At 44.6% G+C, this 72,089-nt stretch overlaps 1 protein-coding gene across 1 annotated transcript; it reads left to right on the top strand.

Moving 5' to 3' along the window:
- Positions 1 to 44,459: 44,459 nt before the first annotated feature.
- vstm2b (V-set and transmembrane domain containing 2B) lies at positions 44,460 to 60,172 on the top strand. The gene is made up of 5 exons (XM_018758014.2): positions 44,460 to 44,616; positions 45,415 to 45,602; positions 46,229 to 46,258; positions 46,989 to 47,385; positions 59,812 to 60,172. The coding sequence occupies exons 1-5, from the start codon at positions 44,544 to 44,546 to the stop codon at positions 59,898 to 59,900; spliced, it is 777 nt and encodes a 258-aa protein (XP_018613530.2). The 5' UTR covers positions 44,460 to 44,543; the 3' UTR covers positions 59,901 to 60,172.
- The last annotated feature ends 11,917 nt before the right edge of the window (positions 60,173 to 72,089 follow it).

Genomic DNA, 72,089 nt, shown 5'->3' with positions numbered 1-72,089 from the left:
GCCTAACCCAGCAACACAGGGCGCAAGGCTGGAGGGGGAGAGGACACATCCAGGATGAGACACCAGTCCATTATAAGGCACCCCAAGCGGGACTCAAACCCCAGACCCACTTGGCAGCAGGACCCCGCAAAGCCCGCTGTGCCACCGAGCCCCCCCATATAAGTGCCCTTTGCATAATTGTAAATTTATATTCACACCTTTTAAACAATATATTTTTTAAAACCTTCAGAAAGACCAAGTTGGGAAAATGTGAAGGAACAAAAAGAGGATGAGTAGCAACCAATGGACACAGTCCTTTGACACCAAGAACAGAACTATCTGGGCAGACTGCATCTGGCGTCAACAGGAGTCAATAACGACAACCTTAGTAAACTGGTTGCGTGCTACATTTTGCAGTGCATTGTGGGAACTTTGTGTTGACTCGATGGCGTGAAATATTTACCTTGGAAGATATGGCACTACTACAGAATGACTGACACTGCAAATATTGAACTCTGTACTTTCCTGAAAACATGCTAGATACTGAACACAGCTGTAGGGGGTTATTTATATGGTGCACAGCACCATGGTGCTCATGAGACACACTCCAGAAGAAGGTGAGCACTGAGTGAAGGGCGTAGACAAGTGAACCTCACAGGAAGGGCAAGAAGTGTTCCTGTGGTTAAGGAACTGGGTTTGTAAGCATTATTATAAAAGCTGAAATCTAAATGTAATGAAATCTCTATATATATGAATAAAGCCACAGCTGATTGCACACTGCTGAAGTTCGTTTTTTAATGTGAAGTCATTAAATCAGAAATAATTATGTCCCTGCAATTATAACAACATTTGATTTGATAATTTCGTAATCGTGTTGGTGGGTGCAAAGTCACAAAATGTTCTGTCTTTTTAGGAATAACACTGTGGAATTCTGGACAAGTTTAAATAAAAAACCCACTTACACTCGTACATTTGAATTGTTCGAATGCCTGAGTGCCTTAGTGGTCTGGCTGTGCTTCAGAGGGATGCGGCCGCTGATTTACACATTTCAGCAGTTAATTAAAACCGTGTGCCAAAGAGAAGTATACAGTTTGGTCTGAGATTTAGTTTTATTGGAGGTAACTGGGGATTTGGCACAATGATCAGGGACACGGAGGCAGTAAAATAGACCTGCGACGCGTCACAGGGACGACACACCACCGAGTGTCCAACGGCACCATTTCACAGAGATTTACGAGTATGTGCATCACCTACATTTCTTCCACTGCGGTAATTTATGGGTCCGCAGCATTGAAATGCAAATGGTCCTTGTTTATTTCCTCCCACTCCATGTTCCTCGTAATAGACTTTGGGGAATGTGGTGCCGTTCAAGCTGGAAGCTGGAGCTCCTTGAAAGGGAGCTGGGTAGAGAATTGCTGTTTTTTTTTTCTTTTTTAAATGGAAGACACAAAGTGAGTCCTGAGGAGAATAAAGCTGTACGGAATTGCGGGAGCTTGAGTTACCTGTCATGTTGCTCTTTGTGCTTTGGTATCTGCATCAGTGGCGGCTGGGAAAGCAGCAGAGACAGGAACAGCAGAGCATCAGACTCAGAGCACTTTGCTCAAAGGGATCGAGATGCTGTGAAGTTGCAATCCTGCTGATGGGGCACCTGAGTGGTTTCCCCTCTCTACCCCTGACATCAGTGGTTCAAGCCACAGACAGGTGATTCTGAACTGGTCACTTTTCCCTGCTACATGTGATGTTCAGGAGGACACCATACCCAAAGGTCTCTTGGAGACACTGTGAGGTGCTACATAGGTTTCACTAGGTTTCGGAGTGTGACACATCAGGGACTGACACGGGGGGTGAGGCTGCAGGGGGGTTATGGGTTCAGTAGCCTGAAAGGATTGTCCAGAAAACCTGCACCTACATCTATCAAGTCCTCTGTGTTGTATCTCCTTCTCCAGGGTCAGCAGTCAGTTTCTGGCAGCTGTGAAAGAATCAGTCCAGTAGACCTTAGACTTTTTCAAATAAATGTACACATACATACATATTTTTCAAAAATTATTTTTATTTCATATGTACATACATAGAGATCTGGAATAAGAGAAAACAATATTTGAATTTATAAATAAATTTAGATTTTTATGCAGGTTTATTGCAGTTATTTAAGTTGAACTCTATATATGCACAGAGTATACATTTGAATTTTAATGACTGGAAATGCACCTCAGTTTCAAGACTGAAGTTGGTTAACAAATAAAAATACGTTATTTATTGTTTCATAGAGAATGTCACCTACAAAGTTACAAAATTTCAAAAACATGTAGCACCAATGCATCATCCCATGTTTACACCATATATAAGGCAGCAGATCTTATTCAGTTTTCTAATAAGGCTGTTCCTTTGTTATACAGCAGGGCCTTTTACTATTTGTTGCCAAAATTCAATTTAATTTTCAATTTTAGAAGCAAAATTAGGCACCCCTACACGACTACTTCGATCTGCCACATTATAAATCCGCCCCACCCTCCCCTGTTACTTACAGTGAGAAAGGTGTGAAATACTGTGGTCCTTCACTACAGACACTGAGATCAATAGATGATGGTGTCCTGCCTCTTATCTCCTGTTCATCTGTAAGGTCCCTGTTGGGATCCAGAGGAACTTCGGTTCCTGTCATCGGGCCAGTTGTACCCTGTTTCTCTAACAACCCCCCCCCCCCCAAATCTGTTCAGAAATATTAACACTAGTCACCCTGAATGGTTTAGCTCACAGCAATTGCGCAAGTCACACATGTGCACATGTCACGAAAAATTCGACATGACAATAACATACATTAAGAAATATCCCACAGGGACTGAATCAACAACTCATTTCTTATGCTCCAAGGAGACAAGGGAAGATGCAGATTTTCATTGCACTTTATTGACGTAAAACTGATTTAATTTTGTGGTTTCTCACATTGCAAAGATTCGCTGGTAAGAGAGCGAAAAGTATGTTTTCAGACATATACATCTCACTCGTGTCTGATACTTCTGCTGCTGATCCAAATGTAAGGGCCAAAAGCAGAAGGAGAACCAATCAGTAGTGATCAGATCATCATGGAGTGGGGCATTGTGGGTAGTGACATGAACATGACTTTGGTAAGTATGATGCAGAGGGACACCCAGTCATGTTTTCATCTCTGTACCAAACTCATGCTTCACCTTTTCACTTGACTTAGAGCATTAGAGGTTATTACCTTTTCTCACAGTTTTATATTCCTACTCATTCATTTATGCGTTCATGCAGATTTTAAGCCCACTTCCTGCTGTAGTACCCTTGATCAAGGTGCTTACCCCGAACTGACAGAGTAAAAATCATCAGCTTGAATGATCGTTTAAGTCCTTATACGCAGTGTAACACTGCAAGCTGGTTTGGAGAATAGCATCACATAAATGATTTAATACAACGCAGCTGCAAAGTAACTAACCACTTCGCCATCTAGCTGTTACTGTTATGACCACTATCACATGCTGTATCACTTATTCAGGTGAGGCCCGACGTGTGCCAAATGTGTCACACGCTTTTCTCACTACCCTTGTTTAATCTTGAGAAATCTGAATCTGTCCTTTCTACAGCTTGCAGGCTGAAATGGTGCTCATTTCTCTGAGAAGGGTGGAGGATCCCCTAAAACGAAGGCAGAAGGCAACCTGGGAGCACAGCGAGGGGGCCATACACAACATTTGTTTTCAGTTTAGCACTGGATTGCACTTCCATTTCAAACACGGATGCGGAGTTGCTTTGTGCTTTTGATCGCATGTCTTTCATGGCTCTTGTGTAGCGGTTACTTTGATCACAGTTCACCGCAGATGCTGATCACGTGTGTTACACAACAGTGCGATAGCACAACCGGCCCGGTACCGTGCTGCAGGAGAAGCCACGTCCGCTGACGGTGAAGGAGGAATTACATAACAAACAGCAGGCATGTGTGTGCATATGTTTGTGCGCCGCGTGCTTGTGTGTGTGTTTGTGAGGCTGTTTAGTAAAATTCTCCTCAATCTGTTTTTAAAGCGATGCTGGCGGCTGCCCGGCGCTGGGTATTAACTCCTGGCCTCGCCACGACTCTCGAGCAACCCAGGAGAGCGCCAAGGCAGGGCCTTTCTCTAGGGACCGAGTCACACCCCCACCACCCCCACTTAGGCGCACCCCCATGATTAACGGCACAGTTTAGCAAAACTGCTATGTAAGATGTTTATTCCGTCACAGCATCACATTAAGTGTGCGAACCACCGCTGACCGTACATCACGGAACATGAACCAATAATGATGAATAACTGGTGGAAAATACATAAATTAGCCCTTTAGCTCTGGTTCTGAATAGGAGTTCGTCTCTTTTGCCTCTAGCGCCATTGAAGCAGCTTTTCAGAGTAATGATCACTGAGTGGGACGGGTGGGCAGAGTGCTGAGTTGACTCGCCTCAACACTCCGTTAGAAGGCTGACGTCCCAATTAATGAAGGTCCCGACAAGTGAATAAAAGGGTGATGAATGGAACATTTGCTTTTTAAATAACCTGTTAGTGTTGCAATTCCGGCTATTTGCTGCAATTACATAAGCCATAAAAATGTACAAATGAAATGTGATCAATAGAGCGATCGATTGTGCTTCTATTCATCTTTATAAAATATCCTGCCGCTACCTGCTCCACAAAAATGCCTGCAAAGGCAAGAATGTGCAGCCATGTGAGTCTGACGAAGGGTAAAAACATGGTCTTTTGAAGAACTAATGCCAACGAAGCAGAAAGTGACTTTTGATTACTTGAAAAATTTGCATTTTGATTATTTTTTCAAAATATTGAGAGCATGATGTTTGCCTCTGAGAGGCTGGAAAGAAAACAAATGAGAAACAACCTTAGTTTCAAATAAGGAAACAGTGAATATGAGCTCCTGTAAAGGTGACAGGATCGATAATCTTTTCTAGTGTGGTTGTTTTCCCTTATATTGTATATTGTAATATTTAAAAAAAATCATTTCAAACACTTATAAGCCTAAATCTGTAGGAGCCAGACTGGGAGGTCTAGTTTTTACTGAGTCTTTACTTACATTTACAGAACAACATCAACCCTCCAGCCCTGTAACCGAGAGGATTGTCATATTAGTTTCATTTTGCAAACACTGTAAGCATGATATCCCCATAGTGGTTTATTTACCTGAAACAAACGAATACAATTGCATTCAGACCGTTCTAGTTAAGGGAGCAGCATATTTGGAAGTGACAGTGCATGTATAGTGTGCTGAGCTCAACCCGCACGTTATGTTCCCTTAATTGATTTCCCCTTGCTTTCCATCGCTTATTCCGTTTCCCTCCTGAATGTGATTTATTGGCGTGGGACTGTCTAAGCTGTGTCCTCTCCTCCATTATGGAAATGCCAGAATATGTTACGCTGTGTGAGTCCCACACAGACTGCAGCCAAAGGCCTGGACCACCCACCGTCACTTCAGAATAAACTGTTTGCTTAAATCCACTTTCCATGAGTGTGGCTGGTGAAAAATCTGCGGGCACTGATCCAGTTTCCTTACGGGTCTCCAGCAAGTTGACCCAATTCGGCTCAGTCACGGAGGCCGTGCAACGAAACCAGTAAACAGCACGCGAGTGTCATGCAAACTAGATGGAAACATCGGGGAAAGCGCATGCGAACCTCATTGCAAATTGCATTCACACACTATGTTAATAGCACATAAAGACATACAAACATCATGGGACATCATGAGAACCACATACAAACACCGTGCAATTAGCAAACAGAGACTTTGCAAACATGCCAACCACACAGAAACATCATGCAACTAGCAAACGAAAAACATTACAGACTTTGTGCAAATGCGTGTATACAACAGACATGTAGCAAAAATAAAAATCTAAATCTAAAAAAATGGTGTAAAGCTACCTAGTAGTTCATTTTGTTTAAACCATATTAGCCTTAATTTTGGCTCATGCTCCTGTGCTGTTATTTTATGGACACTTTGTGAACTAATCACTCACACTTGAATAGATTAGTACAGTTATATAAATACAACTGAGACAGTTCAACGGTTTCCACTGGTGTCTAGTCACGTGTGGAATGTTCTAGAACAAAGTGCCCTTTTGAATGAGTGCAGCCCCTCATTCCGGTCTTCATGTCCACACAGAGGGGGTCCTAGAGGCACTGAGAGACATACTGTCTACCAACCATACATCAGGATATTCCTATTCATAATCAATACATTTCAATACAGTTTATCATTTTCCAGTCGCTTCGCTTAACATCACAAATAGCCTTCGACTTCAGTCATGCCGCAGTGACTCAGTGTTTAAAAAGGTTTCGTGATGTTTCTCCAGACCTATTGCCTTATTTTCCTTTGGAGCACCTGTCTGTCTCAAGGTCTCTGCGAGCTCTGATTGATGGACAAATAAAGCGATAATAATAAGAGTGCTGAATGTGCTGGAGAGCGAGAGAGAGAGAGAGCGCCAAAGTACGTCGGTTCCGTTCCTCCGTTTGCAGCAGCGAGCGTTTCAGCACTTCACGTCTCGTCAAGATCACAGTATGGCTTCCAGATGTAAAGAGGGCTGCCGTCGGTAGGGAACATGTGTAATGTGTTCTGTGGCACATGCTCCCACACGCTGGGCGTTGGAGGCAGTTCGCCAAACTGTAAGCAGAAGGCTGCATCCTCACCATGGCCCTCGGCGCTCCTCCCAAATCCCGCCTCCACTGACAGGCCCATTAATTAGCTGAGCTTCATCAGCGCTCTGCGGGGGGGCACTCGCATCCCTGTCACTGCGGTCCCCAGTGGCCCCATTCCGCCAAATCCAGACACAACGCCGGAGTGAAATAATTTGCATGACATTATGGGACTTTTGTGGGTTCCTTTCTACGTCTTACCCATAACCACAGCAGCTCCTCCCTTCAAGGCCCAACAGCAGGGCACCTCCTGGTATCTGAACTGACAGTATTAATCTTCGGGTATAGTTTCACACCCCTGTAAGTCAGTAGATGAGGAAATTTCAGAAGACAGTGTAAAACCGTCATAATATCCTTGTCTTGACTAGCAGCTCATACAAATAGTTGACACACTGGTTTTACAAACTAGAAACAATATGATTATGAACTGGACACATAGGAGTTGTGAACTGGAGACACTGGGATTATAAACTGGAAATACTGGTGTTAGAAAGGGGACGTACAGATTATGACCTGGTCACACAAATTATAAGCTGGACATGCTGGGATTATGAACTACATGCAATGGCATCATGAAATGGTTAAACTGGGATTATGGACTAGACACACTGGGATTATGAACTGGATACTAAAGATGTACTTGGCGATGCTGTGAGTTGACTTGTTTCACACACAACACACACACAAGCTTTCAGCAGCACAGGCTGAATTCAAAGCTAGGAGCGCTGTGCCTTCAGGCAAGGTGATTATCACCGATAGCTCCAGTTAGCAGTGTGAATTATTGATGCTGCAGTGTCCTGTGCACTGTGATGGGACAGCGACAGATGAAAGCCTATGTCAGAACTCTGCTTCCTGTTTTAAATATGACCTTGAATCATCTGTCCTGCTGGTTGCCGTGTTTTGGAATTACTGTGCTTCTAAATCCTCTGCACCTCAAATTATGTCTTAATGCAAGTTCGCATCTCCACTGGTTCACTCGCTGGACAGCTGGCCCTGCGTGTCAACGTACCGCCGGTTTATCACTGGGCAGCGGAGCCCGATTTGGAACAGACTAGTGGGGCCATCACTGCAGCGGCCCGGCAGGACACTTTTCATCTGAGAAATGGATGCACTGTGGAAATGAAGAGAAAAAAGTGAGACTGATGGACTGAACAGATGAACAGGAGTGTGTGAGAGAGAGACGGAGGAGAGTCGGATGGATGGATGGATGGATGGATGGATGGATAGATGGAATAATGTGAGTGGATGGATGGAAGGAATAATACTCACAATAACCTTCCAATTTTATTATTATTACTGAGAGATGAGGGAACAGAGAGAAGATTTTATTATTGTGGCTGTTGTTCATTTGATTGTTTAACATTATCCTTTTTATCCTATTCCTTATTGTTATTGTATTGTTATTATATTCATTACAAAATAATAGTGTGTGTGATTATTTTCTGACCAATGCTATGGCAGAACAAGTGTGTCAAAGTTTTCCATGCCATGAACGTACATGAAACTGAAATTAAAATTAAGGGGGGTGACAAAGGAACAAGTGAGAAAGGCACATCCCTCTTCCCCATTTTATCTGCTCTGTCTCACTGAACTTAATGAAAACAGTTGTGTGTCCTCACATTACCATCCCAGTTCTGAACGCAGGACATACACCGTTAGACATGTGTTTTTATGTATAAAACAGCTCGAACCCAGAAGGAGTCAAATCAGGGCACAACAAGCAAAAGGCATCTCCTTGTGGGCAATGCTGCCATCGCCGTGGTGATATGTGTACAAAGGTCCATCTGTCTGACCCTGCTGCCCAATGTCCTCACACATTCAACAGCCCGGTTATCCTGGGAAATTTTCCGGCACATTCCTCCCGTCAGGAGGACTCATCTCATGTTTTCGGCCTTTTTTTTAAGTCAATCAGGGGCTTATGTCCCTCCAGGCAGCTGACCCTTCAGTACACTCCGTGTGTGTGTGTGTGGACAGGAACACAGGAGACTCCTCTCTGTCCAGCTGTCCATCCTGTCCAATAACCATCTGTACAAAGTATTTTGCAGTGAAGAAAGAAAATTATTGACTTTTTAAATGTGAAAAAGATGTGTCAATAATTGGATTACTGAGTTTACCCAATTGAGTAATTAGTTTATCATTTAGATTATTATTATGATTCTCACTGGTGGACAGGAGGGAGGAAACAGCCTCCCACAGTCACAGTGAGTCCACTGGCATATGAAAAGAACAAATAAGACAAGGCCAGCAGGTTACGTAGTGGTTAAACAGAGATAGATAGATAGATAGATAGATAGATAGATAGATAGATAGATAGATAGATAGACAGACAGATTGCCACCTCCTGTTGTGGTACCCTTTATCAACCTTGAACTAACACAGTAAAAATTACCCTACTATGTAAATGGGTAAATAGCTGTAAGCTGCTTAATGTACTGGAGAAAAAAAGTCTGTGCACCATTTCAATCCCTTTTGTGTGTTGCACTATTACGTATTAATTGCTCTGTCTTTTTGCTTTCTTTTCTTTTTTGAAAAACACTCTTTTCCACAGAAAAGATAACAAAACAAGCCCATTGATGACAGAGTGTATTTTCAAAATAATAATGTTATTTCCGGCATTTTGTGTTGAATGTTATTATTTTTCTGATGCCTAAATCATATCATAACACAGCGATTTCCACAGATATAGCTATTGTAATTGCTATATTGTATAATATTAAAAAAGAACACAATTTAATTTCTTTCCTGTATTCTGAGGAAATGCTGCAAAAATGCCCTTCATCTCCTTAATATCTGAGAGCAACCTTTTTTTTTCATCTGAGACCACTGTGTCATCAGGCTGCAAAAGACCTGGCACCTCGTGAATAATTTTTCACTTGAACACAGTGGGAGATGCGTCATCCCGCAGCCATCACGCACACAAACACGGATGGAGTATTTCTGTCTGTCCTTTCTTTGGGCGTGCTGGCGTTGTTATGAACATGGGCTGGAGGCCTGGAAATTTCTTGAGCAGGAGCTAAAGCGCACACACGCACACAAACGCACACGCACATTCAGCCAGCAGCACGAGTCTTGGAGCACTGTTCACGACTTCCTTTGTGTCTCTTGAAGGCTCCGGCTAAGAAGGAAGGAGAGAAGGACTCGTAACTGGACACGTATTGTCATAACAACATGGGCAGATTGAGGCATTTAGAGCCCCTGGCCCGAGTTACCCGAGAGGGGGTTCCCCTGATAAAGTTAATGTGTCTGAGGGGGTAGGCATATTCACTTGATTATTTTTTATTCTTATTTACTCTTTAATCTTTATTTTTTAACCCAGTTATGTATCTTTTATTATTTTATGCCATTATATACATTCATCTAATTTTGCTGTGACACTGCACTACAGTACAAAGTTCTAGAAACTTCAGCACTCTCGTAATCTTCCACAAGTGCGTGCAAGAAGAACAGGCAACCTTGACTTGGGACTGCTTGCAGAGAACAGCAGTGAAGCTGCTGAAAATTAACATTTGGGGAAACAAAAATAAAATCTCTGAAAGCTTTGCTGTGCCTCATCAATAAAGTTTCTGTGTCTCCCCAGGAACAATAATTATTTGAAAAAAAATCAGTTTCGACAGCACTGAGAAAGCTGGATCCTCTGGTCCTGGTCTGGTGGGTCACCTGGACCTCTGTGCTCTACTCTCTTTCCCCACAAACACCAGGAGTAATAGATGGACTAGTCATGTATTACATTACATTTTGTCAGGGACGAGGACTGGATACAGGTAAGTCTGTGGACCCAGTTGCAGGTTGGACTTTAATCTCGAGGGACAGGTTCAAGGGACAAGGCAAGGTCAGAGTCAGGAACAGGCTTGGGTAAATCCAGGGACGAACATGGCAATACAGGCAATCCAAAACTCGGTGGTCAACCAAAGAACAGGCAAGGACCAGATGTTGCGAAGAGCCACTGAAACTACAAAGGCACAGCACAATTGCAAGAATCCACACCCAGGTATGGCTGCAGAGCCTCTTTTATCCCTGGTCTTGAGTGGGCGCAGGTGTCTCTGCTTCGGTCGTTCGTGACACATTTGATCATTTACCAAACACCTTCTTCCAGTGTGACTTACAATTTTAAGCTTCTTAGACTGATTCACCAATTTATACAACATAGTAAGTTTTGCCATAACAATTCAAGGAAAGAACCATAATCAAGGGCACTAGGTGGGATCTAAACCTAGGACTTTCAGATTCCAAAGTGATAGTCCTAACAATGTGCAACTTCAATCAATCTTTCTCTATAATAGATAGATAGATAGATAGATAGATAGATAGATAGATAGATATTGAAAATGATGAGCTGTACTGTGAGTCGTCCCTCTCTCTAAAACATGGAATCTACTTTAATCAAGTGTGCTACAGCAGCTATAACCAGTACTACCAGTTATAACCACTACGCCACCTGCTGCCCTGAACCACAGCCAAAGCTGCTCTGATTTCCATTTGTCCATGCTGGTCTTGAAAGCACCTCATGAGCTTGTCAGGTCCCACTTTTCAAGTAATTGAGCTGATGGAAATAAAAATAAATATATGGATAGCCCTTACAGATATGCTTTCTATTCATTACCGCTCTGCTCCCTTTCCCGGTGGCAAGAACTCTGGATCCCCTGCAGAACCCCATCTCCACAGCTCCACAGAGCATGACCAGGTCCTTCACTCTTGTTAGGCTGATGGGCTCTGCAGCATCTCCCCATTTCAACACTGACTCATTTCTGTTCTCTCTCTGGACAAAGCACCTTCACTGAGTGAGCTTGGAGGCATCTACAAAATGACTCAGACACAGGATTATGGACACACAACTTGTGTGTCTGAAACCACCATGTTGTTGATTCACATCCCTCAAAAAGCTGCCTATAGAAGTGACATTCAAATAGCAAATACATAGATAATCATAGCAAATGGTATTGGACTCATTTATGTAGCAGTCAGGAGATCAGGAAAGAACTGGTTCAAAAATACATAGGTTTGAGACCCTTCTTCAATGTGGGAAGGATTCAGCAGCTCTGAAAGACTCTAGGACCAATAGCATCTCTGCTGATGAAACACACCTTGGAAATGTCATTGAGAAAAAGGAGAAATGCATTTTTATACACACAAAGGGCCTGTAATTTCTGCGTTTTACTTCTCAGCAGGAAGTCAGGCATTTTTTTTGGGTCGTTTTATGGTTTTCTGGACAGCTGTAGTGTAAATAATTAAAACAAAACACTTGAGAACAGAGGCACTTTGAGGGTGGATTATAACAAGCGCCTACCCGGCACTGGGCACAGCCCACAGCGCAAGCCGATTATGCCACCAGCTTGCCCTTTGCTCAGAGCCGCATTCTCAATGCCTGGGGTCTGCTGGACGTTCGCAGAGCTCCACAGTATAATCTGATATTGACAGAGAAAGGTCAGAGGTCAAACATGTGATTTAATCAGGCTTTAGAATGGGAATTATGCAGGAGATTAACCCGTGCTGCCAACCTGGGGCAAGTCAGGGGAAATGTTTGGGGTGTGGAATACAGGGTGTCGGAGCACATCTGCCACTGCTTGAAACTGGTGATTCAGAGGCCAGGAGGAGGAGCTTGCGCAACCGATATCCAATCACAGTCTACACACCCATTTATGGAAAGGTCGCTTTCCAACACTGTGGATTCGCATGGAATTGAGAGTGTGACCTTACCCTGACCCTACCCTAAACCTAACCCTAAACCAACCCTAACATTGATTGTAATTCACACTCATGAGATTTCCTGAAGCCACCAGGGTAAAAGATCTTCACCTGCAAGCACAATAACTGATTCCAAAACTCCAGACCTTCACAAACTAAGCACTCCTCTAACAACCACACACTGCCATAAAATCTAATTTTTGTATTTTGTTTGCGGGGGGGTGCGGTGGCGCAGTGGTGCAGTGGGTTGGACCACAGTCCTGCTCTCTGGTGGGTCTGGGGTTCGAGTCCTGCTTGGGGTGCCTTGCGATGGATTGGTGTCCTGTCCTGGGTGTGTCCCCTCCCCCTCCAGCCTTACGCCCTGTGTTACTGGGTTGGCTCCGGTTCCCCGTGACCCCGTATGGGACGAGCGGGTGTGTGTGTGTGTGTGTGTGTGTGTGTGTGTGTATTTTGTTTGCTGTTGCATGCTGCTACTTAACAGGACAAAACGAAAATAAGAAGGTTTAAAGGCTGGAAAATGGACAACTCTGGTGGCATAAACCCAAAGAGAGACAAAAGAGACAGTGGCTTTTAAAACAGGAGCATGTGGAAATGCGGCGCCAGGGCCAAACACCTTGGGCCCCATGGAGAAACGAAGCTTGCTTTTGAAAAGCTGTGGTTATTTGTGCTCTTCACTGTCTGTCTCAGTTATAAAGAAGCACATCATGGAGCTGTAGCCACCTTAATTAAACACAAGCACCCATGTCTTTTGTTGCCTTAGGAACAAGCCCACCAAGGTATCACGCGGTATCGCATTCTGCAGACATGTCGACTCTGAAAACTCTTATTGTGTTTCTTGATGATCTGCAAGGCATCTCACATTTCCCTGACCTCAGGTCTCAGAAGTGACCACATCGACCTTAAACGTGTTTTTGTTACTCCGGCTGAGTGCCAAAAAGTAGAAACATCCAAATCAGCCCTCTAGATGTTACCATGATGGAACTGACGCTGGAGAGCAGACAACAAAGAGACATTCTGGTTGGGGCTTGACCCGAAAATTCCATTCAAACGGTTATGGTTGTTGCAGGTTTGTGTTATTGACTCCTGACACAGGAAATGGAGAAAATTAGAACTCGCAGCTCCATTTCCAAATACAGCTGGTCCTCAAGTTACAATGTATTCTATTTTCAAACACGCATTAACCTTATTTTCAGATCTCAATCTTTGGTTGTGATGTCAAAGGATGACTACTCCATTCACAGCTCATTTAAGAAATGTTTCAAAGACAAGGCATAATAAAGTATAAAGGCTTTGTTACTATTCTGCAGCGTTTCACTAGGTCTGATCCATGCCGACGTTAATGTGTCCCTGTGTCCCGTGTGTCCCATGTGCCATATTCATCCCTGCATGTCACTCTTCCATCTTTTAACACCTCCTGGAACTTACTAATGCGCTTATTCCCAAAACTGGAACCATTCTAGGGCTTTCAGTCTCCGTACCCTGTTAGTGCAAAAAATCAAGTTTGAATACCATAGCCTAGAACTATTTTTACAGAATGCAGCTGACAGTCATATAATCAGTAAGAAAAAAATAATAAAATAAACGAGATATAATGGGATACTATGATAGAAGACATAATGAACAAGAATTCATAACTGGTAAATAAGAGTAAATCCTAAAGAGTAAATACTACATTTGCATAAGTTAAATAACAAGTAAAAACACTCCATCAGAAATTAAGCACTTTGGAGAAGATTGAGTTGTGGCACAGGAAGGAATGAGCATACTGTATACTTAGTCAACTAGACTGGAGGGTGGTAAGCAGCTCTTCAGCATCCTTCTGACGAAGAAGCATCTGCCTGAGAACAGAACATCTCACAGTGGATGGTGAGTTCACCACCAGCTCTGCAGCTTCTCGCCTGACGAACAACTTTCTCACTTCTTTCACTGCTCCAGCCCTCTTATGAGAGGATTTAGCAAGCTGCTGCACACACTGTCCTCCGGAAAGGTCTGGAAGGTCACCAACTCCCATATGGTGAGCCAGCTCCTCACCAACGCCTGCCTGTGCTTACACAGTTTCTGCACTGGATCCCACTCACGTCTTGGGAACCTATACCGAGAAGACTTCTCTTACGTAAAGAGCGATTTGGGTGCAGGTGCCATGTGGAGGCGAATATTTTCTTTCTTTTCTGGTGCTTTGTAAAGTACATTAAACAATAAAAAGGCATTATCTCACACTATCAGTACAAACTATGTGGATTGTTAAAGGTTATAATAGTGGCCTTCTGCGCACAGAAAAGATAGATTCTATCTATCTATCTATCTATCTATCTATCTATCTATCTATCTAACCTGAACTTTTCCAATCCTTATACATCCAGAATCATCTGCTAAAAGCAAAAAGTTAAAAGTTTTCTCCAGTGAGACTCAACCTGCTTGCTGCTCTTACCCTGACCCTAATCCTAACCCTAATACCAACTATAACCGTGATTGTAACTCCAACCTTAACCCCAGTCCTAAACCTGACTTTAACCTTAACCCTGATCCTAACTCACTGTAACTCTAATCCTAACCCTGACTGTAAACTAACCCTAAACCTAGCCCTGATCCTAACTCTAAGTCAATTTATTCATGCAGCTTAATATTCATTAAATTGGTGAATCTTAAGCCTCCAAAGAACCTCTGCAGCTATTTAATCCTAGGAATCTCTAATCACATTGCTGAGTTTCTCAAGCACTACAACACCTGCTGACAGAGGTGTGTGCCACCGCTCAGTGTTGGTTTCTCAGGTCCTTTCATTCCAGCATTTACTAAAAGCAATTTCTTTCACTGGTTAGTGTGATCATTCTTCTCATAGGGTTTTTGTGAATGCATTATTTTTTTACCCCCAACACTGGACAGGGTCAGGACCTGACTGCCTTTTTAGTAACCATTAGCAACAATACAGTGTGTCTCAGTTTGCTCTAATTGGTTAATGGTGGCTGGTATGATTTGCATATTCCCTCTGGTGAATGGAATTTATCAAAGCTTGGCAACAACTGGAAGAAATATTTAGCAATTTAAATGGATAAATCTTGTGTTGTGTACAAATGTGTTATAACCACGGCATAACCATGGCAGCAGAAGTGTGTGCTTGATTTGGGATTTTGGTGTATTCACTCAGAATATACAAAAACATGAAGATAGATTGCCATGAACTGGGTGAGACATGATGTAAACACTCTGCTCAAACCTAAGCTACTATGATGAACATATATATGATCATGTGTTTTCAGCCCTCAGGTTTAATGAAATGGGAAACTGGTTCTATAAAGAAATATCAAAGTCAAGTCAAAGTGGCTTTATTGTCATTTCAACCATATACAGCTGCTACAGTCTACAATGAAATGAAATAACGTTCCTCCAGGACCATGGTGCTACATAAAAAAACAATACAAAGCTACCTACACAAAGAATAACAATAAACACAATAAAAAAACAGAAGATATTATAAGAATAAATACTATAGATATAAGCATACTAATTAGCAGCAAAAAATACAATTGGTCAGTACAGATATAATATATAACACACATCTGACACACACACACCATCTGAAACTGCTTGTCCCACAGGGTCGCAGGGAGCCGGAGCCTAATCCGGCAACACAGGGCAAAAGGCTGGAAGGGGAGGGGACACACCCAGGACAGGACACCAGTCCACCACAAGGCACCCCAAGTGGGATTTGAACCCCAGACCTCCTGGAGAGCAGGACCTGGTCCAACCCACTACACCACTGCACCACTGTGCCCCCTTAATATATAACACCATCACGTGAAGTAATATATAACACCATCACACTAACTAACAAGGATTGGACTGGGGCACCTTCCACAAGGGGAAGAAGTAATGCATAAAGGGAAGAAACACATTTGATCAGTCTTAATAATGAGCAAAACCTCACGTCAATGGAAATTCTTGGATCTTCTACATTGTAGACACATGGATCATTTAGCTGTAAGGGCACACACCTACACACTGCCGCTCATTCTGTTGCAAAGTTTCTTTGACTGCCAGACCTAACTAATTACCACGGATCAAGCGGTTTGGGAATTTTTGGCCCGCCACTGCCCTTCCAACAGGACATCTACCCCTCTTCTTCAAGGCTGCAGTCACCACTGACACATTTACCAGTGTCCACCACATTTTTCACCAGGGTGCTTGTTGAACACATGCCTTCAATTACTCTCCATCACGACTCCCAGTGTCCCCTTTGGGAGCTCATAAAAACCAGACATGAGTCACACATCCATGCCAAGCTGAGCTTAGATCACTTCAAGAGTGTCAATAATTTGGCGTTATGCCATTGGTGTTGAACCCCTGGTGTTTTTCCTGACCCTACATACATGTACATTACATTTACATTTATTAATTTAGTTGACACCTTTCTCCAAAACAACTTTTTAAGCTACCCACTACCAGAAATTCAGGGTAAGTACCTTGATCAAGGGTACTGCAGTAGGAGGAGGGATTCAAACCCGGGACCTTTGAGTAGAAAGAAAGTAGATCTTGCTACTGCTTCCATTATCTAATATAATATTGCCTATAAATATGAAATTTTACTCCATGTTTTCTGTATTTTTATGTTATCATAGAGTATTTAGGGTTGGATATGTAGGTTAAGACAGAAGACATGTCCACAAGTGTTCAACTCAAGGAAGGACGCGGTCTACAGAGTCACAGACCAGTTGCAGCAGTTCACTCATATCACAATGCTCTTGTTAACTGTTGTTGTGCACCATCTTTTATACAAGGATGTGGTGGAATTATGAGGGGCTGGTGTATTTTGCATAGGAAAGCAGCTAGTATGGCAACTAGCAACCTGAAGGTGCCTGGTTCGTGAACCAGGAAGGGAGCTGAGCCGTGTCCTACAGCAAAGTACATCATCTGATTTGCTCTTTGAAAGCATCAGAACTATACAGAGATCTACAAAGTTTCAAGTCAGTTTGAGCACCTTGGACAGATGATGACCATGATAACGACAATGATAATCATCATCATCATCACACACACTGTCTGAAACCACTTGTCCCAAGCGGGATCATGGCAAACCAGAACCAAACCTGGCAACACAGGGCGTAAGGCTGGAGGGGGAGGGGACACACCCAGGACGGGATGCCAGTCCATTGCAAGCCACCCCAAGCAGGACTCGAACCCCAGACCTGCCAGAGAACCCACTGCGCCGCTACATCCCCCATAATAATAATAATAATACACACACACACACATTTTCAGAACCGCTTGTCCCATACAGGGTCACGGGGAACCGGAGCCTACCCGGCAACACAGGGCGTAAGGCCAGAGGGGGAGGGGACACACCCAGGACGGGACGCCAGTCCGTCGCAAGGCACCCCAAGCGGGACTCGAACCCCAGACCCACCGGAGAGCAGGACTGCGGTCCAACCCACTGCGCCACCGCACCCCCCTCACATAATAATAATAATAATAATAACATCCAACAGGCAAGTAATGTAACATTGCTATGGTGACTGTGGCAAAGCATCAAGCACCAAGCTGGCTCCTGCACACAGACACTGCCTCGGCAATGCGGAGACACCACTGCTGTCATCAAAGGGACTACAAAAATACCCTTAGTCCCAAAATGCCAGTCAGTGACATTGAACCAGAAAAGGATTCTCTGGCTTCAATTCCAGACCTGTGGAGTGAAGGGGCCCATTTAGTCAGCATCATTTTTTTCCTGACCACAGACCTCCTGGGACTTCTGGGCTTTGGAAATGTGACGAACATTTTACTGGACTGCACAGTTAGCTAGGAGCCTGAAAAGGTGACTAGCAGGAGGGTATTATCACCTTAATTCTAGTATAACAGGCATAAATTTTTATCATTAACTATTTTGCTAATGTTCTTGTCGAAGAGGGTTCACAATGCTAAATTTACACTGATTTTCACCAATTCATACAGGTCTGCAATTTTTATTGTATCAATGTGGGGTAAGTACCTTAATCAAGGGTATTAGAGTAGAAGCAGGGAGTTGAACCTGGAACTGCTGGATGTTGAAGACTGTTACAGTTTATGTGTGTTTCCAGGCAGCACCTTCAGTGCAAGTCTTCTGTCTTTATCATGTGAGTCTAACAAGCAGAACAGGGCAGTTTGCACTGAAATGCTCTCCATTTTCAAATTTCTCATTGATATGCACAGACATCATTTGATCAGGAAACACTAAGCAAGGCCAGTTCTAAAAGATAATTGTTTTCTGATTAGCAAACGGCAGTGGAGGGGATGTAGCTCTATTATGACCACTGTGGTTTTATTAAAAGCCCCATGATGCACTGTCCTAGAATGAATAAAACCTGTAGCAGTGCCAGTGTTGCCCTAAAACTGTGCCATCGCTCAGCAGTGATTTTTCTACATGGAATTTTATTTGAATCCATTCCTACATCAAAAGCAGAAAAGCCTGGAAATTACACAACCTTTTGACACTGGATTTTAAAAAAAAAAAACTCTGTGTCATATCTATTCTGTGAGAAGCAAAAGTGATAAACAAAAATGTTACACTCTTTGCAATGTGCGTGTGTGTGTGTGTGTGTGTGTGTGTGTGTGTGTGTGTGTGTGTGTGTGCGCACGCGTGGCTATAAAAAGCAAGTAACGCATTTACTATCAACATAGTAAATCACACGTCTGCATCTATGTCTTTCTTTTTGATAATGTAACGCACACATTGTATTTTCTATGAGATGTACGTTGCTTTGGAGAAAAGTGTCTGATAAATGAATAAATGTAAATGTAAAAGCTCTGATCAAGTACCTTTAAGAGGCAACAGTTCAGCCCCTTTTTCACAAAGGAAAAAACATGATGTTTCGGCAGTGGCCAAGGAACCCATCTGTCATCCTCCTCTTTTTTGCGTAAATCCTTTTTTTCGGACCACTGCAAAAGCAGGTCCCCAAAAAAATGCTCTCACCCTGATTTGCCGGAGCCCGTCGCCATAGAAAATTACTCCCCTCCTCGAAAATGGCCCACAATGGATTAACTTGTGGAATGTTTCCCAAATGCATAAAAGAGCTAAAAGCTTCCAGCCGTTGCATCTGGATAATTACGAGAACATTACAGGGTGATTTCTGTGCACGTTTTCTAAAGTGTGCCCTGCAGAAACAAACAATTAAAACACCTGTATTTCAAATTTCAATAGAAACCATATGGATGCAGAAGTTTTTACAGTATTATTATAATGGAACATATTTTATCATTCCAGTCTATTGTTTTTGGTATTTGGAGTCTGTTGCCGTTCTAATTTATCAAGCCATTCACACTTTGACACAATAACACCCTGACATTTTGTGCAAATGTATATTTGACAAAGTGTCCAAAGTAATGACAATAATTCTCACAACAGAAGTATAAGTGAAATTAGTACATTTACAGACAGAGACTGAAACTGCTTGTTCCAAGCAGGGGCGCGGTGAGTTGGAGCCTTACCCAGCAACACAGGGCGCAAGGCTGGAGGGGGAGGGGACACACCCAGGATGGGACGCCAGTCCATCACAAGACACACACACACACACACATTTTCAGAACTGCTTGTCCCATACGGGGTCACGGGAAACCGGAGCCTACCCGGCAACACAGGGCGTAAGGCTGGAGAGAGGGAGGGGACACACCCAGGATGGGACGCCAGTCCATCACAAGACATCCCAAGCAAAACTTGAACCCTAGACCCATCAGTGAGCAGGACTCAGCCAAACCCGTTGTGCCACCAGGCCCTGTACTTAGTACCTTTAGTTCAGTACATTTACATTCACATTTACCAAACTCGGAGTAAACAAAGGAGGCTGCTCCTAATAAACAGAGAGACAAAGGTGGAGACACACGATGCGAAAAGTATAACTAGAGACTGCAGTTTTGCATTAAATTGTGCTTCACTGGCCTGAAATTCTCACTCCTGCCCCTTTCTATTACGGTCCTGTTCATGTACATTGCCGTTTTGCAATTTATCAGCTCATAGTATGGGACAAGCGGCTCAGACAATGTGTGTGTGTGTGTGTGTGTGTGTGTGTGTGTGTGTGTAGTTTTAGGAATAATTCAGCATGAATTTGTGACAAGCTCTTTTCCTACAGGGTTCACAATAAACTAGGTCATAAATTGTTTTGTTTCAACTCTAAGTCACTTTTACCACTAAGTTAAAAATGTTCATAATATTAATATAATAAAAATAAAAGGTTTATATAAAAATTTTAAATATAATTGTAATACGATGCAAGATGCAGCGCGTGCAGATGTAGCGGCTTGGCTCCCCCTCAGTACAGCAGTAGCTTTCAGTGCATATTACTGATCTGTTACTTTACAGTCATGTTTCAACAAGGGACACCACACAGCTTTCAGGTTTCACACCGCTTTCATCTCCTCGGATATCCTACGCCTCCCAGTGCCCATCAGAATTGCCATCCCACCAGGAAAGCAGTGCAGGGTCCGGAGGGAAAGGAAACAGAAGCAGGGACGTGAACCCAGGCCACATGTTCAGCTACAGGCTAACCCATACAGACTAGCACTTCCAAGCCTGTTCCTCGCCACCTCAAGGTCTATTACCAACAAGATGGACGATATCAGAAGCAGATCGCACAAGGGACTCCGGGAAGAGCAGAGGAGGAGGACTGTGCGTCTGTGTGAAAAACAGTTGGTGCAGTAGGCTATACATTCCCCCACAAGCTGAGGCTATCTTGGCATTAGAAAATAGCTACATGAAAGGACTTCAAAGTTTCAATGTAACTCTTATTTGTTTATTTATTTTCTTATTTTTTCTTTATTTATTAACTTATTTGTTGATTTATTTATCTCAAGTGTTCTGAAGGCTGCCACACATTTTTTTTTTTTTGTATTTCATACAACGACAATAAAGTATCTCATCTCATAAATAAAAAATTCTGCATGAGGCTTTTATTTTAATATTTGCATTATCTTTGAGCTATGACAAAATTAAGACTAATATAAAATGACTGAAAATAGAAATGTTATGTCCACAAACTTTTCATCAGCGCCAGTTGTTGACCTCATCTTGTTACTGATCACCAGCGTTCACTGAAATGTAGAACACCAAGTGAACTGAATTAAAGTGTTCCAACTCCTGTTGCATTTGGGCACTCTTTACTGCCATCTATGGGCTCGGAGGGTTAACACATGCTGTGCTGGCTTTGTAACAAACAATTTTTAGAATACATGAAATCGCAAAAAAGAAACTTGAAAATGTTCTTCACTTTTCGTGAGGAGTCAGTGCATTTGAAATATGCAGGACCCCCAATAGCAGCGATGTGAGCACACTTGGCGAAACAGCTGAGATTCCTAGCCTTCTGCTTTCTAAAGTCCGTCAGCAAACAAGGTCATTTTAGAGCAAATCCGAGAACAAACCCCCGGCTCCTGCTAAACAGACTGAAATGGGAAATAGAAGTGCTTTCATTAAGGTCGCCTCCTTCCTCTAAATACCCCCTGGTGCCAGCTCGCCCCGTGCTCCTCTTGTCAGTAACAACATTATGCACTGTGTGATATATCAGCAAGGTGTGAAGTGTAGGTTTGGTCTCTCTGCTGCCCAGATGAGCGACCGCAATTATGGCCCCGATATCAAGAGTGACGGGGGGCTGACGCAGTGACAAATGAGCAGAGCACAGAGCTCGAACCTGGAGCATGCGGCAATCACCCGGAATAATGGAGGCCGCATGGTGTGCCTTCACCCCTATCTCCGAGCTAAATGCAGTGGGGGGACTCTGAGGCCTCCCCACCCTGCAGTCTTCAACGACTCCCCACCAGCAGACAGGCCCCACAGCTGGACAGTGCTGCTCCTCAGTGCTGAGTCAACAGAGATTCGACCTGGGATCAGGAAAGTGATGACAACCTATACTACCCTTAGGCAAAAAGAAGTTTTTTCACTATTTTTCAAGGCATAATTTTTGTCACTATTAAAAAGTAATAATTTCATGAAGCAGTTATTTATATGAGCGACCTATCGAAATGATTGTGGTTGTGATATTTTAGAATATATCAGTATATTCTAATATAAAATACATATTATATTAGACTATGATTATATATTTTGTTTCATGGAGAATTTTATCCTGACATTTTGCGCATTTCTTGCAGCATTTTACAGTTGTGTGAATGAAAATGTTTTGAAAATTGTTACCATTTCTCAGATTCCTTTGTCCGCAACAAATAAACTTTACACTGATGTACACAGCTGGATAATTTTTATTGTATCAATTCAGGGTAAGTACCTTGATCGAGGGTATTACAGTAGTATGTAGGATTTTAAGTAAGGGCTGTCAGGGACAGCTATAACCTCTACACCATGAACTTTTCAGTTAAAGTGTACAGTTATGAAAAGAGATTAAGTCAAAAATCTTTTTTTATAAATAAGCTTTGCAACTAAAAGAATACTTATATTTGTGATGGCTTGCGGCATGCGTCTCGTATTTTTATATTAAATAAATTTTCCCCTTTTTTCAGAGATGCTTTGCTGACAGACCAGTTAAGAAGTGAAAAATGAGCAGTGGAAGGCTGAAGATTCTAATTCAAGAACAAGAATTTACACTGTGGGTTTCTTGACTCGAACTGCATCAACAAAGCAAAATTGGGACATTAAAAATTTTTGCTCGGTAATAGCTCTCCGGGATGAAGATGTCTACTAGGTATAACTAAATTTACTGTTAAAGCTGTTAGCTTTCAGAAAGGGAAATAAAGTAATTTTCCTTCTGAATGAAGCCTTAGGGGCATTCGAATGAAGTGAGCCTTCATTATTCCCCACACTGTGTACTCTAGCAAGGTAAAACGCTTAAGAGCTCAGAGTAAACACTCCACATCTTCAGTCCAAGTCAAACAAAGTCGCTCGGTGGCTCCGTCGCCAAGGAACAGTGGCCATTTCTCTCCGGCTATTTAATTAATGTTTGACAAACATCGCCATGCATCAGCTTGTAATTACAGCATGTAGTGATTTTCAGCGAGCGCAGCACACACATCGCGTCCGGCCCCTTAATTATTCATTTGCAATTATACAATCAATCCGAAAACATGTCGATAGACTTCAAAGGAGGGGCCGAACTTTTAAATGCAGACAATGTGTTTTGCACCAGTGACAACGGCCCCCAAAACAATTGTGGAAGGGGCTGCCCAGACCCACACTAATTCAGGCTGATAAGCACGGGTCGAAATGTGCAGGTGAAAATTAACGCTCCATAACAGAAAGTCCATAATTGTTTTGACATATAAAAATGTAGCATGTGCTCAGAGTCGGCCTGCTCATTCTGGTGGTTCACCCTGCACGTGAACTGCACTGAGTCCTTCAGACAAGGCACCATAAATATCATGTATTCTTTGAGGAATCGCTGAAGGCAGCTTTCTTCTGCGTATGCAGGCGCCACTAATTTCACTCTTATCAAGGGGAGTATAAGTAATTAGACCTGCACTTAATTCCAATCCTCGCTTATTGGCCAACCTTATTAGGAACAATAAAGACAGGAAGATGTTTAAAAGCCCTTTTAACTGGCTGAACGGAATAAATATCGCTGTCCAATATTTCAGGAAGGAAAACAGAGCGGAAAGGAAAGAAATGAACCATTGCTCCCAGGCAGATGTGCTTCTGGGATGGAGAGGAGCCCACGCCCCCACCCCAGCAGACCTGTGATGCCTTCACACACCCCCAGGGGTTCCTCTCCACAGTCCCACACATGTTTTGAGGCTGTTCCCATTATGAAATCAAAATTAATAATAAAAAAACCCTTAGGTGGAAACTACCTGGGAGCGGAAGGAAGCCAGAAGGAAAGATGAAGAGGAGCATGGCACCATGTCCATGTCGAAGTCACCGATGTGCATGAGGGCCAAAACCACAGCTAAAGGGGTGGGACTTGTGGTTGTCAGGGAGTTGTCTACTGGCCTCCAAGTCTTCCTTCCACTCAGGTGAATGAAAATGAATGTCCTCCTCAGTGGAAAAATCACTAAAACATATTCTCAGGGGGCACTGGTAAGCTTGAGCATGTGTGTGTGTGTGTGTGTGTGTGTGTGTGTGTGTTTGTGTGTGTGTGTGCATGAGAGATGAGAGAACCTGGGGCCTCACCTGGCAAGCGACCTGGGCCTGGGTAGCAGTGCAGGGGGAGAGCCCAAGGGATGGGGACGTTGAATTAAATGGAAAGCGATCCATATTTTTGTGTGGTTTAATCTCCCTTGTGATGTAATGTAATCGCAGAGGGTTTAACAATGTTCAGCTGTGTTCTATGCACAGGGAAATGCTGTCATTGATGCCACAGGGGTATTTTGTGTGTAGCCATACATCATGCCCCCCCAGGGTCTCGACTGGGAGGCCACCTCTCCAGCTAGACTTGGGGAAAGAGAAAGGGCCCCCGGTCAGGTGGGTGGAAATGTGACCACAATACAAATCCAGTTTCTCTCCTCTCCCAGTTTCCTTCCCTTCTGCAGCTGTTATTCACACACTCACCCATGTTACTCTTACTGCTTTCCCCGCTTGGGGATTACTGCAGTTCAGCAGCCGCACATACACTTCAACTCCATGCCATGATCAACTCGGGGGGTAATCCTTGGGCGGATAAATGTGTATGGTCTGTTCACCAGCCACTCAGATCCTCTGTACGTCTTTGTCCTCGCAAGATGATTATGATCGATGGGTCAGATTTCCTGGGATAAAACTCTCATTAGAGTGTTAATGCATAAATTGTACTTTTGCTGAGATGTACGTCGCTTTGGACAAAAGCGTCTGCTAAATGAATAAATGTAGATTTAAATGTAAATGTTTTACATTATCCCCGCCCCCTCCGAGGCCCACTAGAGTCCTGCACTGGACACTCAATGCATAGCAAAGGGCACTAACTGGAGATGTGATAATTGTGTTTACAATTTGGTCAAAACCAACAATGCAAAAATACACAAACTCATTGCTGAAATGCATCAAGTTATTAGTTGATTATATTAATCAAATTCTACATAAAAATGTTTCAACCTTTTATGCTTGTTTGATTTCCGTAATGAAATGAGTCAGAGACACGATGTGTTACTTTGCTCTTTTTTGAGGATGGGTAGACAGTTTGAATGGCAATTTCCCTTGGACAGAGGTGTTTGCTAAATACAAATTAGTAACATATACATACATACACACACACTTTCAGAACCGCTTATCCCATATGGGGTTATGGGGAACCGGAACCGGAGCCTACCCGGTAACACAGGGCATAAGGCCGGAGGGGGAGGGGACACACCCAGGACGGGACACCAGTCCGTCGCAAGGCACCCCAAGCGGGACTCGAACCCCAGACCCACTGGAGAGCAGGACCGTGGGCCAACCCACTGCGCCACCGCACCCCCCTTAGTAACATATATACAGCAGTTAATATATGTATGTATACATATATACACACATATATGTGACCAATATGTATTCATATAATATATGTTTTTAACACAAGACAACTTACATATAGGCAGTCCCTGGGTTACAAACGTTTGACTTATGTACAACCCCTAGTTACGACTCCCCCCCATAAAGCCTACCATATTAAAAATTTGAGTTACATACAATGGTTCGTAATAACAAATAGGCGCTACTTTGCGACACGCATCAAAAAATTGCGCATCAATAGCAGTTCCACAGCTCGTGTGCGCATGAGCCCAAGGTAGGACAAAGACTTCCTTTTTTTCAATCTGACTGTCACGCCTACAACCTCGCACCCCCCATGATCAAACGTCTGCACCTGTCTGAAATCAGAGCAGTAGGGTATAAAGGCGTACCCGCACACCCTGGTTGCGGAATCTCATTTGAGAAACCTGTCTCTCCAGCGTTTTTGAGTGAACCTATGACAACCTACTTGCCCTTCCAAGTCCCTCGTTCTCCTCATTCCCTCGTTTACCGTCCTGATGTCCATGGTTCCGACACTTGCATAGCCATCTCGACTACGACATCAGATTCTCCCCAAGACCTACATTTGTGCATCGACCGACCCACGCCTGTCCCCGACCACAAATCTCACCTGCTCTCTAGTGTACCGACAATAAAGATCCCGCGATTGGATCCACACACACACACTTCAGTCTCCTGCCCACTCAGTATGACATGGACCACATTGTTGTTAACAGTGTCTCATGTATTACTATATTTGGCTTTAATTTTTTTTTGTTTTGTTTTTACCCTCTTAACCGTGGCACCAAGCATAAATGTGATGCAAGTGATGGTGATGCATCAAACAAAAGGAAAACAATCACGACTGAAACTAAAGTGGAAATAATAAAGCAATCAGAAAAAGGTGAAATGCCAATGAACATTGGAAAAGCAAACATTAAAATTTCTTTAATGTTCTTTATCCTTACACACACATTCTCTCTCTCTGCTCCTCCTCCGTTATAAATTCTGTAGTATCATTTTATTATTATCTCTATGTCTCTCTCTATTATACTGTACGTAGTTACATTTATTATTGTTATTATTATTGTTATCAGTATTATCATTACATCATTACATTATACTGTATTATTTTTACTATATTGCCATACTTTGGGGGGTATGGTGGTGCAGCAGATTTGACCAGGTCCTGCTTTCTGCTGGGTCTGGGGTTCAAGTCCTGCTGGGGGTGTCTTGTAGCAGACTGGCATGCTGTCCTGGGTGTGTCCCCTCCCCCTCCAGCCATACACCCTATGCTGCCAGGTTAGGCTCTGGCTCACCACGACCCCACATGGAACAAGTGGTCTCAGTCAATGTGTGTGTGTGTGTATATATATATATATATATATATTGATGTAAGTAACACTATCTAGTATCCATTGTAAGTTGCTGTATATATATATACAGGCACACACACACACACACCTTAGCGGTAGAGGACACAGGGTTTTGTACTGACTGTGCTAGAATCAAGCAGCCCAGGCACTGTGAGGCACCCACACTAACTGGTGTGCCACTGTTATGTTTACTGTGTTCTGGTGTAAAATACATTTAAGGTTGGTGAAGTCGGGACTCTGTGTTGTTTCCTGGCACTTAGAGAAATGTTGACCACAGAAAATGTGGTTCAGGATCCAGAATGTTCCCGATCACTCCGGAACCCTTTCAGGTGTGTAACTATGAAATGTGTCCAGTCGGAGCCTCCTAAATGAAGGCTCGATTGCAGTAAATGACCACCATGGAGCTGAAGGAGCAGATATTCTGCACCAGTTTCTGTTCACGTTTCCTGTGTAACCTGCAGCCAGGTCCTTTCTGAGGTCCCTGGTCTGCTTGGTTTACCGCAGTACAAGGTGGTTTTGAAGCATAGCTCTGATGAAATCCCGGCATTTCAGCGGAAACCCTCAGCGCCACATGACATTTCGTTAAAAAACTCCTGGCAGCTGCAGAGGGCCGCACCGCAGAGATGTTCCTGGTTAATGGAACCTGTCATCGTGGAGTGAACCTTGTTCTCCTGTACATCACCAGCACGGTGAGAAAACAGCATGCAGGGCGACGTGCGTGGAAAACGCAAGGCCGCACCATGTCGGCCATGTTTATTTATGAAGAGTTCCCCTCCAGGGCCGAAAAAGCAGTGCTGTCAGCTCCTCCACTCCAGAGACGTCTGCAGGTTCCGCTTGGTGCGGGTTGCCAACATCCAGATCCACTCATTGCAGTGGGGGGGCCCGTCAGCACACCAGGGTGGTAATTACTGATGAGTTCATCCCCTGACAGATAATTGCCCGCTGTTTGCTTGGATGCAGGTTTGTTGTGCTCCATCCTGCCAGCTCCAGCAGCCTGACCACAGCACTGCTTTCCCGGCGACAAGTCATAAGGAGCCAGGGTCCCCTCCAAACACAGTGCCCTTGGTTCATCTCAGTCTGCAATTGCAATCTGGAGAAGCAGGGGATGTGCATTCCTGTAGGACCCGTCCACAATGGAGAATCTAACCATACAGTACAGCAGGAATATAACTTTTTATTACAGCACTATTGATTATTATTTATCTCACGCCTTTGTTGGAATTGACTTATAATATTAAATTGTCAACTTTATACTGATGTACCCATTTATACCGCAAGGTAATTTTTACAGTACTGGTTCAAGGTAAGTACCTCAATCAAGGGCACTACAGCAGGAGGTGATTCAAACGAAAGTCAGTGCAAGGTACCGGCCTCAGCCACTACACAGCCCACTGGCTGCTTGACACAAAAACGCAGCCTCTTGCTGTCACCATGGTACCCTTAGGTAACATGTTTGACCTAAAGAGCATCCACAGAACTCTACCTACATGAATGGACCAAATGTCCCTTTGAAACAAATTTTAATAAGATTACAGCATGCAAAAAGTGTGATTTGCCTAAATATAAGCATATCAATTAATGACAGAACTATTTTTAGTAATCTGAAAAAAATTATCCAACAAAAAAATTAACTAAACAATTCGTACAGTTTTCTTAAAGAGGGGCCAGATAACGCAACACCTTCCTGTAATGGCAGTTGCCATGAAAATGGTCCCACAGGGGCTGAGGTTGTGGAAAGAACCTCAAAGAGGTGGATCTCTTTTGATAGGAAAGGTTGGCGTGAAACATCCCCTCTGCGGGCGCAGAACCTTTCAAAAGCCCTTTCGAGCTGGCGGGAAACCGCAGTTCTCCTTCCTGTGTGGTGCGATGCAATCTGGAGAAGCAGAGGGTGTGCAGTTTGGGTAAGGCCTGTGGAGGGCACCAGCGATCACAGCCACAGAGGACTCACCCACGGTCCCCCTCACGGTTGCACAGTGTGAGCCATAGGAAGTCACTGTAACACTTTAGTACACTTTCATACCATGCAGTATGCATACAGTTGGATATCAAACGGAAGCGTCAGAATGAAGCGGTCATGAGTGGGCTGGGGTACAACCTGTGACTCCACAGCTGTGACACAGCAGCACTGCCAATTTGACATGTCACGTGTTTTTTGCTAAATATCCACCGCAGGAATACAGGCTCCAAAACAGGGATATGATGCTCATCAGAGTGTATCACCTCACCAGGATAGGCAGGTGTGTCTGCTCGAGCTGCAGAGTGGGATGGTGTCACTGCACAGATTTGCCTTAATCAGTGACAATATGCTAATGTGCACTGAGCTGTCACATGACAAGAGGTCCGCCCCAATTAATATGTGTCTGACGTTGCCTTTACCTACCCTCTGTCCGAGTGCTTTTGGCTCCACGGTGCCTCCATCAGGTAATGAGGCCTGAAATGAAATACAGTACATTTGGCAATAAATGCAGCGATTTATACTCCTTCGCAGCACTCCGGTGAGCCACTCGTGGGGGTGATGGATGGAAGCATGGGACGTCCAGGGCACTGCTTCGCTTTTGTGTGCAGGAAGCGGATTTTTTTTTTTTTTTGGAATATTGGCGAGATGCATGCAGGTTGCGCCCAACACAATGTGTTTGTCTTTGTATGTGGATGTGGATCACAAGGTGCTCAAGTGTCTGGTATCCCCTTACATCTCCAGTCTCTTCACCAACCATGAGCTAAGTTGTGTCTATGTTCACAGGACACTGACCCGCTCGTGGTCAAGAACATCTGTATGAAGACTGTGGGTGGCAGAGCCCTGAGGCAAGGGATGATTCTTCAGCTGTTGCCTTCAGAATTAGACTTTAAGCCTATTTTGTCAACCTTGTATTTCAGTAACTGATGCTGACTGATGTGTTCACAAACTGTTCTCTTCCTTTTTAATCTTTTCCTGAGGTGTCTTGGTGCCCTAGGATCACCAGCCCTCCCAGCGCGGCCCCCAGTGGCTCCAGTGTTTTTCTGACTGCTGGACAGGTCACCTACTGCCTAGATCTGACGACTGACCACAACAACCACTGGGTTCTGTGGTCAGGAGCACTTGGCCCAACAACTAACTAAAGAATCAAGAGCAGTGGGCCTAATCATCGGCTTTACAGAACCTAACCTATAAATAAATCAAGGAACATTAGTACTATTAACCTTTTATTGATCATTGGAAAGAGTGACCTTGGAGTTACAAACAAATCAAGCTGAATGAATACAATTTAGTTTTTTTTTGGTTCTTTGCTGTTGTTTTTGTAAGGCGAGGAGCCAGTGTCTTTCCATCCGTATCCTTTCTTATCAGCACTCCATCCCACCAAAAATATCAAAGCAGCGTATATTAACTACAAGTTCCGCAGCCCTCTGAGGAAAACTAATGGAAAACATCTGTCCGCTTTAATGATGCTCCACACTCGCCTGTTGTGCCTTTCTCATGGGGTTTGTTTCAGGGAAGGGAAGCACCCCGAGTTCGAGGACTGTTTTAATCTAACTCTTTAACCCCTCCTGCTTGCGGATGGGGGAGGGCACGTAACATCAGATTTTGATGTAAATTCACATCAGCATCCCAGGGCCAGGATGCCAGAAAAAGGCTTTGTCAGAATAATATTCAAGTTGCTGCAAAAAGCCACAGATTGGAGAATGAAGGCCCTGATGACATGTGGCTTTGTGCCGTTGGCCCCATGAAATAAGTAGTGAATCTCGATGGCAACCGGCAAGCTTTTACAGCCGAAGATCCCTTTCTCGAAATTCTAACAAAAGATTGTGATGTATCAGCATATTCATTTATTGCATGTCAAGACACCTGGCTCGTGCTGCAGTGATTGAGGTACTCACCCTGGATTGATGCGGTAAATATTACCCAGCTGTAAAAACAGATAAATCACTGTAAATAGTTTAGTGTAAAAACGTAACATTGTGACACTATGACAAAGGTGTCAGAAAAATTAAAGTTAAAAAGAATAAAAATTAAAAGATACAGTTCACACTGCTGTACTCATAAATCCATCAAAATGTACTTTACACATTTCAGGGGTCAAGGGAGTCAAGCAGAGAGACTGGAGCAGAACTTGATCAGCATTTTTGCACTTGGTGATTTTGCCCAAAAGTCTGGATTAAATTTATTGTACTGCTTTCCCCAAGGGAACTAGAGCAGGGACCAGGCTTACATCTTAACCACAAGCTCTTGGTTTACACTTCCATGTCCTCAACTGCTCTTACTGCTATCGGCTGTAAGTGTTTGTCTTGGTAATAATCTCCAGGGTGAAATTTTATCATCGGGGTTAAGATCTAATGGGATTCTGCATGCAGTGGTGATTTGTCAACAGAATTTTCTTAACTGAATTACGGCCACATGAAATGGATAGAGAGTCGTTCCCATTCATACGGCATAATTGGCTGGCCTCTAAACAAAAGGACGCCTTCGATTTATTGCTGCTCTGGGACATTCCTCCTATGCGGCCAGTTTCGCCTGTCTGGGTTAGCCGGTCCTGAAAATCTTGCCCTTTACCAAGGGCACTGGCTGCAGTAAGAACTAATGGTGTTTTGAAGAGCAAAAAGCAGATGGTGTGTTGGAAAGGGTAGCAAGGAGCGCAGTCTTTAAGGAACCGGATTTGTGAGTCTGCGAGTAGAATCCTACCGTTAGCTGCTTGGTAGGCAATTTCTGGAAACACAGCTCTCCAGCACATGGATTTGGATGCACTCTACGAGCCGACGAGAGGAACAAAGAAAGGTGTGAAGTGTATGAACATCTAAGGACTTTTCGAGGCGATCCTTTGCAGGTCTGTCATCTCCATTTCGGGGCTTCCAGGAGCCCAGATTTTACAGTCCTTATCACCACGGATTGGGCCTGATGTGTGAGTGCATTTCAGCTGCTATGGTCACCATCATTCTTAGTCACTGGATGATCTCCGTCTCGTGGTACTCAACGAACTCTGCATGTTTTGTTTTGAATAGAAGCAGAAAGCAACCTTGTCAAAGGGCCTAAAAATAAACTCTAACATCAGTTAGGGTTTGAATAATAAATTAAGCATTACAATCTGGGTACATTTTACTTTGGGAACAAAAAAGAATCCTACCACTAATAGACCATGGAGAGGCACACGAGTCCATGACGGTCAGGTGTTAGTCCTACAGGAGAACTACTCTTCATGGCTGCTTTCCCAATGAAAAAACATGGACTTCGTGGAATGTGAAAGGAGAGGATTAAAGCAGGGGCAGTGGATGAACAGATACAACATGTGAGCTTGCTTCCCCTTACCTGGTGATCACCACCGGATCCCAGGTGGAGCAAAGTACCCCTGCAGTTTGTCACCAGCTGTGTAGGGGCTCCCACCTGTAGACTGAAGAAGCAGCGCACTTCTGAAGGAGGACAGTAAACACAGCTGAGAAAAATGACACGGGGGATCAGGCAAGTTTGCTGTGTGACTGACGTGTTCACCTTGTTCCAGTCTTCAGAGGGCACTCCCATGGAACAAGGAATGGAAGACATGCGAAACAGAGCATGGAAGGGATTCAGTCCTCAGGGCCCATTGCTTCTCTTTATTACAACTGGGAACAATAATTTGAATAGAGACAAACATCAGGATGTCTCTCTTATGGAGAAAAGTGAGTTTGTTCAGCGAATTGTTTCAGCAACAAAAGCAGGAAATCTGCAGAGAAAACTTACCTCTTTTCATGAGTGTATCTCTGAAATATTGTTCCAGCATCAAGACTAAAACAGAAACACAATCAGACATAATACACCGGACCTTTGCGATGTGATTTTCTTTTAGGACCTTTGCCAGAAGTGCTGTGAATCAATGTGCATCTTCCTATGCCATGTAGCACAACATGAAACATGTATTTCTAAAAGCCTTTTTATTAGCACTAATGAATAGAAGCTGGATAAAACATTTATTTAATTATTTTATGGTGCATACAAGGAGAGTGTATCAGCCTGCATCCTCATTGTTGACATTCAGGTGAATAATCCATTTTATATTTCAGTCAAAGGACCTGGACTCATATCCCCCTCTAGTACCCTCTATGCTCTAGTACCCTTTATGAAGAGACTTACTCTGAACTGATGTAGTAAAACTCACCCTACTGCACAAATGAGTAAATTTTAGTGAACAAACCTCACATAAAAAGTTAGGTTAAGGAGCAATAATATAATGAATAAAAAACTGAACAAATTTTTTGGATCTTCAAAAATAGTGCTATATAACTACTGCTGCTAAATATTGTACCCCTTTACCTTTGATTAGATGTGTGTATATTTGCATTTTCTATTTTCTGGCCCTCTGCTCTTGTGAAGAAATTCTGTTCTGTAAGCATGTAATTTTAAAAACCAAAAACTTAAAAAAAATAGCCGTAACAAGTCAAACTAACAGGTCCTGCTCTTTGCAGGTACAGTTTACATTTATTCACATTTATTTACATTTATTTATTATATTTGTTTTGGTGGCACTATTAATGTAATGCTTAGAGCTGCTGCCTTTGCACCCAAAGGTTGCACGTTTGAGCCTCACCTCCAGCTGTAGTACCTGTCACGTCCACGCCCACAACTCAACCGACAACACCTGACTCTGCTCCAGCACCTGATTAACCGCTCACCCTTTAAAAGACCCTCCTCAGCTCCCATACCTTTGGGGAATCTCGTCAGGGACAACTGCCCTTCCTTGTGACTCCTCACTTATATGCATCTCCAGTTCTCAGTTCACGTTCCCTGGTTTTGACCCCGAGCTTTGTTTCTCGACAGCGTCCATGGATCTTCGTTTCAGCTCCGATCACCGTTCGACCGACTCTTCTCTTCATCTTCTGACCTCTCCCATGGATTCCCGCTCTGACCCCGACCGCCGATCGACCGACCCTCCGCCTGTCCCCAATACTGAGAACTTGCCTGATCATCTGACTCCAGACAAACGACTCCGCACTTGGGTCTTTCCATCCTGGTTCTCTTGGCCTGATGTGACAGTACCCTTGCGCAAGACACTGACACTAAAATTACACACACACACACACATTTTCAGAACCGCTCGTCCCTTACGGGGTCACGGGGAACCGGAGCCTACCCGGCAACACAGGGCGTAAGGCCGGAGGGGGAAGGGGACACACCCAGGACGGGACGCCAGTCCGTCACAAGGCACCCCAAGCGGGACTCGAACCCCAGACCCACCGGAGAGTAGGACTGCGGTCCAACCCACTGCGCCACCGCACCCCTACACTAAAATTACTCCAGTGAAATTATTCAGCTGTATAAATGTGTAAATAATTGTAAATCACTTTGGAGAAAAGTGTCAACTAAACATGTTGACTTCGTTTACACTTTCCTCTAAAGTGACTTACAATGTTAAGTTATCTTCAGCCATTTACACATTTATACAGCTTCATACAAAGTAATTTTACTGGAGATATTTAGGGTCAGTACCTTACTCAAGGGTACAGCAGCTGGAGATGGGATTAAAAATTATGACCTACAGATACCAGCTGTGTGTGTTCATATATTTTCACTGACATCAGCACATCTCTCTTCTTTCTTTTCCAGGGCTGGATGTAGTTCACCAGCCTGAATTCTCGGGTCTGAGTTATGGGTTTTGTTATAATAATTTCTGACTCACAATAAAACGTGCGGATACGTTTGTCGTATGACATAATATATTAGGTGGCATAGTGGTTAAAACCGCGTGACTCATATCCAAATGATAATGTGCAATAGCTCCTCTTTGTTTTCACTGTTTCCATGTGACTCACAGCGAAACATGTGATCCCTTTTTGCTGAAACTCTGAGGTTCCTGCTCTCTTTACGAAATCCAAGGTCCCTTTCAGGCCTAAATCAAAAGTTCCATGTCACTCACAACGAAATGTTCCATTCAAACAAAGGGCCCAAAATCGTTGAGTGACAAAAGTGAAGGCTTCTCTTATATGGGATCAAAGGTTGAGTTCAACTTGCAAAAACTCAGGGGTCCTGTACTGATTGTGACAATGGTGCGTTCCACCCTCCCATCGCTTTCACCCCTACAGAGGGCATCGTGGCATCCTGGGAACAATGATTATGTTTTTATTTGAATTATGTTGTGTTGTCAGTTACTAACTCTTTCTTTCTTGTTAAGTATTGTTTCTCCATGACGAGTCATGAAGAGTTAAGGCCATGATACCAACACTCCTTGTTGATAAAAGCTGATGACCGCATGTCATAGTGGATAAGACCCGCATATGTGAACCAGAACATTAAGTTATTAGCCCTTAGCAACAAATTTATAAATAGGTGTAAATTGACTTAAAAGTCTTTTTTCATCTAGAATGCCCAGGAGGGGTGGGCAACCACTGGCACTTGGACCCCCAGAGGTTTTATTTATTTCTTTCTTGCCTTTCATTGGAGTTTTTTTTGTTCCTTTCCTCTGCGCCCAGCTGATTTACGTATAGCTTAAATAATAATATATTTATTGTAGTAATTTAATTTATTTGCAATTTGTCTCCTAATCAGCACTCTGTTGCTGTGTGAGAAGAGCACTCAATAAAACTAAATGGAATTATTTTTGAATCTGACACTTTCATCCAAAGTGACTTACAGTAGGAGGTTTGTATGCTGAGCTACTGATTTACCCATTTATACAGTAGGGTAATTGTATTGGAACAGTTCAGGATAAGTAGCTTTGTGAAGGGGAGTACAGCAGGAGATGGGACTCAGACCTGTGTTCTTCAACACGCTGCAGGTATTGCAGCTCCCTGCAATTACCTTGACCACCCCCAGCAATTCCACCTTATCAAAGCAGATTCATTATTTCTGGAAACAAGTACCTCACTTCACTCAGAGAAGAAGGAAAACTGAGCTTATTTCATGGAAACTGACTTGATTTCTTTTCCTCCCATTGTGTTGCATGACTTTGTTTTGTTAAAGTAATGAGCTGCTATACTGTCCTACTGAGAGCATCTCCATGTGGATGTCAAGGACGAGGCTGGGAGACAGAAGGATAGGTGGACCCAGTCACAGGAACTTTTAATGAAGAACATGAAAGGGGCAAACCAGAATCGTTGTCATGGAGCAGGCAAGGGTCAGTCCAGGGACGAACGTTGTTCCGAGGACAAAACAGGAGCCAAGGTCGATATCACGAAGCCAGGGTCTGGAGCCAAGAACGTGGAGCGAGGGGATCAGGAATGAAGGAACGAAGTGGGAAGGGAAAGGTGTCTGTGAGCTCTGTGGACGTGTAGTCAAAGTTGTGGTTCCAAAGAGGTTCGCCAATCCGGTGAGTCAATGTAGGGCTTTTCTACCCTGCTGCTTTGATTCGGTGCCGGTGCCATCCCTTGGGCTAATGGCAGGGGCATGATAGTGGATTCCATGTAGATTCCATGTAGCCAGCTGCAGAGGGTGTCTGAGCACCTGTGACACACACAACAAGCTTCATCCCACTTCTTTAGAGGTCATGCTCCTTACACTTTAATTGGTAGGGAATCATGGGCCTTATTATTATTATGATTATTATTAAGGGAGTTTCAATGTGAAGTTACACAAAGGTGCTTATACTGCTTTACCCATTTTTCATAGCAGGGTAATTCTTACTGAAACAAATCAGGGTAAGTACCTGTAGCACCTAAGGGTACCTATAGCATGGGGGATTTGAGCCTAGGTTTTTTGAGTGCAAGATGACAGCTCTAATCACTATACCATCTGTTGCCCCTGTACTGCCCATTGATTACAGTGGTAGTGAAGAGCACCCCTCCTCATCCCAGAACCTGTCCTCGCTCTTCTAGGCTGATCTCTACAGTGGACACTAACCACCTTTTGTTTTATCATCTCATTCTTATTACCATGATCATACAATAGTACTTTGTTACAGCCTCAAAGACCGCTGGCTGCTGCTGTCTTATTTGTATGACTATTGTGCAGCACCAGGTTGATTTATGTTACACCTGAAATCGTGCAAAGCCTGTTTCTGCTGCAAACGCTGCACAGAGAAATGACAATAAAAATCATAAACATCACAGTGCAAGCAAATCCATGTTTCAGTTCTCCTGCTCTCCTCGCTGGATATTTATAGGTTGAGTCAGGAAAAGCGATTTATGAGACAACAGCACCTCCCCAATGGGACTTGAACCTGGACTGAAGTGGGACGTGAAACCGGCTCAGGATGCAAAATAGCCTGTGTCAAATATTAAAATGAACTTCATGTCACAAACACTGTGGTGTCACTATGAACCGTTAAACTGACTTTATTAACACACACACACACACACACACACACACACACACACACACACACACATTTTCAGAACCGCTTGTCCCATACGGGGTCACGGAGCCTACCCGGCAACACAGGGCATAAGGCCGGAGGGGGAGGGGACACACCCAGGACGGGACACCAGTCCGTCGCAAGGCACCCCAAGCGGGACTCGAACCCCAGACCCACTGGAGAGCAGGACCCTGGTCCAACCCACTGCGCCCCCAGGACTTGATTAACAGACATGTTTATTCTCTAGGAAGTATTTACAAGAAACAGGTGCAGTTGTCCATAGGGGCCTCTGATTTGCATCCAGGACAGGGGCCTCACCACCTCTCACCATCAGCTTCATTAAATTGCTCTTTGGTTTTTTGACCAGACAGGCCAACAACTCGCCATCCACAGGATTGCACATCCCATGTCAGCCCATGTGTGTGGCTTTGAGCCAAGAAATAATGGTAAATGGTGTTTTACATTGGCGGTTCAGAGAGACTGTCAGACCAGTGTGAATGAGCACTTTACAGAGATGAGAGCCAATTCGCCGGGACGTCCGACACTCGAGAACAATCCTCTCTGCAGCTCCTGACACAGACCTGTCCAGTGGCACAAGGACAAACACACAGCAGATAAATTGATTTCCTTTTTCACACCTCAAATCTGAAAGGCTCCAATAAAAGCCAAGTGGGCTTCAACCAGAGAACTCAGTGATGCCAGTATGAAGTAAATAAATTGAATTTTGAGGGGTCATGGATGAAACACACATAACGTTGTTGGTCCAGTAAGTCACACGGGTTCATTGAGCTCAGCTCAGGGAAGTAATGAAGGCCTTTGACAGCATCAACCACATGGAAGACTTTCCAAGTGATACCTGCTTTATTTTTATACCACTTTCAATGTCGGCTATTTTGTCATGAGGGATGCTTCTAATAGAGTCCATTACATTTCTCTGGGCTCATGTGGAATGATGACCGACGATTTCAACCACGGGCCTTCATGAGTCGTCCCAGCCATTTGGAACAATAATAGTTATTTATCGCGCCAGGTTAACTACCGTGTGTTTCCATGTGGTGGTCACTCTAATTCCTGCTTCTCCTATATTTCTCCGGCTCTCATTGGTCTTTATGAACATTATGATCATCCCTAATCCCTCAGTCCAAGGCAACCTGTAAGGTTAGGTTTGCATGATAAACCAGTTTTCTGTACTTATTTTTGAGTATAGAATATTAGTAGAATTTCTGTATTAATATTAGTAGTCCTGCTGCTATTTTCACTTCCATGCTTGTGCTGCTTGGATATGTTCATAAATTTGCATAGTATGTACTGTTTTTATTTCAAACTTTGTTACTTTATACTTATCGTATTACTTCAATTTCTTCCCATAACATAAAATGTATATGAATGATCATCCACCAGCTCAAAGTCCCTGTATGCATGGCCAATAAAGTGTTGTCTTAACTTATTTTCAATATACTTAGGCTGTTTATTATGTGTTGTATTAAGCTACATTACAAATTACTTGTCTGTTTATAAAGGAAGCTATTTTATACTGTATCAGTTCAGGATGAGTTCCCTGATGAAGGACCAGTTTCACTTATCCTTAACCACTATGCTGCCCACCTGCTTCATAATTATTAACAGAGTAGTAATTTCTGCATTCTTCCTAGAGGAATAAATATCATATACATTTATATATAAATACACACACACAATGTCTACAACCGCTTGTCTTGAAAGGGGTCGCAGCGAGCCAGAGCCTAACCAGGCATTGCAGGGTGCAGGGCTGGGGGACACCCCGGACGAGATGCCAGTCCAATGCAAGGCACGCCAAGCAGGACTCCCAAACCCCAAACCCACCATAGAGCAGGCCCCGGCCAAACACGCTGTGCCACCCCGTTCCCCATAAATATACATTTCACATTTTCAGAACCGCTCATCCCATACGGGGTCACGGGGAACCGGAGCCTAACCCGGCAACACAGGGCGTAAGGCCGGAGGGGGAGGGGACACACCCAGGACGGGACGCCAGTCCATCGCAAGGCACCCCAAGGGGGACTCAAACCTCAGACCCACCGGACAGCAGGACTGTGGTCCAACCCACTGCGCCACCGCACCCCCCGCCTATAAATATATAAATGTATAAATATATAAAATAATAATATTACACAGTATTACACAAACACCACCATCTCTCCAGTAAAGCAATTAAAACTAGTGTGAACATTTGAAGTAAATCATATTTAGCAGTACAGAAACAGTCGTGGGGAAAGTAGTGAACTGTACTTAAGAGGACAAGTGGGTTACTGTTCATGTTGCACCTTCATCTGGAATGAGGGGGGACACAAAGGGTGGGCTTTGCACATTTCACTGTACATATTAACTGCAGTCTACAGAGGGAGGGGTTTGTTATCACGAAGCAGCTGTGTTTCCCTTCTGCGGCACCAGAGAACCGCGAGGGGCTCGGCCCCAAATGAGTCATTTGCAGGCGGGTGTTGAAGTGCGTTCCTCACGTGAGTGAGATGTCTGGCTTTATGTGAAACCTCTCATGACCTTTAAATCCAATAGAGTCTTCTCATCCAGCAGCATCCGCTGGTGGGAGCTCACCTCAGCCTGATCTCCCCGTAGGCACAGTGGACCTTGTTCTGCTCAGCCAAAGCTCCCCTGAGGGAGGTCCTGTCAAAGGTTGGAGGTCGTCATGCCAGCGGCTCTCATCCATCTTTAGCAGAATTACCCCAGTAATGCTGCAGTTCCCGGAATTTACCTTGTGCTCAAAGTGGTGTAAAGCAGGTTTTCCATGTTGAAACCTGCCTTTCCCTTTCCTAACACAGGTGAGAAGGAGGAAGACAGTGTGTGCTCAAGGTGCTGAGTGGTGGGAAGTCTCTGCTCAGCACCCACCAATGACGTGCTGAGGGTGGCCGCTTCTCACTGCATCTTGCTGATGTCCAAAAGATGAAGACCCTCTCAATACACACTTGAATGGGAAAATATATCATCAGGCTATAAGTGCAGGATTTCTGCCGTTATTCAGTTAACAAAAGTAACCTGTTTTATTACTATAAACTCATTTACCTGACACTTTTCTCCAAAGTAACATACTGTGTCAGATTTATGCACTAAACAATTTACAGTGATTTGTCCTTTTATAGCTGGATCATTTTTACGCCATCTGTTCAGGGTAACACGGTTCAGGGTAAGTACATTGATCAAGGAGTTCTACAGCAGGAAGGGGCTATGAACCAAGATCATTTGACAGCACAGCAACAGCTCTAACTACTATGCCTCCTGCTGCCCAGAAAATCATACTGTTTTGCTTCATCGAGTCCTCAGATGCCTTCATGTGGCTGGTTTTTATCAGAACTGCAGTGCCATGTTAAAATGAAGGAAAACTATGAGTCTCACACGCATTAGTTTTACTCATTCCTCTTGGTTGAAATGTATATTTATTCACTTATGATAGCTGTGTTCAAGGCAATTTACAGTTAAGTTTGTACACTAAGGGACTTGCATCGATTTACCCATTTATACAGCAGGGTATTTTCTACTGAAACAGTTCAGGGTAAGTACCTTGATCAAGGGTACCTCAGCAGGAGTTGGGATTCAAACCTAGAACTTTCTGATTGCACGTTGACAGCTCTAACTGCTGCACCACCTACTGCCACCATAAAGTGTTAACTTGGATTTTTCTTTACCATCTAATATGGCAGGTTTATTCAGGACATACATTATTCCAGATAAATAATTTCAGCTGATATCCTCTGATATGAAAATGCTCAATGAAAGATCTTGTCAAAGCAGATCTGAGGAGAAGCCCATCTACAGTGACAGCCCTGCAGTCCTGTCCTTCACCAGCAATTAGGATTCAGGTGCGGGGGTTCCTGCCTGAAGTCACCAGGGTCACTGAGCACAACAGCTCCTTTTGTTTTTTATACATTTACATTTATTTATTTAGCAAATGTTTTTCTCCAAAGTGACTTCAAATGAACTCTATGTAGTGTTATCAGCCCACACACCAAGGTGACTTATACTGCTAGATACACTACTTACAATGGGTCACTCATCCATATATCAGTGGAACACACTCTCTCTGTCATTCATACACTATGGGTGAACCTGAGCAGCATGTCTTTGGACTGTGGGATGAAACCGGAGCACCCTGAGGAAACCCATACAGACACGGGGAGAAGATGCAAACTCCAAACAGACTCACCGGGGATCAAATCCACGTTCTCTCGCACCACCTAGGTACTGTGAGACAGCAGGGCTACTCACTGTGTCCCGCTTCTTTATACTTCATTTAATTTAATTATTTTAATTTTTTATTCCTGTTTTGGCCATGGGGGGGCATGGTGGCGCAGCGGACTTGGCTGGGTCCCGGTCTCTGGCGGGTCTGGGGTTTGAGTCCCAGTTGGGGTGCCTTGTGACGGACTGGCCTTCCGTCCCGGCTGTGTCCCCTCCAGCCTTGTGCCCTGTGTTGCCAGGTTAGGCTCTGGCTTGCCATGACTCTGCTCAGGATAAGCGGCTTCAGCCAGTGTGTGTGTGTGTGTGTGTGTGTGTGTGTGTGTGTGTGTGTGTGTTTTGGTCATTTTGTCAGTTCAGGATCTTCTCATTAAGCTGAATGTCCCACTCTGCTCATCAGACGAGCATGGAAATTCATCTTTCCCAACCAACAGGAAAGCATCTCCAAAATCAGAGGTCAAAGAGCTTCCGGAGCTGGTGCCACAGCTAATTTGAACATCTGGGGGGTGACACCCATGGACGAGCACCTCAAATCCAAAAACATTATCCAGGTTCGTCTGGAGGTGGTCCTTCTGTGTCCTGCACATGTGACGTACATCTGCAGAAGAAGGATAGGAGGCATCTGCAGACCATCGACTACATCACCGTGGTTACTCTAGTTAGAGGATGTTGACAGACTCTGAGTAGTCTTTCTACATGTTGCATCTGGGGTGTATGAAAGCAACCAAGTTTGGGGGTTAAAGTGGCCAGGGCTGTGGGAGGGACAGGGGCAGTGTTGGAGCAAGGCTGGCCTCCACTTCCAGAGCCGGTTTCAGCCAGGGCATCACAGCACCTCCAGGGTTTTGAATCTGTCTTGCTGTCCAAACACGTGAAGGGTTGCTGTGGAAATACCAGCATGAGGAGAAGAGTCCTAGAGCAGAAAGGGCACCATCTGCAGCCCCTCTCTCTCTGTCTCTCTCAATCTCTCTCTGTCCCCCTCAGTCTCTTTCTCTGTCTCCTAACCCCATGTTCATGTTCAATATTTCTCACATGCTATGTGAGATCCGATGTCTGGGTTTGGATGAATTTGCAGCCTTATTCACCACTGGGAGGCCCAACATTAGACGAGTGGTCTTATTTCTGAATTTTGCAGTGGCCTTTCATCTGAGCAGAACTCCCTCTGTGTCAGGGAGGGTTTTCAGCAGCCTACCTTTCTGTGGTGGTGAGGCTCCTGAAACACATACCTCCAACTTAGATCTGCCAAAGCACCACTTCATTGCACCAGATCAAAGTGAGCGCACATCGATATGTCACCCTCCTGTACCTCCTGTACACACATGGGAGTGAACATTTCCCACACCCTGTGAGTCCCAGAGGTAAGTATCTTTACCTTTGTGTGTGTGTGTGTGTGTGTGTGTGTGTGTGTGTGTGTGTGTGTGTGTGTGTATGTGTGTGTGTCAGGGCCACCCGCAATCCTTCATCAATGTCCCAAAGCTCTGGCATGCTGCATATAGTGACTCAGCGCCATGTTTTTCGCCGGATCATCTCCAATGATCTGATCTGGAATAAGATACATCTCTGCAGAATCCAACCTGTTACCTTTTTCCGCTGACTTTACCATGGTGAAATGGCACAGGCCTTCTCTGAGCAAGCCCTGCACAGCCTGCCAGGGAACACTCTCTCCTGACCCTTTTGGATATTCATCTGACCTCAGAACTGGATGGTGTTAGGCTATAAATAACAGAGAGATTAGGTGATAGTACTAACCTTGACAGTCTATGAACACCAATATAACTAATTTAGGTATGAATCACACACACACACATTTTCAGAATCGCTTGTCCCATACGGGGTCGCAGGGAGCCGGAGCCTACCCGGTAACACAGGGCGCAAGGCCGGAGGGGGAGGGGACACACCCATGACGGGACGCCAGTCCGTCGCAAGGCACCCCAAGCAGGACTCGAACCCCAGACCCACGGTCCAACCCACTGCACCACCGCACCCCCTAGGTATGAATCAATGAATGAATAAAAGATTTCACCGCTGGCTTTGTCCTGTTTCAGTCATCACGAGCCACTGACCTGATAAGTGTGAGCTATTACGAATCATTTCTAGTCCTCCGCAATCCATACTTGCTGCATTTTAATCTGTATTGCCGCATTATCTCTCTGCTGAGAGAGCGCAAATTAACCCGCTGCCTTTGATGCCGGAAATCAGGCACCGGCTGACGGACAAAAGTCTTAAATCCTTCATATTTTAGTGTTTCATGCACAATTAAATTGCTCCACACCCACATTCGTGCGCGCCCGCGCGCGCTCACGCACAGACACGGGGATGCGGGCGCTTTAAGAGCTGCCTGTTTATCTTGGATGGAAAACAACATGAATCATCTGGATTCTGTATATTTTCTTCAGGGCTGGCATTCGGGGAGGGGGGGTGGACGTCAGCCGGTGAAATTTCTCCTCATAGGTTGAGCCCAGGAGGCTGGTGAGCGTCCGGCGCCTGTCGGCCGAGCGGTGGCGCTGCGCGCTCTTCCACTCCCAGATCGGCGCTCCGGACATGTGGAAGCAGACGGATCGAGGAGCTCTCCACTGATCTCCAGCTCCTGGGCGGTGGGGCGAACGGGGGCACCCCTCTCCTTCTACTGGCGCGGCTTCTTCCTGGTGGTCCAGCGCGCGAGGATGCTTTGGTGATGGGTCCCGAAGAGGGAGCCTGGAAAGCCTCTCTTGCCCTGGAGAGCTTCGTGTCCCCCTATAAGAAGTTTCGTTTCCAGTTTAGGCACGTCGGGAAAAGGAGGAGAGAGGATTACTGAGGTGTGTATCCCTCACGCCACTGGCTCGTGCGCCGTTTCTGGGCTCCCGCCGCCGACGCGCTGTGGAGTTACGCTCCGCGGATCTTTGGAGCGCGTCTGCAAGCTGCAGCTCGGCACCCCCGAGGAGACTCTTCAGAGGGTTTCTCTCCGTGGAAATGCCTGTTTTGTGAAGCCCAGAGGTCAGATGAGCGTCTCCAGCCGTCCTGTGTGATACTCTACCCTGTCTGTGCGATGGAGACACGGGGGCTCTGCGGCGTCCTCTACTATCTGATGCTCAATGCGCCCCTTTTGTTGTGTGTGAACGGTGAGTGAAGTTGTACGCTGTGTCTCACCCGTCTTTTTCCACTCATATAGTCACGCATGCATGAAAGACAGACCCTTCTTCAGATACGATACGTATTACGGGGCAGAAATAGCAAAATCCCGCAGGAGCTCCTCACCCTCGTGTCCTTTTCTTTCTGCACCGGCGGCGATCGGGGTTTTAATAAACTGTCTTTGCCGAGATTTTTTTCTCTGCGCCGCAACAGTTTGGCGTCGTTTTTAACCGCCGCCCGCGCGAACTTGCGTCTCCAGGCGCGCAGCGCGCCCGTTTCAGCACCGCGGAGAGCGGCTCGTGGAGAGAGCGCTCGCGAGCGCAGCGCACCTTCGGACCCGGGAGGGAGCGCAGCTGGACATGTTCCCTGTATTACAAATTAACAGTCCGCTTCGCGTTAATGTGAATCAAACGAAACCTGACTCCATAAATAACATTGCGTATTTTTATTACTATGATAATGAAGTGAATTTAGGGTGAAAGACACGAGGAGCTCACTTTGAACGATGATGGATGTGAGATATGGCTTTAACTTCTTTTCACGCAGCTGGTTTTAAAAGCACCAACTGGACAACAGTGAAAAAGACAAATACCACCCCCCCCCCCCAAAAAAAAAAAAAAGCTGGAACTAGATTTAACACTAATAGTCGGAAGGTTTGTTGATTCGTACGTAACGGTTCTGACACGCGGGACGGAGTCTGCTCTCCATGGTAACCCATGCTTTTGGTATGTTTTTTTTTTTTATTTTATTTTTAATAATTTATGTTACTCTCCCCCTCCCTCGGTCAGCCACGTTCACCGAGGTTCCCCGGGACGTGAGCGTGAGCGAGGGGGAGGACATCGAGATGCCGTGCGCCTTCCGGGCCGCGGGTTCGACGCCCTTCTCCTTGGAGATCCAGTGGTGGTACCTGAAGGAGGCAGGAGCCCGAGAACTGGGGTCGGAGCTCCAAATGATCCCTCCTGGGAACAGACCTAAGGTACAGGAAGGGGAGCTGAGGGAGCCAGTGGGGGGTTGGGAGCCCCATCCTGGGGTGAAAGGTCCGAGAGCAGCGCGCACCAGCTCACAAAACAACAGTAATAATAATTACGAATAATTATAATCCTCCGGAAGATAGTGTACTCGGAGAATATTTCATATATTTCACAATTTTTTTTCTCAGGGTGGGGGACAGTTTCCACACAAGAGGCACTTGTTGAAATGTGCTTCTCATGGACGCCGCAGTGGGGGGAGGAGGTGCATCAAAGACGCGAAATAAACACAATAAATAATATAGAACCCAAAGTGGGAAATCCGTGCAGTCACTGTTGTTTCTTTAAACACGATTTTTATATAAGGTCTCCGATTGTAAACGGATTATTTTGTGCACTTTGGGCGCAGCAAATTATGTTTGTGCGACATTTATTTCCCGCTGCTCTTGTGCAAATTAAAAATGCAGAAATTGTGGCAAAACAAGTTGCAAAAATATAAACACACTTATTCATGTACATATGCGGTATTTGTTCTTTCTTTTAAGTGATTTTCATTATTATTGTCAGCCCCCGAGTAATGACAATTACTCTTCCTCCATCTGGCTATCATATTCATGGCGATTTCTGATTCCAGGTCCCACCCCGTGACGCAACCAAAATAAGTGTAAGTGTTAATTTTTCTTAATCTCCTTACTGATTTTTTAAATTAAATGAGCCTGCACCCTTTTAATCACAGTGCACATGATTTATAATGTTTGCCTGCTATCAAGTAGTTATTTTGGGATAAATTTTAAACATAAAAAGATGCTCCTATAATATAATTCAGATTGTGGTTTTAAAGGGTCTGTTTGGTGATTATCTGTCTGTTGTTTCTGAGAGCCACACAAGGCCTGTTTCTATTCAGATCTTCCCCACAGGGCACATGTTAGAAGGGCACATCAGCAGCAGCGACTGGCCTGTCATTGTATAAACCTGAAATCGACGTGATTTACAGGACTTTGTGCTCTTTATTAACAGAGGCCAGGATGCTTCTCTGCTATAAGAGCCACTTGTAACATCCCTCCTTCCCTTTAATGGACACCTAGATCCAAAGGGTCCTTACACAGCCAAAGAGCTGAGACCCTGTTTTCCTTGAGGAGTGTGCTTTAATTACCAGTTTTCATGTGTGTCGTTGCTAATGCACCTATTTAACAGCCCTCTGTTAACAAGAGAGAATTTGGTCTCAAGGAGACAGGTCTGTGAGAAAAGCAATAATATGCATGTTAATTCCTTTTCAAAGCAACATGAAGAGCTGGCATTGACCTGGAAAGGAGTAGCATGTATCAGCGTATGTAAAAGGAGTCTGTGGGTTTTAACTTGTGCACCCCACCCCCACCCTTCTGCTCTCTCCCCAGACCGTGAGGGTCCAGGGCAATGCCATCTCTCATAGACTGCGTCTCTCCAACGTACGTAAGGTGGACGAGGGGGTGTATGAATGCCGTGTATCGGGCAACAATGCCGACGAAACTCAGGAGCACAAGGCCCAGGCCACCCTGCGGGTGATCCCACGCGACGGCATGGTGGCCGAGGAGGCCGTTTCCCACATACAGAAACCCTGGCCTGTGTGGGGCGGCGCCATTGCACCCGGGGGCCGGGCGACCTCCGAGCCAGGACAGGGGAAGCCCCGTGCCCCCCAGCCGGTGGGGCCGGGCCCCGCCCCCGTATCCACCGTCACTACGGCCTCTGCAGCAAAGTCGTCGGCTTCGCCCCGGCCTGGCAACGCAGCCATCCTCAGACAGCAGCACGGAGCCGGTGAGTCACAGAGTCACAGTGACACCTAGTGGTTTCATGTGGGTTGCCATTGTGTACGAGCTTGTCTGATGATTCAGGTAATCACCAGAGCTGATAAGAACCCTGCAACCTCAAATTCCCAGATATTTTTGCTCCATGTTCATTAAAATGTAGTTCTGGAGAGCCAGGAAACTACAAAAGGGCATTTGCTGTCTTAATGTGCACATTGTTGCGGCCATCGTCCCTGGCAGGCAGGCACTCAAGGCACCAGATGCTCTATGGCTGCTTCCCTGTCCTGTGCCTGGAACAGCTGTACTGAGCGATCTGTGATGTAGAGGCAGAATGTGTGACGCTCAGGAGAGTCACAACCCCCCATATAAAAGATACGTGTATCCACTTCTACACTAGTGGAAAACCGGTGAAGAGGATTCACTTTCAAAAGGGCCCTAAGAACTAGCAGGGGGTCAAGTTGAGTGAATGAGGCCCTCATTTCAGTTACAAGACATGTGGAAATAAAATTAGCTTGAGATTTGTTAAAACACTTCCTCTTGCAGAGGTTATGAGAGCAAGTCCTTTAACAATAGCCTTTTTCAGGGCTCCTCACAGATGTTGGATGCGTCATTCTTTCCTGCACACAGCATGACTAGCATAGTGTTTCTTAGGTGTCTTCTGGCTCAGCAGGTGGCGTTGTGGTTAAAGGTGCCCTTATATTTGCTTGACTCAGGTTTCAGATCCCACTTCTTGTTGTTATTCCCCGATCAAAGTACTTACCTTAAACTGATGCAGTAAAAATTACCCAGCTGTGTAAATAGATTTGGAAATAAGCATTAGCATCTATATATAGATATGGTGACTGGGTATATTTTAGCATGCAGTGTGGGATTACCTGGTTTTTAGGATGTGAAAGTTAGTGAGAATCTGTAGTTGCCATTTCTGGTCACCTTTCTGTCTTCAGATGTGGGGTCCATGTTTCCTTGTAGAAGTAGAGGGGCTCAGATGTTGCTCTATGATTGAGACCTCCGCTGCAATTTGTGAACCAAGAGACTGTGCTTCTCTGGCCTTGGAGGAACAGGACCAAGGCAGCATCCTTTGGACGAGTCTTTAGGCGTTTCTCTGCTCCTGAACGCAGAGCGTAACGACTGTTGGTGAGTCCTTGTGAGGTGTGCCTGGATGGTACTCATTGCCAGGAGACCCATGCTGTCTGAGAAAGGCTAGGGCTTTTGTGACTCGCATTGAGTGTAACTGCTGCACAAAAAGAAGTTGAGCAGGTCGCGCAAGCTTTTGTGATGCGGTGACAGTACAGCTAAGAATGGAACATGTTTATGAAAACGGACACGGCAGTGTTGTCGAAGCTCCCATTCTGAAATGGACTCTGCCAGAAAAGACTCAGACCGCTTGACCCCCAAGGTCGTGGTTTGGGTGCGTGTGCCGGATTTAGCGGGAGCTAGTATCGGGTCTGTCTGGAACAAGGGGGCTGCACTGCACCTGGGGCCGCAAGATAACGCCAAACCACTAGAACCGCTTCCAATTAACACAGAATTAAAGCTGCGAGTGACTCTCAAAGGGCCGACGCACAACCACCTCAGCGCGATACTGGGTGAGTCACTCGCCAAATAAGTGGCACTGTTTGTCAGGCTAAGCTAATTGCGTGCGGAGGCAGGCAAAATATGTCATCCTTGTGTCAAAACATTTGCGTTGCCGGTGGGGACGATGAAGGGCTTCTTTACAGTTAGGACTGACACAGATGAGCAACTGAGGACAGCCATACTTTGCACTTAGCTCTGCGTAAGAAATATGACAGGGGAAGAGATCGTATGCAAATGAGAGCCCCTCCAGCACCCAAAAGCAAATCAGCACCAAGGGTATATTTACCGTCAAATGCAGAAATTGTCTGAGCTTTGGACTGGCCTGTTGAATTTCAAGTGTCGTAAGCTCACCTGTGGACACCCAGGGGCCGTGGTGCTCCGAGAAAACTGGCAACTGTCACTTTGCATAGACATGACTCTTTTGGATGTCAGAAAAACTTCACTTGTTGAAATGCCATGGTTTTTGACCTGGTAGAACTCGCCTTACAAAGTCTCTGTGACATTATTCAGCCATGAAACATTTGGGTGTTGCCGCTGGGACGGAAGCAAAAGAAATAAAACCACCAAGTCCACTGAGATCCATGCAGTTCAGACCTTTCCCAGAATGTCTTGTCAAAGTGTAGGATTCCTGATGTTTTATTTCATATAACTGACACATATCTCAGATTCTGCTGCACCATCATATATTGTAAACGTTGCCAAGCTCTGTCCAAATAGTCTAAAGGGCCTAAAGGGAATCAGGTATCACATTTGATTTAGTTCTGCTGTTTTCACTCTTTTTTCCTGGAGAGGCGCTAGGTTCAGGTGAGGTGTGTGGATAACAAGGGATCTGTTAACAAAGAGCTCTGAAGCTCTTCTGGACCCAGGCCATGTGTGGGTAAAATCCTCTAATCCAACAGAATACTGATTAAGGACCTGGGTTTGTGATCATAAAAGCTGAACAAGTCTCTGGAGAGCCTTGCTGCTATATCCTCAATGCAAAACTTGCTAAATCATCGCTTAAACATCTAGTTGTAAACAAGCAGTTGTGCTGCGAAAGCGTGTGTCAGTTTAGAAAAAAATGATCCATACATTAACAGGGGGTATGGTGGCTCAGTGGGTTTGACCGGGTCCTGCTCTCCAGTGGGTCTGGGGTTTGAGTCCTGCTTGGGGTGCCTTGTGATGGACTGGTGTCCTGACCTGGGTGTGTCCCTTCCTCCTCCAGCCTTACACCCTGTGCTACTGGGTTAGGCTCCAGCTCCCTGCAACCCCCGTGTGGGACAAGCAGTTTCAGATGGTGTGTGTGTGTGAGAGAGTGTGAGTGATCCATACATTATCAGTAACCACTGTTGAGGGTTCTAGTGTAGTGCCTCAGCCTATCACAGAAGCATAAGGTGGGAAGGGGAGAACATGCAACTGCCACATAGACTGAGTTGCATCCAAACCCACAGCCCAGGAACTGTGATGCACCAGTGCTACCTGCTGGAGAAAAATATAAAGGAATAATGTAATTTTGACCCAAATGTTGTTGGTTGAGCCTCAGTGGATCTGGGTTTGAATCCACATCATTTCACACGAGCTGTCTGCAGCAAAGAGACCCAGGGTACATATAATGGCCCATGCTCTCCAGCTTGGAATCTCTCCCTCTGTAGTGTACAGGGTGTCTGCTGTGATGTGGTGGAATCAGGAGAACACCACTCTCCACCAAATGTGATACTTCAACTGGTGAACCCTGTGGTCCATGGAATGAAGAGAAGCAGAAAGTTCATTGCATTGAACGTTGCCACCTAGTTTACATTTATTTATTTAGCAGACACATTTCTCCTTAAAGTGACTTACAATGAATTCTGTGTAGCGCTATCAGCCAACACACCTTATTCACCAAGGTGACTTACACTGCTAGATACATTACTTACAATGGATCACTCATCCATACATCAGTGGAACACACACCCTCTGGGTGAATCAGAACAGCATGTCTTTGAACTATGGGAGGAAACCCATGCAGACACAGGGAGAACATGCAGACTCCGCACAGACCAAGCAGGGGTCGAACCCACGTTCTCTCACACCACCCAGGAACTGTGAGACAGCAATGCTACTCACTGTGCCATCGTGCACCTCCCCTGTGTCAGTGTGGGGATCACACACACACACACACACACACACTTTCTGACCCGCTCGTCCCATCCGGGGTAGCAGGGAACCCCAGGGCACCCCCCCTAGCTAGGCAACTCGGGGCATAAGGCTGGAGGGGGAGTGGACACACCCAGGACGGGACACCAGTCCGTCGCAAGGCACCCCAAGCAGGTCTTGAACCCCAGACTCACCTGAGAACAGGACCTGGTCCAACCCACTGCGCCACTGCGCCACCGCACCCCCCCACTAAGATATAAAAACTGGTTAATTGGCCTTGTAGAAAATGACTGAAATGTGGATATAAAACACATTTTAAAAATGGTCATTGATACAGTCTGACAGATGAGGGTGTTACATTTTCATAACTGAAACACAGAGGGACATCACTGAAGCATCACTCCCATCATGCAATGGGCTGTTGTGCACCTTTCAGATGTGGGTCACCTGAAATAATTCCCTGGCAGGGATGAGAAGGATTTGTGGTAAAAGATTAGGCTGTATTGTTTGTTAATGAGATTATGTTTGACAGGAAGGGACTTGATGTTTTGTGTATTAGTATAACTATGCTGTGCACCAGGACTGGAAAAAACTGCCCGTATATGGAGTGTCTACTGGCGTAGTGAGAACATCGCTTCGGAGCTGTTAGATAACCCATAGTTAAGTGTGTCATCGGGAACAGGTTCATTTACTGGTGGCAAATAGAGGGAGAGTTGTGTCTTTGCTTCAACTGCTTTGTCAGTTTCGTGTGAAATTTAGGTGGTGTCAAGGCAGCAGGGTATGAATGTGAGGTGGGGTGAAGCCCACAATCAGTTACACTGCAGGCACTTTTAGCTGATGTTTCTATTATGATTCTTCCCCTCAGTGCACTAGCGATGCCTCGCACGACCTCTGCCATCCCCGTTATGTGCAATGTGAGGTGGCTGTGAGTGACTGCGTGGGCGCGCTGTCATCCCAGAGCCAAATCACCAGAGAGAGAAACGCAATCTCTGAGTGCACCAGCGGAGTCGGGATCATGCTCAGGAAAAAGCACGGAGCACACGGAACAGGAGCCGCTCCCCATGGATTACACTCAGCTTTGCCTCAGCATGGATAATCGGACAGGGCTCCTGCATCCCCTTTGGGTTGCAGGTGGCACCAGGCACCTGCAAATTGAGCCTTAATGGGTTCTGTTTTCTCCAAGCCCACTTTCCAGCTTCAGAATCCTCCTGCAGGCTCCTCATACCGCAGCTCAAGCTCAAAGGTAGCCAATCTCCATGCCGAGACCTTAACCTGCAAAGCAGAAGGCTCCCCGATTCCTTAATAAAAAAGTAAAGTAAAACTGAGCATTGCTTTGTTTGTCTGGCTTTTAACTGGCAGAACAAAGCAGAGTATTGATATAAAAGCCAAGCCTTCAAACCTCGGCGGAACGTCAGTAGGGGCCCTTGCAGAGGCTGACGCTCTTTTCTTGTTTGTTTTCTCCTGCACACAATCCTTTCTTCTTTTTTCCTGCTTTTCCCTTGTCTCCTTTTTTACGCTTTCTTATGCTCTGAGCTTTTACCCCCATTTCCTCGAAACCACCCATCTATCCTTGGGTGTAATTGCCAACCCCCCTCAGCCAGGATCCCACAGCGATGATTTGTAGCCTGCTGCGACAAATGAGCGTGACATAGCGGGTAAACTGCTGAACTGCTCCAGTTTTGCTTGGTTACACAAAGCCAAAGGCCAACTGTACACACGGTTCACGCCCAGACAACTCTTCAAATCCTAGAATGCTTTCTCACTTCCGCAGGACTTGCAAAAGTCCTGTTAAAAATTATTAATAGAGAAAATGTCTTGCTCTCCTGTATTTGTCGCAGTAGTCAAACAGGTCATTAACTCATGTGACTCACGCTCCCCACCATGTTTCTATTACATCAAATTTTGTTTAAGAAATCAAAACTTTCACACACCAGTGACAGAAACAGCAGAAACATTTCTGCTCTGTTCATAACGTCATATTTAATTATCAGCATTGTAGGATGACCGCAACACCTGGCCGAAGAAAGCCAAATCTGCCACGGTCAATGGAGCAGAGGGGTTCTGTGCAAACCAACTCAGGATCTAATTACTTATGTCTGCTTCTTTTCCTGTCCAGCAGTTGTGTTAAAAATAAAAGGGTTTCACATTTCCAATTCAAATTCTGTCTTTAATCTTGTATTCAATCTTTTATCTTTTCCTTGTAAAATATACTGACCAATATTTGTCTCTGTGTGTCTATCCTTTAATGCAAATAAGGTTTGCATTGCAATTGGTGGTAATTACCATAAAGTACCTGCAACATAAAAGGATATTCACGTTAATTATATTATTTACAACCACACTGTATACTTTTGGTCAATTCGTGGAGTCGTTTTTTGTTCAGTTTAGGTAAACAGATTCAAGGAAACTAAATGAAAGTCTGTTGGATGTGATGGATGTGTGTTATTCTACCCACTCTTGACTCTTGAGTGAAAAATTAAAATAAATAAATCCTTTTTAAAATAAAGAATATTCAAGCAAATGGAAGGAAAATGTCAGATGCAGTACTTCAGAGTTATAAAAGAATATGTGAAAGAGAATTATGTTATATACTATGTTGTTACTTCCCATGTGGATGCTAAGGTTAAGCTACACGGTCAAACTGCATAATCCATTGTCATTCCACTCTCATACCTGAAAGGCTGTTAGACAAGTGCAGGTATAAATTTAGAAAAATGCCATCTGGCCAATCAATTTGGGTCACTCATTCTCCATTGTGCCCCGCTCTTTTTTTCCTGTTTCTATCACATGGATCCCTGTGAGCCCCCTAGGCGCTTCGTCCTGCCCCGATGAATGGTCCGCTGATTAGGACGGAACTTGCCGGGCAAGTCTGGCGGAGGCGGCGAGACCGAGCCCAGGGGGCTCCGGTGCTGATCCTGCTCCGGCTAATGGGCCTGTAATTTGAGCGCACCCTGTGGTTCTCTCCCTCCCACTCAGTGGCTGCCTCCAGAGTGGAAGCGGATGGTCCCCACCAGCTCGATCGCACCCAGTTAATTAGACACATGTGGATAGAGGGCACCCAAAGTCACCTGTGGTTCTGTTAGCCCTGTAGAGACCATGGAAAGGTGGAAGAAAAGGAGAGATGTTAACATATGAGACACGGCCCTCCTGCCTTCTTATATTCAACTCATCATGAGGATGATAGTGTTTGGCCAATAGCAGGAGGATGGAGATGAAACTGAGTCTACGGGAGTCTGAGTGTAAAAAGTGTAAAAAAAAAATGTTTATCTCTGACCCTTGACCTTTGACTCATATAGCCAAGAGAGGCTGCAGAAGACATTCTACTATGTGGTTAAACTGCAGATTACCAAAACGAATTGCTAGACATTTTTGTGTTTGTAACGGACAGCAGGGAGTATAGCCAGCTTTCATTCAAGGTCCTAGGTTTGAATTCCACCACCTGTCAGATTAACCTTAGTAAAGGCTCTTACCTTGAAACTAATAAAGTAAAAATTACCCTTTTATATAAACGGGTAAATCAATGTACATAGCTTAATGTATAAACCTCACATTGTAAGTTGCATTGAAGAAAAAAATGGCACAATTTGGATCCCTTTAGTCTAATTATTTTACAGTGACATGAATTGCACAGCATTAGTGTTTTTTGTGGTGAAAAACAAGCTTTCCCAGAAAAAAAGATTACAGATTCAAGTGGCGCAGTGGGTTTGAGTGGGTCCTGCTCTCTGGTGGGTCTGGGGTTCAAGTCCTGCTTGGGGTGCCCTGTGATGGACTGGTACCCCATCCTGGGTGTGTCACCTCCCCCCTCCAGCCTTATGCCCTGTGTTGCTGGGTTAGGCTCTGGCTCCCTGCAACCCTGTATGGGACAAGCAGTTTCAGGTGTGTGTAATGAGTGTCTTATTGAGTGTACAAATAAACAATAGTCCAGAGGCAGCATTTCTGGTATTTTCCATTGAAAGTTATTTTTGTCAGCTCCTCTGATGTCTAAATCATATTATAAACAGCTGATTTTTGTAGATATTGATAACAGATTTCCTGTAATATTCAAAATAAAAAACATTGTATTTTCTGTATTGTGTCAGATTAAATAAAATAAATAAATAAATAAAACATGTAAATCCATCTTGAGGAAAAATAAATAGGATACAAGGACATCAAGATCAGAAGGATATTGCGTTGATTGTGAGGTATGGCAGCCGTGACACCGCATTGTGTTTACACTCATTCGTTTAGCTGACACTTTCCTCCAGAGCCTCTTACACTGTTAAGACACCTTACTGCAATTATTTACCTATTTAAACACCTGGGTACTTTCACAGGACCAATTCAAGGTAAGCGCCTAGGTCACAGATACTACAACAAAGGGTGGGACTAGAACCTAGAATCTTTGAGTTAAAAGGCTACATACTGTCCCACATGTGTTGAGGGAAGTGTTACCTGGCTTCACAGAATGACATGTGGACATGAGCATTAGTGTCCATCTAACGGTAATATGCTCCAGTTCTTTTTTGACTCATATGTTATTAGTATAGATGAGGTGGTTCGGATTATGTTTAGAGATTACAGAAGATCTTTTTTAATTTGCTTCCGCAACACTTAATCTGCTTTGTCTGCTGAAATGAAAGCGATTGTCATTTAACTGTAGGACAAGTCAGGATAGACAGTGGCGTGGCTACGTGCTGTCTAACATCATCGTCTTGAGTTCTTCGATATGTGGGGTGCAGACTGGCAACAACGGCACAGGATGATGATATTTTTTCAGAGGTGTCAAACGCACAATATTTTTGGAGGGCATACTAAGAGATGGAGGTCAAAGGCTGCAGCCTTTTGGTGACATTTCAGACAAACACCTGTCTTCACAATGGGTCACAGAGACTGCATGGAGTTGGAGAGAGAAGGATACAAAGTGAGCAGGCAAGCAAGAGAGAGAAGGAGACAGTCAATGTGTGCATAGACCTGGCAGGTATGGTTGTGGTTAAGGAGTGGGACTGAAGAGGTCAAACAGCTGACTGTTGGAATCTGAGGACAGCACTTAAATACATAACCCTCATTGAAATAACACATTTTCTTATGTGTCACTCACACTGGGTGGAAAAGAATCTGTTCTGTACACCTAAGAAAACTACACTTCATCCTTCTTCTGACCGTGCTAATGGGGAGACTGGGGTTGGGCCTCGATGTTGTTATAATTAAATAAATTGTTTTAATTTGGGGGGTGTGGTGGTGCAGTCCTGCTCTTCGGTGGGTCTGGGGTTCGAGTCCCGCTTGGGGTGCCTTGTGACGGACTGGCGTCCTGTCCTGGGTGTGTCCCCTCCCCCTCCAGCCTTACGCCCTGAGTTGCCGGGTTAGGCTCTGGTTCCCCGTGACCCCGTATGGGACAAGCGGTTCTGAAAATGTGTGTGTGTGTGTTTTAATTTGACAGATTTTAAAAAAAAAAAAATTCCAAAAAAAATTTTGTACTGTGCATTTATAGTTGCATGCTTGCAAATGCACTTTAAATATTGAAAGAGTTATCGTTTATTTGATTTTCATTTCACCTAATATCCTACCAATGAACAAATACGGCCAACAATATATAATAGAGCCGGATGCTTATAAATCACTTAAAGTGATTTTTTTAACAGCTTGTCTTCCACTTTGTTCGTTTTTCTGTCTGTTTTGCTTTTGATATTCTGGAAAATGCATTAAAATGGTGATGCACGGGACTGTCTGGCTATTCCAATATTCCAGTGTCACCCAAAGTCCAGTCATGCGCAGATGAACTGTGCTTATTTCACTGCTTAGTGTTCTGCTCTGAGTTTCTCATCCTACATCTTCGTGTTTCTGTCCGCCCTCAGCAGCCCGTCACAGCCCAGATTTCTTGGCTCTTATTCAGTGTCGGTAAGAGGGTTAATCTCGGTCTGCTGGAGCCTAAAATACACTAAGCAGAGTTTACTGCATGTGCGCCGTGTGCTTGGCATGCTGTTTCCTCCCCCGAGCCAGTGTCTCCGCTCACCCTCACCCCTATTGCCACCCCCCCAGCTGCCCGTGTATTGTAGACAACAAGAGACTGGTGCTGAAATGAGAACTCTGTGTGTGTGTGGTGTGTGTGTGTGTGTGTGTGTGTGTGCGTGTGTGTGTGTATATCTGGGGGTCTAGAGCTACTCTGTATCCCTGACTTGTCAGTTTAATCAAGGACTCACGTGTTGTGCATGTATTATAAGGTTCACACTGGACCACTTCTGCAAAGTAACGCCTTTCAATTTCCCCCATTTAATCTTTTAAACATTATTATCATTGCATTGATTTCCTGTGTTTAAAAAGGTGGAGTTATGAAACTTTGAGGATTTAAATATTTTTTATTTTATTGATTTCTTTTTATTTAGCATGTCTGCATTTGAAAGTCTTTGCTGTGAAATACGCTTTTGTTTACTTTGAGTTTTATATTTCTCGTTGGAGAAAAGCATGGAATAAATCAATAAATGTAAATGTGTTCATTTTTATTTCAACGACATTTTCTTTTCTCAAGTTTTTCTGTGCTAGCGCAAACACAGCCTGTGTTTTCCTGCAAAGCAAATAGAGAGCAGTCAAGAGTGCTCAGTGAAAACAGGAGAATTGCACCACCATGGTTTAACTCAGTTCCACACTGTTTACAGGTTTTTGGGATGGATTAGTCAATAACTGAGATTGAAAAGGAGTATCTGGCAACAACATATTTTTTCTGATTCTAAGTTACTTTTAATTTAGTTCAATGTTCTTACTGAGAGTTTTTTTATTTGTTATAGGCACTACCAAGGCTTTTAGAAAAGACAGACATACACACACACACACACACACACACACACACACACACACACACACACACACTGAAACTGCTTCTCCCAAGGAGGGTCGTGGTGAACCAGAGCCTAACCCAGCAACACAGGGTGTAAGGCTAGAAGGGGAGGGGACACACCTAGGATGGGATGCCAGTTGGTCACAAGGCACCCCAAGCAGTACCTGAACTCCAGACCCACCAGAGAGTAGGACCTGACCAAACCTGCTGTGCCACCGCACCCCCTCACTTTTAGATAATCCATCAGTCATATTAATGAACATCTTTTCTATTAATCTTTCATTTTATTTCATACCAGATTTCCTGCTAAAAGTGACTTACAAACAGACTTCTAGTCCAAAATGTGTTTTTAATTTCAGAAACCAGTGTGTGTTGCATTGACACTACCACTCAGGCTTTGCGTTATCAACATACGGAATCTGTTTCTTCCCTCCAGACTGCTACATTATGATTATTTACCTTATCTACCACACTTTTCTCCAAGGTGACTTACAACTCTGAGTTTACACTGAATTACCCAGTTAAACACAAGGGTTATTTTTTTATCAGTTCAGGGTAAGTGCATTGCTCAAGGGCGCAACAGCAGGAGGTGGAGTTAAAAATGTGGGAAAGTGTGCTGGTAGTGTAGTAGTTAGACCTGCTGCCTTTGGCTCCAAAGGTTGCAGGTTTGAGCCTCACCTTCAGCTGTCGTACCCTTAAGAAAGGTACTTACACTGAAATTGCTCCGGTAAAGTTACCCAGCTGCATAAATGGGTAAATAGTACCTTAACATTGTACATTGCTTTGGAGAAAACGTCAGAAAAATGAATAAATGTAAATGAAACTAAGGCCCTCCGGGATTAGGCTACCCATGGCCATTTTGCACAGCTGCCTGGTTGGTACACCAAGTGGACCTGTTATACAGCCTCATGCACTTGCTGGGACATTAGAGTCTTAGGTAATGAAGATAATTTGTTCTTAATCAGACTGTTGACGGCCGTTAAAAAGTTTATCAGGAATTCACAGACTCCTCTGAGTGCTGTGCCTCACTGGCCCACGGCCCCTGATTTATGTGTGCTCTGTGTTGGCTGTAAATGTCAGAGGGAGGAAAGGCGCCTCGGCAGTGGGAGGTGAAGACAGCCCAGCAGGCCGAATTCATCAGGGTGATGAAACTTGGGTCAGAACCTTAAAATGAAACCTTGGTCAAGTTCATTTTGTAAAACACGGCTGCTGTCGACATGGGAACAGAGACAATTAAAGAAAGAAAAAAGTACTAACTGCCTCCGGCTTTCCGGCACATTCTCAAAGATTCAAAGTCACAATAATATATTTCTTTCCACATGATAAGTAAGAGTTAAGGGTATTTTTTCTGTGAGGTGTATGAGGAAAGGTAGAAATAGAGATGTTTATCTGTATGTTCATAATTTCACATTATTCTTCAGCATTTTCAGTTTCTTTGTGATTATATTAGTTATCATTTAAATGCGACAAGAGGATTTCCAATAGATTGAAACTTATTAAAAGGAATTAAAAAAAAAAAAAACTTTTTTTTTCTTGATTATGTTGGCTAAGACCAATGTGCTGTGATGTGGTGGAATGAGCTCCCTGTGTTCCTCAAAGCTGCACATTGAAGAAGGATCTCAAACCATCTCCTCCAAAACCACTTCTTTCAGGATCTCCTGACAGCTCCATAAATGAGTCCAACAACATGAGCTACAATTACCTATGTATTTGCTATTTGAATGTTACTTCTGTGGGTCGATAGAGGTGAGATATGAACTACCAACATGGTGGTATAAACACAGAAGCTGTGCGACCATAATCCAGTGTCTTTGTCTAAAGCTCTGTTGTTGTATTTTTTTAACTCTGAGTTGTACATCTCTTTTGAGAAAAGCGTCAAACAAATGAACACATGTAAACTGTAAATGTTGAATTCTTCTCTTTGCCCGTCTCCAGGCTCCAGCGCCACGGCCTCCACGGACCCACTGCTCTGCGTCACCCTGTTGGTCTTGCATAAGCTCCTCCCCTTCCTGGTGGCCCACTGAGAGACTCCTGCCAGTACAACCCCTCACAACTTTACCGCCCAGCAAACCAAACAAAAGGCAAAGGAAAGAATAGAGAAGAGCCACGCAGCACACCCGTGCAGGGTCAAGCAGAGACAGACTTTAAGGGGAGAAGGAGCGGCGAGCGTCCCACCTGGACTCGAGGACACCTTGCCACGCAGCCGGATATAAAATGGATTGTATACGAAGCATGACAAAAAATAAAGGAATCTTTGTGAATACGAGCTTCACACTTGTGTTACACACAGCTGACACCCACGAGTCAACGCATCAGGTCTCCAAACACTAGTGTATGCCCTGCGATGTGCATGGCAACCATTATTTATTTTCTTGTAAGTACATTTTACTCTTCCATTCCTCCATGGGTCTTCTTCGTAAGAAACACTGTCCTTGTGGATTTCTTTTTTTAATTCTTATTTCTGTTTGAACTGTTGAGCAGTTAGTCATTTTTTTCTGTTCCAGAACATTCCTTCTTCCACATCCAGTCTATTCACTAGACCTCGTACAGGTCGGGGTGTCTGGTTGTCTGCATCTTGTTTATTTTATTTTTACGCATTCGTCACGAAATTTGACTGTACACATTTTCTTTAAACCAGACACACCGTCTCATTGTCGTTGTTAGTTTATTTTTATTGAAGATATGGTGATTAAGGTATGACATTCATTTATAAAGAGTATTGGTAATGTTGCCAACACCAGTTGAAATAAAGGTTGTTTTTATAATAAACCCTTCCCTGCAACTGTGGTAATTATGCAAGAGCTTTCTTAGCTCTACTCGTGGAAACTACAGAGTAAAAGGATTTTTTCCAGTGGAAAAATTTCACTGTGAAGAAGTTACTATCAGAGGAATATGAATTTGATGGCTTTCGACATCTGCATTGTGGAGTAAATTTTTCCAGGCCATTGAGCCTGTTGTAGGGAAAAACAATGTGCTAAACAGCTGTGCGTTTCCTCCCTCTGCTGGACTCCAACACATGGACACGGTCTGCCGGGTTTCAACGACTTGTTATGGGTGCTGAGCTGCGGCATAGCCATTCCTTTGGTTAAACCAACTGGAAAGAAGCACGATGTCACCGGGACCCACAGGAAATCCCACTGACAGACGGTTTCTAGATGCCCTGCAGTCCTTAGAGTCATATGTTGACAGTCAGGTTTCTGAGCCTTTCCCTGTCTCTCTGTAAGAGTTTCTAATCACATCATTGTACCCATGTATGTAACGTTGGAAGGCTGAGTGTTGGAATCCCTACAAACCAAGTGATGCAGCATAGGTAGGTAGTTTTACTCATCCCTGAGACTGGCCAGCTGGGACATTAAACCTCATGATGTGAACACAGCTAGGAGTCCACCGTTGGATGGATGCTGGGATGCCCTTGTTTAAAGTACATGCATGTATTTGTAATCGCTACAGAAACCAAATATACAACATTACAAGGAGCATCCAGAAATTCAACAAAGAGGAAACTTGTGTCATTGGCCAGACTTTCCCTGAGCAAAGGCATTTCTGGGTGGATATCAGCTTCTATGTCAAAATGAATTTGAAACATGTATTTATTTATTCTCACCAACTGTGAGGAGACTCCTGTGCTTCCATGTTCTGAAACGCTGCCCCATCTGACACTGCGTTATCATAGTACATCCCACGTCAGGATTGCTATGAGTAAAGTCACCTTGAGGTGAACATGGAGCAATTTTCTGCTGAGGGGTTTTTTATGTGATGATCAAGGTGCAAAAGAATAAATCCCAAGCCCGTGTCCTGTAAAAACAGTATCACTTTGGACATTGAGGATGTGTTAAAATGGTGTCAAATGGCAACGTTGCAGTTTTGGATTGATGATTTATATGATGGATGACTTCCTTGCATTGCTGCTCTTCTAAATGGCACATGATCAACAAAGAGATCAGTTCAGTCATCGTAAGGAGGCACAGTGGACACATTAGGAACCAGATATAAAAGATGGATGGCTATAGAAAGTGGACAGCTCATAAGTATGAAACCCCAACGGAGATGGACCAGAAGGAGGGAGGTCATTCTGAAACAATATGAGGATGGAGAGAACGGTGGACTTGCTAATGAGCTTAGCTCACCAAGGGAAACGCAGCAGGAACTTCTCATGGACTTGGGCAGACCATAATTTCATCTCTGTGATGTGCTCCTCTGAAGGGCATCCATCCCCATCCACCCAGAGGAGAACCAGCAGGGCTGCCAAGCCAACTGTGTGTCTCTGCGGGGGACTCGGAGCCTGTGACGTGACCTCTGACCCCGCCTGGCAGCTGTAATCGTGACTGTCTGATCATGCACCCAGGCTGTTTCGCTCAGATAAACCACAAGCCACACGAACTCAGGCAGCAGAGCAGGATGTAAACATGTCACCCGCTGATGTGCCCACTACTCCCAATCCCCCCCACCCCCAGTGACATGCATCAGCATGGGGGATTGGCTATGGCTCGTGTGGCATGAAGATTGTACCAGTTCGATTTGGGGGATGGGGGACAGTTTGAAGCAGATCCATTAGGGGACTGCACGGATCGCCCACTCTGCTGACATTACCGGGGTCACACGACCGCAGTGGTAATGGAGCGAGACTCATCCAGCAACATGGCGGAAAACAGCGCCAACACTCAGACAGTAACATCTGGCAACCCCGCTGGTCCAGCTCATTAGGCTGAGAATGGCAACGGCGTCCTGTGGGCCCTGAAAATCCGACTCCCACGTGGTCAGAGAGAAAGAGCCAGAAGTCTCTTTGCCAGCTCATGGCGCCACTGTGTTTGGGGTGATGAGAAGGCTTTAGTGCTGAACTTCACTGTCTCCTGTGACCCAAAGATGAACAGAAAGGGTGATACGAAGACACCTTTCAGTTTCGCCAGCACACACATTTTGTATACAGTGTGTGTAGCAACGTGTACATGACCACAGCAAAGCTGTATGGATGTAAGGGAGGTAATTTGCACTCACTACTACGCATGGCTGGCTGGAGGAGATTATGGACCTTGTATTGTGGAAGGAACAGACAGCAGAAAGTCTTAACCGCAATTTGCTCCTCCCAGAGTGCCAAGGGGAATTCCTCCCATGATTAAATTGTTCCCCTTCTTCCCCTTGTTTTCTGTTGTGTGCTGTGTCCGGGTGAAAAGCATGAATACGACCTGAAAGAAGCACGAATAATATAAACTGGAGGACATAAAAATAAATGGTAAAAATACAACACACACAAATCACACCCTGCCACAGAAGGATGTTTTAATTGCTTAACTGGAGATTCAAAGACACCAGCTTCTCGCCTTACAGTCTCATTTGGAACAGGAGGATTATTTCTAATTGCAAATTCACCCTCAACCCAAAATCACTCACTCACTGTCGTCAGCTGCTTGTCCAAGTTGGAGTCACAGAGGTCCGGAGCCTATCCTGGAAACACAAGGCTCAGGGTTAGGCAGGGTCCACTTTGAATAGGGTGTTATTCATCACAGCATTTACCCTTAAATCACCACCAAAAAAAAGGTTAATAATAGAGACTTTTCTTAAGTAATTATATTGATAAGCTCTAGTAAAAATGTTACGCATAGCCATAATACATTTTTTTAAAAATGTGTATTTAACTTTCAGCTGCATAAAAAAGATAATTAAATAATCTGAAAATAAAAAGTTTTCACAAGCTCTTGTTCAAAGCTGATTGTTAATCGAATGATCCAATAAATGTGCACTATTCTCCTTATGTTGTTATTGATCTTCAGCACTCAGGAACACCAGACATGGTTGTAAACACTGTGGAAGTGATTTAAATTAAGGCGGGCTAATATTCCTATTCTGCTTGGGTCCTCTTTACTGCCATCCCTCAGATGAGCAGATATACATTGACTGCTTTTGCATCTCCATGAACAGGAATTTTAGGAAATAGATCAGGGACAAAAATGTAATTAAATACACACACACACACACACACTTTCAGAACCGCTTGTCCCTTACGGGGTCACGGGGAACCGGAGCCTACCCGGCAACACAGGGCGTAAGGCCGGAGGGGGAAGGGGACACACCCAGGACGGGACGCCAGTCCGCCACAAGGCACCCCAAGCGGGACTCGAACCCCAGACCCACCGGAGAGCAGGACTGCGGTCCAACCCACTGCGCCACCGCACCCCCCTGTAATTAAATATTAATTTGAAAATTGTCATATCTGGTAGCATGAGAAGCCACTGTATATAAAGACAACCACATTTTAGCGGCTGAATAGGTTCATGAAGAGTATCTGGAGTCACTGACTTCTTTATTAAATTGCTTAGCTCTCTAGTTTGAAGAACGATCAGGGCTTTCACTGTGGAGGACTTTGGGAAGTCTCCATTGCCATCCACCAGCTCACAGAAACAGCATCAGAATGCTCACAGAATGCCAGAGATGTGAGAGCAAAGCCTTCAGTCAAACAGCAATCAGGGCCTCTGTGTGTTCAAAGGAATAAAATCAGACCAAATCAGAAGAGCTATCAACACCTCATGGAATGGCTTTGTCACCTATGCAGGCTGGACTTGAGATCAGGAAAGAGTATAAGTCTGCAGCGTATACTTCAACTGATATTCCGTAAGAATAATATGGAATTATTATCAGCTAAAGTGGGATGTTTCTTGGAAAAATGCTTAAAATATCCAAGTTTTATCTTTCTCTGCATTTATTCGAGAGACAATGAGTGTGGAGCTCTGGATGGGAAACCTGCAGCTTTATATTTACTCATCATTTAGAGAATGTTTCAGTCCTTCAGCCCTGAAGTGGTTTTCCATCCAAATAATGAATAGATCCAAAAAATGCATGGAGTAACAGACTATGCTGAAATCATACTGTTTAGTCAGCAATGTAATGAAGGCCAAAATGGTTAAAGAGCATTCTCACTCATTGATACTGACCAGCCCTTCACACTATCTATTACCTACTTAACCTCTGGTGTCAGGAGAGGATGGCAAAATTGGTAACTGGGTACTTGACATGCTATTTAACTAATAAACTGCATCCAACACGAGGAAGCAGGTTCATCTGCATTCAGGATGAGCAGAGCTGCTCATAGATGTGTTCTTCTTCATCAGCATTCTGCACTGGTGCTGCAGAGAATGTCTCACTGCAGCAAGCAGCCCAGCAGAGCCCCGGTAGGGGCTGGGGCAACACAATTTTTTCATATGAAAGTATACTTTAAAATGGGTAACCCTTGATGAGCAACGGACAGCCCTTTAAAATTAATAACACTACAGCACTGGGTCACAGCAACACAGTACACCAAGGAACTGCAAATACGTCCACATATGATAAACTAAGAAAAAAGGTCACAATATTTTACTGGTATGAAGTTCTAGAAGGGTGTGCAAACACACCAGATAACCTCTGAATTATGCAGATTAAACGGAAATTTTCCTAGTAGTTACAAACACTTCACTTCGCTTTAACTTCGAAAGTTAAACACTTTGCTCATCCTAATATTTCTACAGGGAAATTCAAGTGTATACCTTAACAATAAACTATATTTTATTGTCAGATATGTAACAGTAGTTTTGAAATAAGAAAATTTTGTTTGAAAGTAGAGGGGGATGCGGTGGCGCAGTGGGTTGGACCACAGTCCTGCTCTCCAGTGGGTCTGGGGTTCGAGTCCCGCTTGGGGTGCCTTGCGACGGACTGGCGTCCCGTCCTGGGTGTGTCCCCTCCCGCCTTACACCCTGTGTTGCCGGGTAGGCTCCGGTTCCCCATGACCCCGTATGGGACAAGCGGTTCTGAAAATGTGTGTGTGTGTTTGAAAGTAGGTGACAACAAACTTTTTCCTGGAACAACCCTATTCCACTAGGTATGAATCCTTTTACATTCCCAAAAAGTAAGCGATAATGGAGATCATCAAAACTATTTGTTTACTTAAATCCACACACTGTCACGTCTACACCCATAACTCAGTTGACAGCACCTGACTCCAGTACAGCACCTACCCTTTAAAAGACACTCCAATGCCCAGACCGTTGCGGAATCTCGTCAGGGACAACCACCCTTTCTCATGACTGTTCGTTCACAAGCATCGCTTTCTCTTCGTTCACGTCCTCCAGTTTCTGACTCTTCGCTACGTTTCCCGACCACGTCCACGGATCCTTCCTGTCTGTTCGCCGTTCGACTGACCCTTTGCTAAGTCCGCTGACCTTGCCCATGGATCTTCACTCTGACCCTGACCGCCGATCGACCAACCCTTCGCCTGTCCCTGAGAACTTGCCTCATCCCTCGTCTCCAGATGAACGACGCTGCACTTGAGTCCAGCCATCCCAGGCCCCTATGTTTCGCATGACACAGACATATTTTACAAAGTCATTGGATTGGCCACTCCTTGTGCTCGTTTTCTCCTAAAAACTTCCCTCACTAGGTGTACCCTTATGCAGGGGGTGGGGGGGTGTGTCAGCAAACTGCACTTTAATTAGCTTGATGATTAATTAGCCTAAACTTTGCTAGTTAATAAACCCACATCCTTTGCTGACTCTTTGTTTACTGCTAAAAAAAAATCCTCTGTTTTATAATGAATTAAATATCTAAACAAATTCATTTTTTCTTTAACATGCAAAGTTTGTAACTTCATTTTACAAACAATTTCTTTTGCAAAGCCTAAGAGTATTTCAATATTAACTGCACCACATATGCAAGAGTGGCAGAATGAGAGCTGCTGGCTGATGATAGGCACCACTCACTGCTAAAAGCTAAAATATTTCTTGTGGGGAAAAAACATGATGGCAAAATGCAAACAAATGGAACCAGTGACTGAGGACTCTTTCTCGGCCTTTGTAAGAGGGCACAGAATAAGTGGTGGGCGCCAGGTGGCTGATTTAGCCTCAAGTAGGAAAATGAGTCCTATTTTTAATTTTGTCAGCTGAGACAACAAGGATTCACTTTGGGTTGTTTCCTGAAGACGGCGCATGTCTCCAGGAAGTGTAAAATGGGACAGTCAAAGAAGAGATCAGCACAGGTGTGAACGTCCATAGTGCTGCTGGAATCAGAACAAGTTTGGACAGACCAGACAACCAAGAGCTTCACCAGTCAACTAATGTGCCTTCAAATTTCTTGAGATGTATTTGTTTCTTGGGTCATATTCTGTTACCCTGGGAGAAGGATTCTGGAAGTCTTTATTACTTCTATATTCTAGTAAAAATAGAATATACACACACACACACACACACACACACACACACACACACACACATTTTCAGAACCGCTTGTCCCATACGGGGTCACGGGGAACCAGAGCCTACCCGGGAACACAGGGGCGTAAGGCCAGAGGGGGAGGGAACACACCCAGGACGGGACGCCAGTCCGTCACAAGGCACCCCAAGCAGGACTTGAACCCCAGACCCACCGGACAGCAGGACTGTGGTCCAACCCACTGCGCCACCGCACCCCCCAATAAAAATAGAATATGGAAGTATTAAAGACTTCCAGAATCTGGAGGAGACCTTTAAGGACAGCAAGGATGGCCAGGAAACACACACACACACACACATTTTCAGAACCGCTTGTCCCATACGGGGTCACGGGGAACCGGAGCCTACCCGGCAACACAGGGCGTAAGGCCGGAGGGGGAAGGGGACACACCCAGGACGGGACGCCAGTCCGCCGCAAGGCACCCCAAGCGGGACTCGAACCCCAGACCCACCAGAGAGCAGGACTGTGGCTCAACCCACTGCGCCACCGCACCCCCTGGCCAGGAAACAAACAGGATCAAATCAAGCCTGAACTCTCACTGGAAACACAAATGATGAGATTGAAGTGATCATACTTTGGACACATCATGACAAGGCTGCAGTCTCTAGAAAAGCTGGCGATGATGTGAAAAGGTGGAAGAAGAGAATGAGCAACAACCAGATGGATGGACAACCACAGTAACAATGGACACAGCACTTTAACAAGAAGGACACAAATGGAGAACAGAACCTTCTTTTCTGTAGTCAACAATTGTTGATATGGACTCCAGTCACCAAGATATTGACTTTTAAGTCTCCTGTGAGAGTCAACAGTAGCTTTCACAATGAACTCAAGATCTCAGCTGAAACTGGTCACTGTAGAACATGAACACTTCACACGCCTGTTCTGTGGAAGTTCATGTCTATAATTTGTATTGGTGATCTATCAATGGGGGTGTGGTGGCGCGGTGGTGTGGTAGCGTGGTGGGTTGGACCACAGTCCTGCTTTCGGGTGGGTCTGGGGTTCGAGTCCCGCTTGGGGTGCCTTGTGACGGACTGGCGTCCTGTCCTGGGTGTGTCCCTTACGCCCTGTGTTACCGGGTTAGGCTCCCGTGACCCCGTATGGGACAAGCGGTTCTGAAAGTGTGTGTGTGATCTATCAACTTAATGGCTACTTCTATTTGATCTGGAATTTTATAGGTTCTTTCTCTCTGCTGTCCTATGCTGTCAACTGAACCACATAATTTCTGTGGTGAATCTCACACCATCACAAAATCTAACAGTGTGATCTCATGGTCCAGTGGAAACCAAGGCCTGGAAGACTTTAAAACCAATGTACAGTAGGAAAGCCCTCCTTTGTACCACAGATGTTGAGTTTAGATTTGTTCTGGATTGTTTTTACATCGTTGAGATGATCAGAACACAGATGGAACTGATGGAAAGACCACTCCTCAGGGTGTGCAACGGGAGAGCCGGTGGTACGGAACAGTAGGGATGCAGGTCACAGGCAGCCATGACAGGAGCCTGCATGGGATATGGCAAAGGGGATGGGGGGATGTGCCAGCGAAGGACATTCTCATCATTACTCCGAGACAAATGTGGCATGTCCCACCCTGGAAGTCCGCAAGGAGACCCGTGTCTCCAAGGAGCCCTATTTTCGGCCACTTTTCTCTGCATGTCTTCTTCTGCTCCACATTCCTGCACAGCAGCAGCCTGGGCAGCTGTAGGTATTTGTACTCTTTTCAACTGAAAAAAACTTCTTGGAAGGAAATACACAATTATACACAGCTATTATTTTAATGCAGAAAGGTGCATTTAGGCATGTAGAAATAATTATGGAAACAATAATTACAGTTTATGATAAGCTGATACTGAACAATGATCAACTGTACTACAGAACCACAAGTAAAAGATTTATTGATGGAAACAAATACAGTGGTGACAATGATAAATCTGAATATATTGGTAATAAGTAGCAATTAGTGGTAACAGTTGTAAGTAGAGCTGTTGACCTTTCCACCCATTCACAAGGTTTTTTGAAAAAAGACATGTAGAAGTAATGTATCCGTAATAATTCTAAAATTACAATTCAGTACATTTTTGATATGGTTTGTTTTAATTTTTCTACAGTGAGTGGATTTATTAAAAACACAGGTGGGAAAGACGGCCAGGAGACACAGGCAAGTTGCATTGAGTGAGGCTGGTGGAGGTAAAGGTGGGGGTGGGGGCAGGGGTGAGCTCACACTACTATTCCAGTATCAAGGGCCAGCACAGAGGTTGACCACACACTTAAAATTCACCTTAGGTAAAAGCTGAAACAGGCAACACCGCAGTGATGATTTGAACCCTGGATCACTCTGCATCTTCCTCCCAACCCCCTCTCTCTCTTCTGCCTGTCATCATGTCTCCAGGTGTGGATCAGGATCGTGTGCCATCCACCTAAGCGTTTAATGAGATAGAACATTAAAAGGGTACTAATTTGTTTCCGTTTTGTCATTTATTAAAATCCCAAGTCAACTCATGAGGCTTCCAGCAAATCCCCTCTCTGTTTTGCTTGGGCCTCACAGAGGGTTGCTGTAATCTGGCAGACGGTCCTGGATCAGCCACGAGTTGGGCTTATGGCACACACAGGGTTGCACGCATGCACATGCGTGTGTGTATGTGTGTGTGTGTGTGTGCATGAGTTTGTTTTCCTGTATGCTGGTTTCGTGTGCTTCTGCCTGCGTGTGTGTGTGTGTGTGTGTGTGTGTGTGTGTGTGTGTGTGTGTGTTTGTGTGTGTGTGTGTGTGTGTGTTTGTGTGTGCTTGTGTGCACTACTGCTGGCTCACTGTGGCAGAGAAACACATTCACTTGCTGCAGCACAGCTGCAAAAGCCTGGAGCCACATCATCTCAGTAATGTTGTAAATAAACCAGTGACTCTCTGCGATGCAAAAATACATCCTCCCACGTCTCCCGGAAAAGGTCTGGGACAGAAAACAACCAGAAAAAGAGAGAAGCTGTGCTCTATCAATGGCCTTGAAACTCGGAATCCATGCAGATGTTGCCAGCTGGACAACAGAAGCTCTGCAGGGTTGGTAACACTTCAGTCTGGGTGGCATTGAGTCTCTGCCCCACAGCACCATCTGTGCTGTTTCTTCACTCAGGGCTCTACTGGCTGGGTCTCCAACTGACCCCTGTATTAGAGTTATCTCCTTACACTGAAATAGCCTGGGTTCGAATTCCACCTCCTGCTGAGTACCCTTGATCAAGGTACTTACCTTGAACTGTTGACTCACTGGTTTCAAACTCTATGTTGAAGAGAACAGCGACAAACCTCAAACTCCCAGACAACCCCTCACATGTGACCCCTACAGACAACAGACTGTGAGTCTGGCCCTAGAAAGCCCGCAGCCCTCCCCATCACAGGGCCCATACCTCCAGGGGTGGCCTGGGGAGCCCCATTTGGCTCGTCGCAGCCAGGAGTGGCAAGCAGCAGGTGTATGCCACAGCCTTAACAGTAAAAACAAGGTATTCCAAGGGCTAAGGAAAAGGTTGGAGCACTGCAGATCCCTGTCATTTGCGATAAAGACTAGTCTCTTTCTCGTCTAGTTTCTACCTGTGTTCTCTCTAATGTCTCCTTCTATTATGGTTAGGGGTCACCCTGCAAAGCGACTTGTAAAGAAACACCGGCGCACATATGAATTTACCGTGTTTCCTGCAGCCAAAGACCTCAGCAGATTCTTCACTATTGATTTTAAGGCAGACATTAAATGGGTTGTTTTCTTTCTCTACTCTTCATTAATCTCTGAATGAGTGATTTCAGATGGACTCTGGTTCCACCCCCTTCATCTGTCTGAATTACTACTGCCAGGCACAGTGAAACAAACACACACACAAAACAAAAAAAATGTGGACCATGAAGCTCCTGTTCCTCTTTTTTTTTCCTTTCCTGTAAGTTAAATTTTTCCTGTTAGACATTTATTTGTCTGACACTTTACTCCAAAGGCGCTTACACTGTGAGGTTTGTACACTAAGATACTTATACTGATTTACCCCATTATACAGCAGGATAATTTTTACTACATAAGTTCAGAGCAAGTAGCTTTGTCAATGTTACTATTGCTAGAGCGGGAATCCAAACCCAAGTCCATTGATGGTGACAGCCCTCACCACAATGCTACATAAACCTGGCAGAGCCATTAAAGACACTTTTGACGGATCAATGCACTTCTGCTAGAGACTATAGAAGAATCATAAAGGTATATGAAGGGCCAAAGCTCATCCTTTTAGGAGACACTCCCCTGTTTAATGAGGTTCTGTACATTTCAGACCTATGGGAAAACACAGGTACCAAAAGAGCTGGATCAGGCCTTTGACTTGTAATCAAACAGATTAGGCAAGAGTTCAACGCAAATCTCTTCAGTGCAAGCTAAGATGAAAAAATAATGCAAATGACAGGGATAAGTTTTACAGGACTTTTTTGTTAAAGCAAATATTTTTATTAAAATATTAAATTAATTATTTTAAAAAAAATTGTTGGAACGTGATCAGGAAACGTCAATATTATGAGTTTTATGCAGCTACTCGTGTGATGAGTATTGGCGTATATGGTGGAAAGAAACAAACTAACTGTATTTAGAAATCACACATCTGCAACTGTATCTCTCTCTCTCACACACACACACACACACACACACACACACACACACACACACACACACACACACACACTGTCCGAAACCACCTGTCCCAATCAGGGTTGCAGTGAGACAGAGCCTAACCCGGCAGCATACGGAGTGGAAGGCTGGAGGGGGAGGGGACATACCCAGGACAGGACACCAGTCCGTCGTAAGGCACCCCAAGTGGGATTCAAACCCCAGACCCACTGGAGAGCAGGACCTGGTCAAACCCACTGCGCCACTACACCCCCACATGTAACAATCTCTCTCTTTCTCCTAATGCAATACACAAACTGTGTTTTCTATGAGTTGTACATCACTTTGGAGAAAAGTGTCTGCTAA

The sequence above is a fragment of the Scleropages formosus genome, chromosome 1 (assembly GCF_900964775.1).
Source record: "Scleropages formosus chromosome 1, fSclFor1.1, whole genome shotgun sequence".
NCBI classification, from domain to species: domain Eukaryota; kingdom Metazoa; phylum Chordata; class Actinopteri; order Osteoglossiformes; family Osteoglossidae; genus Scleropages; species Scleropages formosus.
This window is presented reverse-complemented; position numbering and strand designations above follow the sequence as displayed.

Coding starts and splice junctions, on each gene's coding strand:
- vstm2b (XM_018758014.2), top strand. CDS start 44,544: ATGGAGACACGGGGGCTCTGCGGCGTCCTCTACTATCTGATGCTCAAT. Junction 44,617..45,414: donor CCTTTTGTTGTGTGTGAACG/GTGAGTGAAGTT, acceptor TCCCTCGGTCAG/CCACGTTCACCGAGGTTCCC. Junction 45,603..46,228: donor CTCCTGGGAACAGACCTAAG/GTACAGGAAGGG, acceptor TTCTGATTCCAG/GTCCCACCCCGTGACGCAAC.